Here is a 70774-nt window from a genome sequence, read left to right as displayed (position 1 = left end):
GAGGCAAAGAAGGCTGATCTGAAAGAGAGAGCCTTGAGTGCAATTTTCATGAACATAACTAATAATGTCTTACGTGAGATTGTTGGTGAAAGCTCAGCGTCTGCGGCATGAAAGAAATTAGAGGAGTTGTACTTTGCTAAATCGTTGACCAACCTCCTGTATTTGAAGAAAAGGCTTTACAATTTGAGAATGAGTGAAGGTACACCCATTAAAGAACATTTGGATGAATTTAATTCAATCATTATGGACCTGAAGAACATTGATATTGATACTGATATTGATAGTGAGGATTAGGCCCTTATTGTGTTATGTTCTTTGCCACCCTCGTATGAGACATTTGTTGATATTTTGTTGTATGGGAAAGATAGTATTTCACTAGGCGATGTTAGTAATTCTCTAAAATTGCAGGAGTTGAAAAAGAATTTTCCAAATAATAGAGAAAGATTTGAGGGGGAAGGTTTGGTGAGCAGGGGAAGAACACATTCAAAGAAGGGTTCTTCTAGTAGAAAGAAATCTAAAGCCAGATCTAACTCAAGAATGAAAAAGGCTAAATGTTTTGAGTGCAGGGACCAAGGTCACTACAGGAGAAACTACCTCAAGTTGAAAAATAAAAAGGAAAAGCAACAAGAAAGTTCTGCAAATGTGGTTGACAGGTTTGTCAATTCTGATGGCGATGACAGTGCTAAGGAAATTATATCTGTGAGTTTAGATCATGGATAAAATTTCTGGATCCTTAATACTGGTGCTACTTATAACATGTGTCCACATAAAAACTAGTTTGTCACTTACAAATAGATGAGTGGTAAGGTGTTTCTAGGCAATGATCGTGCATTACTTGTGGAAGGAATTGGTAACATTAGATTGCAAATGTGTGACGGGGTTGTTAGAACTATAGTGTTGGCATGTTCCAGAACTGAAGAGGAACCTGATTTCTCTTAGGACATTTGACTCTCATGGATTCAAATACCATGCAAAGAAGAATTTTCAAAGTGTGCAAGGGCTCTATGGTACTCATGAAGAGCAGTTTGATTTCAGGATTGTATTTTCTTCAGGCAGTACAGTTCAAAGGAAGCTGCAGTAGCATTCAAAAGCAATAATCAGAATTAGACTTAATTGTGGCATCTGCATCTTGGTCATATGCGTGAAAGAGGGTTATCTATGTTGAGCAAGTGGGATTTATTGGATGGGTAGAAAACAGAATCTATGAACTTTTGTGGACACTTTGTGTTTAGTAAACAGACCAGGGTGAAGTTTGACAAAAAGGTAGTGCACAAAACTAGAGGAACGGTGGATTATATTCACTCAGATCTATGTGGTCCTAACAGAATCTCTTCCAAGAGCGGTGCTAGGTACTTCATGACTTTGATTGATGATTACTCTCGGATGGTGTGGGTGTATTTTCTGAAAATAAAAAATGAGGCATTTTTAACCTTTATAAAGTGGAAAACGATGATTGAGTAACAGACGAAAAAAAAGGTTAAGCGTCTTAGAACTAATAACGGGTTAGAACTTTGCACTCCTGAGTTCGATGCATTCTGCAAATAGTGAGACACTACACTTGTACAAGGACACCACAACAGAATGGTATTGTAGAATACATGAACAGAAAGCTTTGTGACAAAGCACAAAGCATGCTTTCACATTCAGGATTGGGAAAGGATTTTTGGGCTGAAGCAATTAATACAGCTTATTTCTTAGTTAATAGTTCTCCATCTATAGCTATTGAGTGCAAAACTCCTTTTGAGATCTGGTTTAGTTCACCTGATTGCTCTTAGCTGAGAGTGTTTGATTGCCCTGCATATGCTCATGTGAGAGATGGTAAGCTTGAGCTGAGGGCAAGAAAATGCATATTTCTAGGGTATGCATCTAGAGTGAAAGGCTACAGGTTATGGTGTAATGATCCAAAGTCTCCAAGATTAATTATCTCAAGGATGTGACATTTAATGAGTCTGCTTCATTGGATCGTTAGAGAGAGAAGTCAATAGCAGAATCAAATCATTGTGTCAGAAAATAGGTGGAGCTTAACATTGATGCTTCAGTAGTTGAGTCCAGTGATTTAGAGGATGAGGTGCAAGATCCTGATTAACAAGAGAATCTATTCGAGCAATAGCAGAAGGAACCATATAACATTACAAATGATAGAAAGAGTAAACAGATTAGACCCCTGCAAAGATATGCATATGCAGATCTAGTTGTGTTTTCCTTGTCAGTTGCTGAGACAGTTGATGTTCATGAACCCAGTAATTATAATTCAGATAGAAATCAATGGGTCGATGTTGTGGGTGAAGAAATTGAATCTCTTCATAAGAATCAGATTTGTGAGCTTGCAACATTGCCTAAGGGATAAAAAATAGTAGGCTGCAAATGGGTGTTCAAGAAAAAGGAAGGGACTCCAGGGATTAAAATACCTGAATATAAGGCACGGTTGGTAGCAAAAGGCTTTACTCAGATGGAGAGAATTGCCTTTAATGAAGTATTTTCTCCAGTTATGAAGCATAGTTCTATCAGGGTCTTACTTACTATGGTTACTCTTCATAATCTTGAGCTTGAGCAACTAGATGTGAAGACAGTATTTTTGCATGATGAGCTAGAGGAGAAAATTTATATGAGTCAACCTGAGGGATTTGTCATTCTAGGTATGGAAAACTATGTTTGCTTGTTCAAGACGTCTTTAAATGGTCTGAAATAGTCCCCTAGGCAATGGTATAAAAGATTTAATACATTCATGGTTCGTAATGGCTTTATTCGTTGTTCATATGATAGTTGTATATATCATAGAAAGCTTTCAAATGATTCCTTTGTTTATTTGCTATTGTATGTGGATGACATGCTTATTGCTGCTAAATATATGTCATAAATTAACATTTTGAAAAAGCAGTTGAGTGATGAGTTTGAGATAAAGGATCTGGGTGCTACAAAGAAGATATTAGGAATGGAAATTACTAGGGATAGAAGTGTTGGAAAGCTTTTCTTGTCTTAAAAGGCATATATTGAGAAAGTGCTTAAGCATTTTAACATAAATAATATTAAGCCTGTGACTGTTTCACTTGCTACCCATTTTAAGTTATCTGTAGATGTGTCACCAAAAATAGATGAGGAGATGGAGCATATGTCCAATGTTCCGTATTCGAGTGCTATTGGTAGCATCATGTATGTTATGGTTTGCACCCGACTTGACATTTCACATGCAGTTAGTGTTGTGAGTAGATACATGGCGTGTCCTGGGAAAGAGCATTGGCAGGCAGTGAAATGGATTCTAAGATATTTGAAAAGTACTACAGATGTTGGTCTGACATCTGACCAGGCCAAGATGAGTAATCCAGTTGTTAGCTATGTGGATTCAGATTTTGCAGGGGACTTAGACAAAAGAAGATCTCTGACAAGTTATTTGTTTACTCTCTCTAGAAATGCTATCAGTTAGAAGGCAACATTGCAAGCTATAGTTACTTTGTCTACCATAGAGGCTAAATATATGAATTTAGCAAAGATAGTAAAGGAAGATTTATTATTACAGGATTTAGTGGGTGATCTTGGGTTGATACAGAACAAGCCAACAGTATTTTGTGATAGCCAGAGTGCAATATATCTTATAAAGAATCAAATGTACCATGAGCGAACTAAGTACATTAATATCATATATTACTTCATTTGGGACATTGTATCTCAGGGGACTACAATCATGTAGAAAGTCTCTACACATGATAATCCAGCAGATATAATGACTAAGGGAGTTCCAGTCAATAAGTTTAGGCATTGCCTAGACTTAGTTGGTATTTGTAGTACTCAGTAGTACCCTTGCGAGGGCATATGGCAAGACAGAGTGTTTGTGGTTATTTTGTTTATGAGGGAGGGAATTCAAGCCAAGGGAAAGAATCGTTATTTTTATGTGACTTAAAATTTAGATATATTATTTTATAGACTCGAATTATGACTCGACCTAAAAGCTTCACGCTGTGACTCAATTGAGATAAAAAGTGAAATTTGTGGTCGTAGCAGAGGACACAGGCATATAGTCTTGGGGTCGAAGCCCACCATTGATCTCTTTAGAGGTGTAGGGGCAACACTCCCGCAGTATGAACCAGTATAAATATTGTAATATTCTGTCCTTTGTAATAGAGTTTTGAGATATTCGAAAAACACACTGAGGTTAGGATTTGAGAGTTCTGAGTGATTGTATCTTACTCTTTTTCATCATAGTGGAACTTTTTCTCTTATTTTACCTGTTGACGTACACTTTACGGTTAAACCACTTTAAATTCTGTGTTATTCTTTTTCTCTTTTTTATATTATATAATTATACGATTTGTGTGTATACATTAAATTTTCATGCTTGTTATAACACATTTATTCATATATTATTCATAAAAGTTGAAAATAAGAAAATAGTAATAATATTTAAAATTTGAATAATTTTATATAAAAATTAAATTATATATATTATTAAGATATATGTAAATATAATTTAATAAATATTAATAATTTGAAAAATGGAAATTAGTTTATTAAATTTATTTATTTATTTATATTAATAAAAAAATACATTTATTTCATCGATGGAGAAAATTACCATATGAAATAATATACAGAAGGCACAAATGATGTTGGGATATTACCCAGCGCCTGTACTATTATAATACCTAGTCTGATTAGCTTCTTCAAGCTAATTAGACTCATTCCCATCTGCCTAATGATTATGACTCCAATTTTGACCTCTCTGTAATTGTAAATTTTTAAATTTTAATTAAAATTAAATAAAAAAAATTAAATATTGAGATCATTAAATCACGCGAATGATAAGTGTGTGTGTATATATATATATATCCCCTATTTTAATCCTATTAATTAATTAAAGACAAATTGAGAGAAGTACTTATATTTAATCATGAGGTTAACATCCACTAATCAAGTCTAAGCTTGTAGGATCAATGACTATATATACTAACTAGCCCATGTGATACACTCCTAGGATTTCCAGTTTAAATATATATGGTTCATAATTCTCATTAATTAATTATATTCTTGCCTGCTTGTTGTTCGATAGTTTTTTTTTTTTATTATTTTTTAAGCGATGTTTGATAGAGCTCATTACTTTAATTAAATTATACGAGAAATTAAAATCTCTTTCCCTTCCTTAAGGAGTTAAGGCATATTAGATAGTGATAATGACGTAAAAAAAAATTATACCGTAGGAATTATAGAAAATAAATGAATAAAATATAATTTTAAATTTGAATAAATTAATTATAAAATAAATAAATAAATGAAAATTTTATAATGAAAAGTAATTCATTATGATATTGTTCATTATAATAAGTGTTTAGGCCTAAAAGAGTTTATAATGTAAATAGTAATGGACATCCTATAAAATCAATAGAATTTAAATTAAAAATCACAAAATTAAAAATTTCAAATTCAAGTCAACAATGCATAGGAAATTAGGAATGGATTTTGAGAGCTTGTCTGGTTGGAGCCCCCAAACCTGAGTTAAGCATAATAATACTCATGTGGTATCGAGATACAACAAGCTACCCTGACTAAACAAATCTCAAGGCTTTACCTTTTTGTATTATTATAAAGAATTAGATTTGAAGGACCGTAACAATGGATCAATGAACTAACATTTTTTTTATACACAGGATCCACTTAGGAGTGGCAAGTGTAGAGCATACTCATGCCTTAGTAGAGAATGATATAAATAAGATAGAATTTTTTATTTTCAGGAGATGGAGAGAAATTTAGAAAGTCATAAGATAAAGAAGCTGGAATGTTATTTCTTGGTAAGTCTTGATCCAAATGGAACCAAAGCTCCCTTTATATAGGAGGAGAGTTGGGACTATTACAACTACTTTTTATACAAACACATATCATCTAATAATTAGTTGAGGACACCTAAAAAGATAAGGACTAGTTTGGTAGGCACATGATTCATACCTAACTAGGTCATATCTAAAGACAAATAACTTATCTGACTAATATTAATTATACATATGATATATTTCTCCAGCTTCAGGGGACAATCTACTGTTAATTCACATGGAGTTCTAACTTGGACTCAGATTATAATTATAATAGTCTAAGTCATAAGAATTATATTCTTTGTCATATAGGCACTTGTACCAGGGACATAGACTATTTTTCTATTCAAGAACAGATATACTCTTGTTGGTTTCTTCTTTTTCTGCCACGGTGGGATCCTAAGAATCTTGTCAGATTGGATTAGTATAATCAGGAAGAAAATCTGAAACTTTTTCTAGTTGGGCCTTTGGTCCGATAGAAGTGGAAGTCATCATCTAGACCTTGGGCTTGTAGTTGTTAATTTCACAGAGATGGGCAGTAATTTCTTTTTGCAGTGTAAGGCTTTGTCTTATCTTGAAAGTTTTGAAATAAGTCTTTCATTCATAGAATTGGTTTTGAGTCCATAATAATCCTTTTGAATTCCTGAAAAAAGGCCTATGTAAGATGAACAGAGAGCAGGCTGCTATAGCTTGTGATAGAGGCTTACGGTGGAGATTATGGTTCTCACTAGCTGTCCTTAATCTTCTACGCCATGATGAAGCAGGGGAAAACCATTCAAGGAAGCCCCATATCAAGCTCTGTTGATTTTTTATATCTTCAAGGAAATTGTAGAGCCCTCGGGTAAAAACTTTAAAAGCGATGGCGTATAGGGTGACCATGCACCATAAAAACTAAATTTCTTCATGGAGCAAATCTTCTTGGAGGTTTAAACAAACGGTGGTGAGGAATGGAGCATCTAGACAGAACATAGAGTGTGTCTCTTACTTTTGTCTGAGAACATTGGCAAGGTTTTAGAAATGGAAGAGGTGATTTTTTGCAAATTTAGTGATTTGGCTGAATGTTATTGATGCATTGTATCTTAGTGGAAAGCTTTTCAGTATAGGAATTGAAAATAAAGGAGTTTTAGAGTTGGAGGGCTTGGAGGAGCTAGCCATAAAGATGATAGGAATTGAGTAAAAAGAAGCAAGAAGTTGGATAAAAGGTGGTTTGGTGAGGAGATCTGAAACCAAGTTGAGGTCTCCTTTTATATGCTAGACAGTAAACTCATATTTGGAAAACTAATTTTTTAATCTCAAAAGATGTGGTTCAGGAAGACTCTTGTTTTTAAAGTCTAGTGCCCTAGAAAAAGATGAGTTATCCATGATGATCAAAAAGTAGTGCCCTATGAGATAGAATTCAAATTTTTTTATTTCATTTTTTATTGTCAGGATTTCCTATAAACTTTGTGGTAATGTTTTCAAAGTCTTTGAACTATCCACTTGCATGACCATAGATATATCATTTTCCTTCCATTTCTTTGAGAAAAACCACTCCCCAACATTTATCACTAGCATCAGTCTGTAAGATCCTTTTTCTTATGCTAGGAATCTTTAAAGGAAGTGGATCCTGTATGTTTTTTTTTCAGTGCTTGGATAGCTTTTGTTTGTGTAGTGCTCCAAGGAGGGGCTTGTTTTTTTTTAGCATTTTTTGACAGGAGAGAAGTATATCTAGACACATGTAGAATAAAGTCTCTCAAATAGTTGATAATTCTAAGAAACTGTTGGATTTGTTTGATTGTCAAATCCTTATCTGAAAACTTTAATAACTCCTGAGTAATGTGGGGTCCAGGATGATACTTTCCATCTTCAAATTGTATTCTCAGAAATTCAATATTAGTTTGGGCCAAATGACTCTTTTTTCTAGATAACATGATCGCATACTCCTAGACTAGAGCTTGGAATTGAGCTAGAAGTTTCTTATAAGCCGAGATGCTTCTTGATAATAGCAGAATGTTATCAATATAGATCAAGGCACTATGTAGGATGGGTTCAAAAATTTGAATCATGGCCTTTTGAAACAGGGAAGAGCCACCTTAAGCCCAAATGGCATAATAGTCCATTGGCACTGGGTATTTTGGAATGTAAAAAGTCATTTTATACCAATATTCTGGAGTAATACCCAATTGCCAAAATCTTACTTTAAGATCAAACTTAGAAATGATGTGAGCCTTTTGGAGATGAGTGAAAAGGGAGTTGATTTTGGGCAGAGAAAATGTATTGCCTCTTAAAAAACAATTCAAAGGCTCATAATCAATCACAAGCCTTTTCTTTCCTCTGATTTTTTCTAATCTCTTTTCTACATAGAAGGCCTAACAAGCCCATGCTGAGTCTGTAGGTTCAAAAAGGCCTTGTTAGAGGAGCCGTTAGCATTCCTGTTGAGCCAAAGAGAGATTTGAAGTAGTCATTCCAAGATGTGTTGCCTTTGTGGGATTAATGTCTTCATTAAGCTTAAAAGGAAGCTTAATAAAAAAAATTTCATTTTTCATAATGGTGTAGGATCTAAAAAATCTGCATAAGAGTCCATACAAGAAGGCATTAAAAGTTCTCTATATTTCTAAAAGTCTGGAGGAGCTTTAAAGAGTGAGAACATTTTTTGAATTATGGTCAAGGGCTTAAAAAACCTTTATATTTTATCCTTGTGGGTAGAATCTGAAACTTTTGAGTTTGCTGATGTACATCAAAACCAATTAGCAAGTCTTTGTAAGGGATATCTATGTCGATAACCTTTGTCCAGAAAATAAAGTTAGAGAAAAACTGTATTCCAATGGGTTTTTTTGTAATAAGATCAGTTATGAATATCTTTTCATCTGGTGCACGAAAGTATTTAGAATGAGAGATCTAGGCTTCCTTAGGGAGTACTGCAGGATTCATCATGCTCTTATGAGCGCCGGTATCAATGAATTTAATAACAGAAACAGATCGCTCATACTTTGATGGAAGAACATGAATCTGGACTGAAGGAGTTGGAATAACTAGTTGGGCTAAAGAGAATAAAGAAGCAGTATGAATACTTAGAAATTCTATATCAGAGACATCCGTATCAGTATCATCGGCTAATGTAGATTTTGGTTTAGCAATCTCAAGAGCAAAAATAATTTCTTTGTCAGCTTCACCTTGCTCTGAGAATAGGGATTCACTATTTGCATCTTCTAGATCCAAATGAGTGCTCTGATGGATTTGTTGAATCATTTTTTGCTGCCTTCTTCAGATTTTGAGGACATTCTTTAGAAAAATGGCCTTTCTTTCCACAGATAAAGCAACTATTTGATTTTATTTTGCCTCTAACGGATTTCTTTTTAAAGAACTGAAAAGCTTTCTTTTTGGGTCCTTTCTCTGGCTTGTGCATATACTTCTTTTGATGAAATTTCTTTTTGTTCTTACAGGCACATGCTTTTTCTTTGCATTTAATCTGAAGATGGGACTTGTTGTAGGCTTTTTGCAAAGACTTGGTCTTGTTTATGATTTCTTTGAATAACTTTCTCTGCTCACATAGTTTGTGAAGAGTGGACAAGGTAATTTGGCAAATTTCTCCAACAGAGATCTGTGTTAATTCCCTGATAGTTGCTTGAATTGTTCAACATAAATCAGACTGTATTTGCTTAAGGAGAGAGGCAATATAAGTGCTTTTGAGATTAACATCATCTAGTCTACTGAGCCTATAAAAGAGCTAGGAAATGCACTGATAGTGGAACTCAAAATCTTTTCTTTTCAAAAAAACAACACTTCATTTCAAAAAAATCTTGCATCTTTTATTGTTCTGCCAAGTCTATATTATCAAAGAACTATGAATGGATAATTCCTAAGAAAGTTCCAGTGTCTAGCATCTAGTAAAATTGAAGTTGTCTGTATTTTCCCAAGAAAAAAAACCAATCTTAGAGTGATCCAGTCATTCGAGTAGCAAATTCTTAAAGGATTGTCGATAATTGAGCATTAGGCTTGGTTAGCTGTAGATCAATCCAGGCTTCAAATTCAAGCATCCTTCCTCTCCATTTTTATGAAGGAACATCATCAAGTGTAAACCGGGGTCTATCAGTTGGACGAGTATAAAATCCTGCTTGTGAAGTTTGGCCAAGATATATTTCTTTTTCTATAGTTTCTTGAGCGATCTCATTTGCATTAGATCTAGTGAAAGTAGCCATGAGAAGATTGGTAATGTCTGTTAGGTTTGCTTCAAGGTCAGAATCAGAATATTTTTCCTTTGAAGATTCAGAAGATTCTTCAGATTGTGGTATTTGGATGGTCATTTGAGGATGTGGGTCTTAAGGATACATAGGCTTTCTATTTTTATGGTCTTTTGGTAAAAACTTTTCTTCTTCCATTGATTTAGAAGAAGAAATGCTTTTTGATGATTGGAATTGTGATTGAAAGTGATGAAAAGGTGGTTATTTAGGTGTGGAAGTCTCTTTGAATAATTTAGGAGATGTATCAAAAATAGAAGGTCCAAAAGACATAGATGGTTTAGGCTGATAAGGAGGTAGTTTGTAGGATGAAAATAGGTTGTCAACAGGTGTATGAGTTTGTTTATGGTAGGCTAGGTCTGCTTCTATTTGAGCAATCTGAGAATTTAATCTTTTAATTTCTGACTTCTTTTACACGAAATCTTATCCGAATCTTTTTTGATGGATCATAGCTATGAGATCTTTGTCAAGCTGACTAATCAGGGATTGGAGGTTCACATACAATTGATGAACCTGGGTTCACAGAGTATTAATCTTGATTTCTATTAGCTGGGTTTGACTAACCACCAAGTTAATATTTGAATGAATCTTCTCAAGGAAATTATTTTGGTCCTTGGCATTCAAAGTTTGCCAATTCAATACCTCTTCTGCTTGGGATAAGGGCATTGACTTGCCTTCTGGGTTAATAGTGGATAATTAAACAAAAGAACAAAAAGCCAACCTCTGGATGGGATCAATGCTATGGTGTAAAGAAGGAAAATTTTCTTCAAAGTCTTCTTGAAAGAATATCATGCAAGGAGAGACTAAAGGAAGTGCAGGAGGCAGAGCAATTTCTTGCTTATTTCCTTTTTTCTTTCTTTCCTCAAAATTTCCAATGCCATTTCATAAATTGGTAAAGGATTTCGCCATCGTATTTCTTTGCTGATGCCGATTCATGGACCAGAATTTAGAGAAAAATCTCTTCGTGGTTTGTAAGTTTTACATGAAGAGAATTTTTTTAGCACTATTCTTCTTTTGTGATGGCACTCATCATATTCTCCAATTTCATAGATACAGTTGCAACCTTTATCGTACATTCCCGATCCAGGGACATCCTAGATATTTCATTGGTCATGAATTATCGTCCATTGATTTTATCAGTGTAAATAGATGTTTCATTGGTCATGAATACATATATAGGAATCTTGTCTCTCTTTTCTGTGATAGGAGAGATCATCGTAGTGTGAAAAACTGCTGATGAAAATTCAAAAGTGCTTCCTGGAGCTTTGAACACTGTTTTAATGGTTTCATCAGATTGTTTATAGAATGAAAGTTCTGTGGCTTGTACAGGGTGGGAATTATTGTGAAGTTTCTCATAGTTGGTCAGCCATTCTGTGGGGATCAGCTTTACCAACTCATCTCTGAATAACTGCCATGGTATTTGAACAATTAGGGGAGTTGACTCTGTATCTGAAAGGATATAAAAAGCATCTGAAAGGATATAAAAAGCATCTGAAGAGACTCCTGGTTGGGGCAAATCAACAACATGATCTTGAAGGCGATAAATGATTCGGTGGTGAAGAGTTGTTGCCATAGAGAATACCGTTTGTTTAGCTCTAACTAACTAAACTTGAACTTTTAGGGCCATGGAAAGATTTAGATCTTACAGAGACATGTTGTACTTGGGAAAAAAGGTAAGTACCACACTCCCAGCATAGAAAATAGAGATGCAAGTATCAATCATAGCATATTCATATTTGAGAAATCTAGTATCCAATAAAGAGAGTCTAGCAGTAACTGGTAGTCCTCTTCGTCCATGTAGAGTGAGGACTATTCTCACTGCTTCAAAGTGTAGGTAAGTGTACCCATGTCTTTTCCACTAAGGGATAAAGGGAGAAGGAATTTCCAGAGTGACATACTGTTCGACGGTAGTGGATCTGAGGGCACAATGGTCAAGACGAGAAGTTTGTACATATTCTTTAGTGATAGATCTTCTTAAAAAGATAAAAGATTGGATTTTTTTTATAAGAGAACCAGATCTTCTGTATATATTATAAGGGCTTAAAAGGGAAAGAAGAGATTCTTTCATTTGAGCACCTTCAGGGATGTGAGAGAACTTAACAAGATTATCGATTTTGGAGGACATTGTTCTTCTACAAGAAGGGGATAATAAAGATAGAGAAGATGATAGACTAACTAAACTAGTAGAAGGAGAGGGCTCAGATACTAAAGTTGAAGTAGGTTGAGGTGTCACACAAGAAATGATTGGAAGGTTCTCCCTACTCATATCAAATTAAACATTATTCATATCCTCCTCTTAAAAATTACAAGGCTCTGATATATATATATATATATATATATATATATATATATATAGTCTATTTTGACATTTGAAATATGAACCAATAATTATATAAGTTTTTATAATGTTTTAGGTCCAAACAAGTTCTTCTAATTTTAAAAAAGATTAAATAAGTTTTTTAAATTATAAAAATATATCAAATAAACCCTTTTATTATTTTAGGGGAAAAATAAATCCTTCAACTTTTAAAAATAAAATAGAAAATATTGAACTATAATTTGCTTTTAATATAAGTCCAGCAAAAACTGTGCACGAAAATGTTTTAGTGCACAGGGTTCTCATCAGCAATCTTGTGCATCTGATAAACAATATTCTGATAAGTATCTACTGTATCTTTGAGTAAATTAATAAATTGTTATTTGCCAAATGATTCAATAAGTTTCTCTATAGGTCATATTTTTGTCATAATTTATGTAGAAAGTTTCTTGGACCATTTAGTAAAGAAAACTTATCAATTTGCTCTAGAATGCAACATATATCCATTGGAATGTTGTAAACTAGATATCTAAAATCGATGATGAGGATCTCGTGCATGATTTTAGCTGGATTTATATTAAAAGTAAATTATAGTTTAATATTTTCTATTATATATTTAAAAGTAAAAGGGCTTATTTGTTTACTAGGGCTCGATCTACTTATTTAATTTTTTTCAAAAGTTAAAAAACTTAATTGGATATGAAACACTTTAAGAACTTTTATTTTTATATATATATATATACTTTTTTTAATTAAAAATAACGAATAGAAAGAGTAAGAATTCAAACTTGACTTTATTAAAACTTTACTTTACTAAATAATAAGTATAATAAATTATATGCTTTCAGCCACCGAAACAAGTTAGATTAAACCACAACCATATATTTATTAATTAAACTAAAATATGTATATCAATTATAGAAATGAAATTATTTATATAGTGTCTTTTGAGTAATTAATGATCTATGAGAAAATATAAAAGTAGAAATAGCTTAACCAAAACGCTAAGGAAGCATGTTTTAACGCCTTCTTCTCCAAAGACATCACCTCTACTTCACCGAGAAATGATAAAAAAATACACCTAGAAAACCTTCCCTTTTGAAAAAATAAAGTGATAATATTGATCACCACCCAATAATAATCATTAATTTATATATTAATTAGAAGCATACATGGATGGTGTTGAGCTTGCAAAATCCACTTTCCCCACTTTTTTTAATTTAGAAAAGTTTCATAGTTACAAGCTTACCACATATAGTTAGCTTTAAGTCACCACCATTATCTAAAACGTAGCCACAATCATGGTTCGATTTGAAATTAAGATCATAATCGATTCGATTTGAATTAAATTAAAATTAATTATTTAATTTTATTTAATTAGACTTATATAAAAAAATAAAAAAAATTTAGATTAACTCTATTTGGAATCAATTAAAAATAATATTAAAATAAAAAATGAAAACCATTCTCCAATTAAAAATAAACTAAATCATCAAAATTATAATAAAAAACTATTTATATTCAGAATAAATAATTATAAAATAATCTATATTAAAATTCAACTCTAATTAATAAAAAAAATTCCTAAATATTTAAAATCCCCTATATTAAAATATATTATAAAAAATTTATCAATATTGTATAAAAATATATATATTTTATATATAATAAATTATTTATAAAAAAAATATAAATAATAAATACTTAACACATAAAATTTTAATTCATATGTTATTTATTAAACTTGTACCTGTCCTAAACTTTATTAGCTTCTAAATCTGTGGGCATGCCCAGTGAGTTAATCTTTAGTATCCCACACGTGTATGAATTAAGCAAGGATGCTGTTAAAATTGCTATGATTGTGGGTGTTCTATTTATCTGAAAAAAAAGAAATCTAATTGAACACAAAAAACCAGTTGCTATACTTACACTGTTTAGTGTTTTTGTTTTGTTTTTTTTTGGCAATTATCTAATCTTATATAGTATGTCATTCAACCTTCCTGGGAAAAAATGCATGTAGTACAAAACGTTGCATGAATGCTAAAGCTTATTGGTGGCTGGCCTGTAGTTCCATCACACTTGTATGCATTTATCGCATCTCTCTCTCTCTCTCTCTCTCTCTCTCTCTCTCTCTGTTCTCTGCTTGAAATTGTACCGACATGGCTCCTAACAAATGGGGTTTCTCTCCTCTTCTATTTCTCTAGCACTTGAAGCTGCTCTCACCTGCTACTCAGCTACTGTTACTGTTACGTGAGCCCTCCATCTTCAATCTTCTACTCTTTCTTTCAGCTTTATATTATCAGAATCTTTTAGCTCTTCGGGGGAAAAACAGAATCTTTTAGCTCTTCACTATATTCTTTTTAGTCATTTTTTTTTCTTTAAATTGTGGTCTCTGGTTCAGTTGTCACCATCTTTGTACCTCAATACCTGGGTTTCTTTCCTTTTATTACCCCTCTTGTTCTTTTAGTTCATTTGTTACTATTTCTTTTTTTGGGTTGTGTTAAATGGTTATTCTCGTTTGGTAATGATCTGCTTCTTCTTGTAGATTCTAATACTTGGTTATATAAGTTTCTTTCTTTTTCTTTTCCTTTTACTTTTGCTCAAGATTCTATTTTTCTACTTGTTTTGATTTTGCAATTTACTATGGTTATCCAAGCCCAGATCAATTAAATTGTTTGGGTTTCCATATTGACCTAATCTGGTTTTGAAGATCTTTGGTTATATGATTTGTTATGTATATTTCATATCTTCTTGAAGCAGAATATTGCAAAGTATTGGTGGGAATTTTGATTTTCTACAAATTGCAGGATTTAATTTGAACTATATAGCCTATCAAATCCATCGTTCAGATCATTTTGGAGTGTTTTAATGGCTGTGAAAACTCTGTATTTCAAAGAACATGAAGGAATTGTCCATAATCCAATTGGGCAGCTGTCGTCGGTGCCATCAATGCCTTGGTGGAATACTTTTGGATCTCAATCTTCTTATGGTGAATCCTGTGCTCTATTCAAGCCTTCTTTAATGGAACAACCACCAATCTGTGAAGACTCACTCACTGCCATGAAGCAAGCCAGGCTGGGTATCGAGCAAGGGCTAGTTAAAGGGAATATGACTCAATTCACTATCTTTCCTGGTAAATCTCATCTATTTTTGCACATATATTTCCAATGGATTGAGTACATTTCAATAGATTGCGGAAATAAAACTTGAAAAACTTTGAAATACGTCTACTGTGGATCATCTTTGGAGTTACTGTTAGTCGTCAAAAATATTAGGGAGTGTCTTGAATATGTAGTTTCCATTTTGGCCATGAATTGATTGGAAATAGGATGCAAGTAAGGCTAGTGAGAGTTGTTTTTGGCTTGACATTGCCTCTGGTTCATGAAAAAATAATTAAGGTTCATGGAGGATATAAAGTTATACTTTTTGTTCACCAAATTACACATGCAAAGAAGATTGAAAGGAAGGAGTGTCAATTTTGGATTAGGATGTGTCATCTAAAATGGGGATTAAAGCTCTTTCTTTTTTCCTTCTTCTTCTCTCTCTTTCTTCTTCTTCTTCTTCTTCTTCTTTTTTTTTTTTGTTACATATCGTTTCCCTTGTTTTGTTCCAGTTCTGTTGTGCATGATGTAAAAGTAAATCCCCTTCTGTTATGTATAATTTTTCAAATCTTTGTAGAAGCAAGTTCTCCTGTTATCTGAATTAGCATATCAGTTTATTAAGGAAGGTCTTGAGTTAAAGTCCAAAAAGTAGCTTGTTATGTGGTTTGGTAGATTGATTCATTGATTGGATGAAGAACTATCCAACTCAAGGAGGCATAGCTGTTCTGTAAAAGAGAAATGAAGTTTCTGAAATGAGAGGAAAGGCTGGTTAGCTCTTATTGCACCTTCTTTTGGAGTATGCACAGTAAGGACTTGCAATTATATGATTAACCAAGGTCAAATTGCTTAATATGTCTCAATTAATGAAAATTTTAATATACAGCCTAGGTGGTATTAAATAAATGTTATAAAGGATACTTGACAAACGGAGGGATTGGTGAACTTTTAGGTAGCTAATGTAACATTCTGTAAATTGGTTTGAAGCGCATGTAATATAATCCTTGTGTAAATAAGTTTGAAGTACGTAGCTAGAAGATAAGATAGTTGTATATTTGCCATAGACTATGATGGTAGTAAATTAGATCTATTTGCATTGACAAATGCGTAGTTCATCAGATGAAAGGTATAATGATCATTGAAAATTGCATCTCAAAGTCATTTCATCGCATGGAAATGCATAAAGAAGCACACAAAATAAGTTTATCTTTCATTCCTCCAAAGTCATGGTGCTTTTGAAAGTTATGGTAGATTTTCTGTCTAGCATGGTCATTGGAATAAACGGTGGCTCTAATTTTTCTTTGGTAGCCCTTATTTAGTAGAGAAATGGATGAAGTGTTTCCTAAAGAGAAACAAATTTTCCCTTGCATTTCTTTCTTTCCAAATGTGTTCTTGATCTCAATTGAGCCCCCATCTTGAATGCATAGCAAGCCAGTTCTTGTTGACAGATAGAGGTTTCAACTTTTGAACAGGTTGTTTATATCATACATTCTAGTATGATTTTATTTACCAACCAGGTAACTTTTTCTTTCAGGTAACTGCAAAACTTCAGGTGATGGACAAAAGTCTCCTCAGACAGCCATCTCTCTACAAACATCTTTGCCAGAATATCGTGCTCATATTGACCAGGGATATGGTCAGCCTATGGTATGGTCATTATTCTTACAATTAAAATTTTTGCCTGTACATCATTCCAAATTGGTTTATAGCACTGATGTTTGATTACTACTTTTTGCTTCTGAAATGATTTCAGATCTATGCAAAATATCCTCATGTCGATCAATGTTATGGATTATTCTCAAGTTATGGACCTCAAATATTGGTATATGTCCCTTCCTTTCTAGATTAATTTCTAGCTCCATGAAAAATATACTTTTGCAATTATATTTACCCATCTAAAACAAAGTTATTTCCATTCAATTAACGTTGTATTGTTGTTAGTGTTGTGTTCTATCCTTCTACCATTTGTCCTAAGAACTCCTTTCAAAATTATTATTATTATTATTATTATTATTATTATTATTATTATTATTATTATTATTATTATTATCATTATTATTGTTACTACTACTACTACTGATAAATATCCTGCTTGTATTAATATTTTCTTCTATTTTTGAGCACTGCTTTTTTTAATTCTCAAGAAAAGGTAAAACATTATTATTGTGCTATATACTGCACACCTTCAAGCAATATTTCTATATTGCTTCTTCTTTTGTACCAGGCTTATGGTAACATGTAATCAATAACCTATTCTGACTTGAAACATAACAACATGAACGCATTCATATATTTTTTTCATCGCACTATAGGGGCGAATTATGCTGCCAATGAACATGACAACAGATGATGGACCAATATTTGTGAATCCTAAGCAGTACCATGGAATCATCAGACGTCGAAAAACCCGTGCAAAGGCTGTACTGCTGGAGAATAAGTCAACCAAAAAACGTAAGGTATGTTCTATTAGGTTCACAACTTGATCTAGTAATTGCTATAGAATGGAAAGATTTTATATCATATGAGGTTTAAATGGTGGTCAGACAAATTGCAACTTTTGTTTAACTCTATTTCTCAATCTCCTTCACTTCACCTAAGATGCAAATCAGTTAAAGTTTTTATTGGATATCAACTTTAACAAGCATCAATTTGTAAAAAAAAAAATGACAAGTTTTAGTCCTCTGATACATTCATTTCTCCATTAAATCATTCTCAGAATTTCATTTGGCCATTTAAAGAAGTGTCTGGGTTTGATGATCATTGTCCTGATTGGTCAGCATATGCTATTTTGGGTTTAGAAATTTTGACTCTGGGCACTTGTGATGGTCTTCATAGTTAACATTATATAATGCTCTTAAGGTTGTCTAATTTTTCAGCTGAATTCAACTTCTCAGATATTGAAATCATAGACATAATTCCAAGTTATTTGATTTATTAAGATGAATGTGTTATAATTCTGGAATTGGAACTGGAACTCCCTTTCTCCTGAAGTTTTGTTTTTGTCCACAGCCTTACATGCACCTTTCACGCCATCTTCATGCAATGAGACGACCAAGGGGAACTGGTGGCCGTTTCTTGAACACAAAGACTTCCGACAATGGAATAGGTGAGATTGAGGCAAAGAAAGATGGTGGTGTTAAAATATCTCAGCCAACTGGTTCTCAGAGTTCTGAAGTCCTGCAGTCTGACAGTGGAACTTTGAACTCGTCAAAGGAAGCAAATGGTGGTGGATCAAATCTTTCAGGATCTGAAGTGACAAGTACATATACTAGGAGAGATCTTGATCACTTTTCAATCAATCATCTTGCATCACCAGTGCAATCTTTCTCTGTCATGATGGATAGTGGGCATAACAATGTTATGCCCAGTAAGTGGGTTGCAGCAGCAGATAACTGTTGCAACCTGAAAGTCTAATAGCAAGGGTGTGGATTTGGGGCTTAGTTCTTGCACTGAGCATCAAATCCCATCCCTCGATGCGACCAGATGAAAAAGTTCTGTTGCATTTTATTATGTTGCAGGGCTTTTTATGGAGATTGGCTCCGCCATTTGGTTGCTGGGCAAATCATTCTTGGCTCATATGCATTATGGTTATCTCTGTCATTCCATGCAATCCTGAAATCATTGGGTGATCAGAGGTGAAAACCTTAATGCACTGTAAAAAAACCTAAGAAAGACTAGAAAATAAAATGGGTCCATTCCCATCTTGCAATGATGATGTGGAAGTTTGGTTGTGCTTGTGATCCTAAATTATGTTGAATGGTGTTTCTTCTGTCTGGTTTATCGAGTTCTTAAAATAATGTATTTCTGGAACTGGGCTTGTGTTATCACTTATATTTTCTGTAATCACCATGCGTTCTCTCATGGAACTTTATTTGTAGTATCACATACTTTTGTGGGTGTTGTCCTATTTATTGAAGGAATATTTATAAGTGCAGAGGACATTATTAATTGTTGTATTCTTTTTTACTTCATCCTTCGATTGATTCAATGAAAGTTGCAGTGTGCTATAAGAACAAGGAAAGAAACTTGGCAATTTAAGGTAGGCAATCATGGATTCTTTATTTGTTGCATGTGTAGAGAAGGTAATTGTCTACTGGGATGGAGCTGAAACCCTTATAACTTCTCAATAAAGAATCTTCTCTCAGTTTTCCCTTCGTCTCTGAAAGAGTATTCCTTTTGAAAAAAATTTTGTAGGCTTCTATATGAATTCAAAGCTCAACCGAGTCTTAATTTCAAATTAGTTTTAGTCGGTTAGAGGGAAGCGCAAGTGCACGAAATCATTTCCTTACATTCTACTCGGTTCAGGGTTCAATAGAAAGAAATAAATATTTGGCTCACAAGTTCATATAAAAGAGAGATTGCTAGTCATATGCTTTGCTTGAATCCTAAATGGAGAAGTGTAAACAACAATAGATGCAGGGAAACACCATCTCATTTGCCTAAAGAAAAAAGATAATAGTAATTTAGCATGAGAAACATCAGAAGCAGAAGCTGCTGTTTCGTTCTTATCTTGCTGTTTGCTTCTCAAAACAGTGTCTTGGGAAAGGTTCATGTTGTGATAATGAACAAGCTGGGAAATGGAAAAACCATGAACATCCACTGCCGGTGGCACAACGACGATCTTGGCTATCTTTCTGTTGCAGATGGCATGAAAATCTTCTGGAAATTCTCTGTTAATTTCTGGGGGCACAACACTGTTTTACTGTGATTTGCAATGGGATAATTCAAAATGGCATGGTTGTTTTACTTACTTTTATGAAAGGGACTCTGATCGTTGTCAAAGAGAGTGCTTTTGGATGATTTCAACTAATAGTCTTTTATACAATTATAATGAAGATACTGAAAAATGGGAATTCATGCCATTTGAAGATGGGCAATATTAATATAAAGCAGTAGCAGCAGACTTGAAATTCCTAGCGTAGATGCCAAGAACTCATATTTTAGTTGTTTTTTCTGTGGTGCATTGTAATAAGAGATGCATTGCAATTGAATATTTCTCAGATTCAGGTCTTTGAAATTTGATGATGTTGTTGGCTGTATAATCAAGGCAACCCTCCTTGATATAAATTATAAGGAGCAAACCAAATTACTAAACCAACCAACCACACCTTATCCACCACTCATCTTTCCTCTCTCAACGTGTCCTGCTCTATTTTTTTAACCCAGGCCAAAATGTCAGCTCTATCCAGGGCAACGTTCTCTGTTTCTTGTTCTCCTCTTCGCATTAAACTTTCCAACCTCTCCTTCACTCCTTCTCCACTTCCACTCCCTACCCACCATTTACCAAAGTCCTTCAAACCCTTAAAACTTCTCAAGCTCAATATCCATTTCTCCAATTCTCTCTCTCCTCTCTCCTCCTCATTTTCACCCTGCTTTCGCCGCCGTGGACAGCTTTGAAGTAGCCCACGATGATAACATAACGGCTCAAGATGACCCACAATCTGAAACTGAAGACTATGAACAAGAAGAAGATGATGATGAGGAACTGAAACCCACAGTTTCAAACGAAGAAGGGAGGCTCTACGTGGGCAACTTGCCATATTCTATGACTTCTTCACAATTAACTGACGCTTTCCAGGAGGCTGATCGTATTATCAATGTTGAGGTTTGAGATTTTCTCATGTTTGATTTTTTTTTTCCTCGTTCAATTACGGAGGCAGGTTTTGCTGATTGATTTGGACTTGGTGTATAGATTATTTATGATCGCGTCACTGATAGGAGCAGAGGCTTTGGCTTCGTTACAATGGCAAGTGGTGAAGAAGCTAAAGAAGCAAGTCGTAAGTTAAATGGATCAATAAGTGCCACTCTTTTATTCACTTGCAAGTTCTGTTTATTGCTGATGGTTATCGCATTTGTCTAATTGTAGAACATATCATACGTTCTTTGCTTTCTGGTTGAATCTTAATGTACTTGTCTCATTCTAAATATTAGCATATTAAGCTAGTAGAGCAATCAGCTTATATACATATACACCAGCTAGTAATATTACTGCTACATTTGATGAGAAATATCCAGACTGTGATTTGTCATGTTTGTATACATGCCATTGCCGTAAAGTTATTTTGTGGAAGTGGTATCCTGATGCGGGCAGTTGAGCATAACTGAGCTCCATAGATCCTTACTCGCACTTGGAGTTTTGAATCTTTCTTTGCACCTGCTTATGTATGTGCGAGTGCATGGGCTTCAACATTTAGCAGAAGCTGGAACCATGTTTATATTTGGATCACTGTTAATTGAGCACCAAATGTGAAGATGAATATGGTAATCTTTTACTGTTGTTGATGATCAACAGGAAATTGGAGGCAGACTGTGAGGGTGAACTTCCCAGAAGCGCCAAAGGGAGATGAGAAGGAAGTAATGGCTTCAAGGATTCGGAGCTCCTAGAAAGGCTTTGTAGACAGTCCACACAAGATCTATGCAGGAAACCTTGGTTGGGGCCTCACATCTCAAGGTCTAAGAGATGCTTTTGCAAACCAACCAGGTTTATTAATTGCCAAAGTCATCTATGAGAGAGACGCAGGAAGATCTCGAGGTTTTGGGTTCGTCTCTTTTGAGTCTGTTGAAAATGCAGAAGCTGCTCTAAATGCCATGAATGGAGTGGTAAGACTGAGTTGGCTATTGATTTTGCACATTTGAAATTTAAATTCTTGTGATCATCTCTGTTATTTCACGAACAGGAGGTGGAAGGGCGTCCTGTGAGATTGAATTTGGCTGCAACTCTAGAAGCAAATACAGAAGATAATCTTGACAGCAGTGAATTGCTTTCTAGCATTGGCTCCTGAGTGAAACATAGTGTAGCTATTTGCTGTTAAATGAAGCATCAGAGGGCATTATGAGAAAATATAGCATTCCACTTGCAGATTTTGATCCTTACGGTTCTTTTTGTCTTTCACAGCTCCCCTGTCCTTTACAAAGGATTCCTGCAAATTAGATAACAAGAATGTTAATCAAAAGCAGTCCTTGTCGTGCACTTTTGAGTTATGAAGCCCTAGATTGTACAAGATTTTAAATGGCGTGCTGAGAAGTATCCTTCTAGTTTGCTGCCTGCATTGTGTTCTAATCTTTTAGTTATTGGAGAACAATCCATTGATGGGAATGATTTAGCAAATCTTGTGCTGCAAGATGCTTGTTTCTGTTTCAAGCTTTAACTCAAGTGAAACTGTAATGTGGTATAGAATTCTAGATTAGATGTACAATGTTGCCCATATCCTAAGACATTAACTATTCCTGCATTTTGCCCAACTTTCTAGACTAATCTTGCTAGAAGGATGGATGGGTCAACAATCTCTTGTAAATGTTCATTGCAATGGAGTTTTCATTGTCGATAACTTAGTTTGAAGCAATTTCTATCTTGCCATTTTTCTTTGGTACATATCACACACATCTGTCTTCCTCTAGCCTAAGCAACAACTATTGATGTCAATTGTCAAGTAACTTTAATTAGTAGCCAGTTGGGATCAACAAGAACATTTCAAATTTTTTCTTTCAAAACAAATGGTGCAATTCAATCTCCACTCTCAGTTATACAATTGGAAAAAGAATTCAACCAAGTAAAAGACCCGAACCAAAAAAAAAAAAAAGTCACCAAACGGGGGAAAAAACATGTAAACCTCCTAGTCTGAATCCGTAGATGATAAAGCCTCACTATGGCTCCCACTTCAACAAATTTTTCTTTAAAAAAAAAATCAGGAATCATGACAACCAGCAAGAAGAGCATCATCAGCGGAATCCAAGTCATGGGGAAAGAAAACCCTGCAACATGCAGCAAAACGTTTAAACTGAAATGAAACTAACTCTTGAAGTTAGCAATATGCTTGGCTTAGAAGCTTTACTTTGCACAGCAACCGCCAAGATCACAATCATATTCATCTTATTCAACATTCCAAGACAGGAAACTCACTAAACAACCAATATAGGCATTATAGAAAAAAATCCCACTCTGAGTACATCTGTTGGGATAAAGGCTTAGTTGAGTGAGTTGAGTACATCTGTTGCCTAAGAATTCTTTGCTTTGTACATAAATCAGCAATAAATGAATCCACGGAACTCCACCAAAATGCTTACCTACAGGTGTTGCGATAAATGGTCTTGCTTATTTGATCTATGTCATTGACACCTTTACAGCCAGCCACAACCTCAAGAAGTTGCCTGGAAACAACAGTCATTTTGTTTCAAGAAACAGAGAAGGAGAGTTTAACAACTAAGATAGCCATTTGGTTCACTACTAAAAAGCAAATTCTTTCTGCTTTTTTGAAAGCAAAAATAAAAAAAGCAAAGTTTCTTTGGACATTGAAAATTGATCTTTTGAAAAAAAAAGAGAAAAAAAAAAAGCAAGATAATTTCTTTTTATAGGGGAGAGAGAGAGAGAGAGAGAGAGAGAGAGAGAGAGCTAATCTAGAATTTTGCTGGAAGGCATGGCTGTCCCAGCATAAACTAACATACATGAATGAGGAAACAAATACTAATCTAAGGCTAATATTTTTAAAAGGGCAAGCTTTATATTGAACAAGCAAGCAAGGCAACACACAAATATCATTCTCAAAATATTTGTAGTAAATCTGATGTTAGGGTCATTATAATTGTGGTAGAAACTTCCAATGCAAAATTGCAAGTCTCCATCCAAAGCCATTCTCCAATATGCATAGTTCCCTTTGCAAAAATTAATATAACAAGAAATATTCTCACCGAACTAAACAAGGCTCATTCTGGCCTTTGACAATGCAGTCCTGATCATACTTCTCTTTCTTCTTTGAGGGCCACAATGATTTTACAAAATTAATTCCTGCGTGAGTGTTTTTGATTTCACAATATGGAGAATCTGTCTCGATCATCATTCTCTCAACAGGAATACCCTTAACGACATTAAGGTTCTCAATCATCTTCAGAGAGCAACCATTTACACCTGTGTAGTAAAACCTCAGTAGAGAACTATAAGCATATCCAGAGACAACTTGAAAGATAAAATGGTTGGTTTTTAACCTATGTACATATTATTGAATGAGAGAAGTTTATCACAATCTTCCACACTGCCAGTAAATGAATGAGTGACCCCAGCAATGAATCTGTAAAATTAGAAAAATCCACATAGCTTAACCTGGATATATGCTATCAGAGGCAAACTATTATAAATTCGTGAAACTATTTTTAAAGTTTGACCAACAATTTCTTCAGAATAAGAAAAGAAATGAGAGAGAGAGAGAGAGAGACTACAGTTTGACTATTATTTTTCACTTACCTTTCGGGCATTTTCTTGGGCCATGAAATGGTTTTCCCTATACTAGATGCACATTCAAGTGAAGAATTAATGTACAAGTGGGTGGACAGTGGACCAATTTTCTTTCCTTCCCATGGACAATTATTATAATGGTCTAGCATTACCTATATCGTTCATACAAGAATATAGACCCGCACAAACAAAGATAATAAGGAAAAATTAGCATGATGCAAGATTTAGCTGAGATTAGCAAGCTTACTTATCCCTGTTGCACTCCACAATTTCTAAGAAATCTTCAGCAGCTGCACGCATATGGAGGAACATAGGCAGCTTTATGGCATATGCTAATTCAAACTGCTTCTCAAAATACCTACATTTTCCACATGGATAACAGTTGCAAGCAGGAAAACACTTGAATACTTGATCAGATGAAAACAGGCAACAAGGTGACAAGAAACAGATGTAGTCCCCTAGAAGCATTTCCACCAGCAATGACTTACTTTTTCTGAATCTCTGCTGGACAAAAGTGAAGCCTGTCATAATCTAATCCACACTCTCCAATTGGCACCACCTTATGTTCAACATCCAAGTGCAAAGCACATCATAAATAATAATATAAAAGTTAAATGGACTCATAAAGGCTTTTCTATGCATAAGAAAATGCATAAATCAATTAACGAAGAATATCAGCATGAATGTCATAATTAAACACGTATTGAAACATGGAAGATGTTAATTAGAAAAGAAACAGATCTAAGATCCAAGGAGACAAGGACTTGAACACTTTACAAATACATACATAACTATTTACTAGAATTTCTCCCCACAAACAAAGGTATGGCACATGGATTTTTTATTTTTTTTTTTTTGGGGGGGGGGGGGGGAAGACGAGTGGGGTGTGGGGGAATGTGCCATCATATTTTTCTCTAACATGTTTATAGTAATCAATGCCAATAAAACTGATATTTCAGAAACCTACAAACACAAATGATGAAAAGCAGAATCAAATGATAAAAGCACAAACCTTTTTAGATGTAAGATAGATTTTTATGATGGTTTATTTACCCCTTCTAAAGAGACCAATAAATTATACCTTCCCTTTCTGAATTCCCTCTTGGGCCACTGAGAGAAGAGCCTGAAAATGCTGCTCTGGATCTGCATTTTCTTCAAACTCCTGAATAAATATAGAAAATACATTCAAAAACCTCCCAACCAAACTGTTGCAATTTGTAAAAATATCTATAATGCACCAAAACCCACACAATCGACAAACTTTCAAAGAACAACAATCAACCTTGCACCTCGTAGGGTGGACCCCGACCGTACAAAAGAGCCTTCCTGTAACAAACAAGAAAAAAAAAATCAAATTAATAAAAAGCCATGTCTGTGGAAACATATGTATATACCCCTTCAAAAAGAAACAAAACACAACACATAGATAACAAAATAACAATGGCCAAACCATCAGTCTCTGCAATGGCCAGAGCTTCTTTCGACTCCTCAAGTGACCCACCAGTCACCTGTGACCACAAATCCAACTGCAGTTGTAAGGACAGTAGTCATTCCATGTGAAATAAGTGTTACAATAATAAACTCCAGTGTTCTTTATCAACTATTTTATTTTTGTGAGTTAAAAATTTTCTAACCTTTTAACATTTCATGTTCTGAAACTAAAAAATCAGGATAAAAATATATAGCATTAATTGCACCATGACTAGTCAAACCTATTTGTTATTTTTGTAGCTTAGATTTTGGATATGTTTTTCATAGACCCGAATTGTGACCCGACCCGAAAGTTTCGCGCTGCAACCCAATTGGGATGAAAAGTGAGATTTGTGGTGGTATGGACCAATATAAATATTATAATATTATACCCTTTGCGGTAGACAGTGTTATCAAGGCGAAAGGCGACAGAGCACCATATGGTGAGAAGCGAGAGGCGAGGCGAGGCGAGGGCCTTTTTGAAGCAAGGCGCTATAACCTTAATTGCCAAAATTATATATACATATATGTGTGTGTACTTATAACAATTCCTATATAAAATAAACAACTAATAAACAAAAAAAAAAAGTAAAACTAATTAAATTAATAAGAATAACAATTAAAAAGTAAATTAATTACAAATAAATTGACAATACTCATATTAATTAAACAATAAATTAACAAGAACAAAAAGTGAAATAATCACATTAACAATAGAATAATAATTACTATATAAAATAAACAACTAATGAGAACTAATGTCTAATTAACAAGATAAAAAGCAAAATTAATCAAATTAACAAGAATAATAAGTAAAAAGTAAATTAATTACCATTAAATTAACAATACCCATATTAAAGAATCAACCAATCAATAAGTAAAATAATTAATTTAACAATATCTATAAAATTTAAATAATTAATTAATAAAAATAAAAAGTAAAATAATTAAATTAATAGCAAATAATTAACTAATTAATAAAACCAAGCATAGATAAGGAGAAGGAAAGGAAAAAAAAAAAAAAAAGAGAGAGGGCAGATTGCTGTACACCGATAGCATAACAGGGTAGGAAGAACTGAAGAACCCAACCAGGAAGAAGGAGAAGAAGAAAAAGGAAAAGGAAAGGAAAAAAAAATTTTGCAATGTTGTTGCGTTTTCCAAAGAAAAGAGCAGGAGAGGGAGGAAGATAGGATAACAGAGGAGGAAGAAGATAATAGAAACAGAGGAGGAAGAAGATAGTAGAAATAGAGGAGGAAGAAGAAGAAGATGAGAGAGAGAGAGAGAGAGACATACCTTGACTCGCAGCTCTGGAGGTGGAGGCGATACTGTCTTTCTTTTCTCTGTCGGCAATAGGTAAGTGTATAGGGTTTTATATTTTTGTCTTAAAAAATTTTTTAAAAAAAAAAGGATTCTGCTCTGTTTTAAAGAGGCGACGCCTCTAGCCCGCCTGGTTTCTGGCCTCGCCGGCCAGAGGAGTCAACTCTGGAGGTGCTAAGAGGGGCGCTTCGCCTCGTCTCTCGCTTCTCCTGGGCGCCTCCCACGCCTTTAATAACACTGGTGGTAGAGTTATAAGATATTCGGGAAACACACTGGGGTTAGGGTTTGAGAGTTCTAAGTAATTGTATCTTGCTCTTTTCATCATAGTGGAATTTTTTTCTCTTGTCTTGCTCATGAATGCAGACCTTACGGTTGAACAACGTTAAATCTTGTATTATTCTTCTTCCCTTTTCTATACTGTGTAATTGTGCGATTTGTGTGTGCGCCTTAGATTTGCGTGCTTGTTATAACAAACTGATATCAGATCTTTGTGCGCAAAACTTAGGGCTTACAGATGGCGTCATCTTCAACGAAGTATGAGATGAAGAAGTTTGATGGTGGATCGAGTTTCATCTATGGAAGATTAAAATCAAATCTTCTTTGATCTTGCAAAATCTATGCAAGACAATCGAGAATAACTTTCCAGAAGGTATGAAAGAGGCGGAGAAGGCTGATCTGAAGGAGAGAGCCTTAAGTCCGATTTTCATGAGCGTAACTGATAATGCCCCATGCGAGATTGTTGGTGAAAGCTCAGCGTCTGCGGCGTGGAATAAATTGGAGGAGTTATACTCTGCTAAATCGCTAACCAACCGCCTATATCTGAAGAAAAGACTTTACAATCTAAGAATGAAAGAAGATAAGCCCATTAAAGAACATCTGGATGAGTTTAATTCATCATTATAAACCTGAAGAATATTGATATTAATATAGATAGTGAGGATCATGCCCTTATTGTGTTATGTTCTTTGCCACCCTCCTATAAGACTTTTGTTGATAATCTGTTGTATAGGAAAGACAGTATTTCACTAGACGATGTTAGTGATTCTCTAAAATCGAAGGAGTTGAAAAAGAATTTTTCAGATAATAGAGAAAGATTTGAGGGAGAAGGTTTGATGAGCAAGAGAAAAACACATTCAAGGGAGGGTTCTTCCAGCTGGAAGAAATCTAAGTCCAGATCTAAGTCAAGAATGAAAAAGGCCAACTGTTTTGAGTGCAGGGAGCAAGGTCACTACAAGAAAGACTATCCCAAGTTGAAATAAAAAGGAAAAGCAACCAGAAAGTTCTTCGAATGTGATTGACAGTTTTATCGATTCTGATCGTAATGTCAGTGCTAGAGAAATTTTATCCGTGAGTTCAAACCATAGACAAAATTCCTGAATTCTTGATACTGGTGCTACTTATAACATGTGTCCGCACAGAAACTGGTTTGTCACTTACAAACAGATGAGTTGCAAGATGTTTCTGAGCAATGATCATGCATTATCTGTGGAAGGAATTGGTAACATCAGATTGAGGTTGTTTGATGGCATTGTCAGAACTATAGAGTGTTAGCATGTTCCAGGACTAAAGAGGAAGCTGATTTCTCTTGAAATACTTGACTCTCATGGATTCAAATACCATGCAGAGAATGGAGTTTTCAAAGTGTACAAGGGCTCTATGGCACTCATGAAGAGCAGTTTGGTTTCAGGACTGTATTTTCTTCAGGGTAGTACAGTTTCAGGGGAAGCTGTAGTAGCATTCAGAAGCAATAATCAGAATCAGACTCAATTGTGGCATCTACGTCTTGGTCATACGAGTGAAAGAGGATTATCTGTGTTAAGCAAGCGGAATTTGTTGGACGGGCATAAAACAGAATCTGTGGACTTTTGTGAACATTGTGCGTTAGGCAAACAGACCAGGGTGAAGTTTGATAAAAAAGGCAGTGCGCAAGACCAGAAGAACGATGGATTATATCCACTCAGATTTATGGGGTCCTAACAGAATTCCTTCCAAGAGCGGTGCTAGGTACTTCATAACTTTAATTGATGATTACTCTCGGATGGTGTGGGTGTATTTTCTGAAAACAAAAGATGTGACATTTTCAACCTTTGTAAAGTGGAAGACGATGATTCAGAAGCAGACAGAAAAGAAGGTCAAGCGTCTTAGAACTGATAATGAGTTGAAATTTTTAATCGTGAGTTCGATGCATTCTGTAGCAATGAAGGTATAATGAGACACCGCACTTGTACAAGGACACCACAACAGAATGGTATTGCATAACGCATGAACAAAACGCTTTGTGACAAAGCACAAAGCATGCTCTCACATTCATGATTGGGAAAGGATTTCTAGGCTGAAGCAATTAATACAACATGTTTCTTGGTTAATAGATCTCCATCTACAGCTATTGAGTGCAAAACTCCTTTTGAGATCTGGTTCGGTTCACCTGCTGATTACTCTCAACTAAGAGTGTTTGGTTGCCCTGCTTATGCTCATGTAAGAGATGGTAAGCTTGAGTCGAGGGCAAGAAAATGCATATTTCTAGGGTATGCATCTGGAGTGAAAGACTACAGGTTGTGGTGCAATGATCCAAAATCTCCAGGATTAATTATCAGTAGGGATGTGACATTTAATGAGTCTACTTCATTGGATAGTCAGAGGGAGAAGTCAATAGCAGAATCAGATCACGGTGTCAGAGAACAGGTGGAGCTTGATATTAATATTTCAGTAGTTCAGTCCAGTGATTCAGAGGATGAGGTGCAAGATCCTGATCAATAAGAGGATGCACCTGAGCGACAGGAACCATATAGCATTGCAACTGGTAGAGAGAGAAGACATATTAGACCACCGCAGAGATATGCATATACAGGTCTAGTTGCGTTTGCCTTGTCAGTTGCTGAGACATTTGATGTGCAAAAACCCAGCAATTATAGAGAAGCTATTTTTTGTTCAGATGCAAATCAGTGGGTCGGTGCTATGAGTGAAGAAATTGAACCTCTTCACAAGAATCAGATTTGGAAGCTTGTAACATTGCCTAAGGGACAAAAAGTGATAGGTTGCAAATGGGTGTTCAAGAAAAAGGAAGGCACTCCAGGGGTTGAATCACCTCGATATAAGATACAGTTGGTAGCAAAAGGCTTTACTCAGAGGGAAGGGATTGACTTTAATGAAGTGTTCTCTTCAGTTGTGAAGTACAGTTCTATCAGAGTCTTACTTGCTATGATTGCTCTTCATGATCTAGAGCTTAAGCAACTAGATGTGAAGACATTATTTTTGCATGGTGAGTTGGAGGAGCAAATTTATATGAGTCAGCCTGAGGGATTTGTCATTCCAAGTATGGAAAACCATGTTTGCTTGCTTAAGAAATATTTATATGGTCTGAATCAGTCTCCTAGGCAGTGGTACAAAAGATTTGATACATTCATGGTTCGTAATGGCTTTAATCGTAGTTCATATGACAGTTGTGCGTATCATAAGAAGATTTCATATGATTCCTTTGTTTTTTTGCTGTTGTATGTGAATGACATGCTTATTGCTGCTAAAAACATGTCACAAATTAACATTCTGAAAAAGCAGCTGAGTGATGAGTTTGAGATAAAAGATTTGAGTGCTGCAAAAAGATATTGAGAATGAAAATTACCAGCAATAGAAGTGTTAAGAAGCTTTTCTTATCACAACAGGCCTATGTTGAGAAAGTGGTTAAGCGTTTCAACATGAATAATGCTAAGCCTGTGACTGTTCCGTTTGCTGCCCATTTCAAGTTATCTATAGACATGTCACCAAAAATAGATGAGGAGATGGAGCACATATACAGTGTTCCCTATTTGAGTCACCATGTATGCTATGGTATGCATCCGACCTGACATTTCACATGTAGTTAGTGTTGTGAGTAAATACATGGCGTGTCCTGGAAAAGAGCATTGGCAGGCAGTAAAATGGATTTTAAGGTATTTGAAAGGTACTACAGATGTTGGTCTGACATTTGATAGGGGACTTAGACAAGAGAAGATCTTTGACGGGTTATTTGTTTACTCTTTCTGGAAGTGCTATCAATTGGAAGGCAACATTGCAAGCTACAGTTGTTTTAACTACCATAGAGACTGAATATATGGCCTTAGCAAAGGCAATAAATGAAGCTTTATGATTACAAGATTTGATGGGTGATCTTGGGTTAATACAGAATAAGGTAACAGTGTTTTATAACAGCCATCGTGCAATACATCTCACAAAGAATCAGATGTACCATGAGCGAACTAAGCACATTAATATCAGATATGATAACCAAGGGAGTCCCAGTCAGCAAGTTTAGGCATTACCTAGACTTGGTTGGTGTTTGTAGTGCTCAGTAATGCCCTTGTGAGGGCATATGGCAAGACAGAATGTTTGTGGTTATTTTGTTGATAATAAAGGAAATTCAAACCAAGAGAAAGAATTGTTATTTTTGTGGCTTAAATTTTGGATATATTTTTCATGGACCAAAATTGTGACCCGACCCCAAAATTTCGCGTTGCGATCCGATTGGGATAAGAAGTGAGATCTGTGGTGGTATGGACCAATATAAATATTATAATATTATACTCTTTGAGGTAGAATTGTGAGATATTCGGAAAATATACTGGAGTTAGGGTTTGAGAGTTCCGAGTGATTGTATCCTACTTTTTTCATCGCAATGAAACTTTATTCTTTTATCTTGCCCGTGAACGTAAGCCTTATGGTTGAACCCCCTTAAATTCTGTATTATTCTTCTTCTCTTTTTTTATACTTTATGATTGTGTGTGCCTTAGATTTGCGTACTTGTTATAATACTATCACATGCTTCATTTTTGATATCTATGAAGTCAACCTCCATACGCCAATCAGTAGAGAATATCCTCTTTATGAAAGGGCATATCTCTCAATAAGCGCACAGTGAACAAAGAATGAAATGTGATTCACAAGTTCAAAATGAGCAGAGGGTATCAAAATAGATGTACAATTATCCGATCAACACCAGCGCTCCAAGCCCTGTTCAGCACAGTAGCTACATCGGCTACATGGTGCTGCTTCCCATTGTAGATTCCTTTGAACATTCCATCTGCACAAAATTTGGATATAAATTTCTCAATTTGAGAATAGAAAGTAAACAGGGTAGAATAAGAACAGATATTACAATGTAAATAATGCGTTCGATGAAATGTCTGACAGACCTGTTAAGTTAACTGCTATATCTGCTTTGAGCACGGAGAAAACACAAAGAAACGAAGTAATTGCTAGCTACATAAATTTTTGGAGATCAACCACAGATAAATAAAAAAAATAAAAAAAAAATAAAAAAAAAAAGAGTAAAGATGAAATTTTGCAGTTGAAGTTAGACTTGCCAATCATTCGTGTTGACCCCAGAGCAGAGAATCAGAGTCTTTTGGGCAGTGATCCTTTTTTCTCCGTAATTTGAAAACACCATAAAGTCAACCACCAGTAACATTTAAATCTAGGCCTTTAAACCCAGTTGTATAACCCAAGTGAACTTCTGGGCTTTGGGTTATTTGCTTGTTACCCCAGCCACTGCTCACTAGCCCAAAGGTTACCCGTCGCAATTCAAATGGAGTATTGGTTAAGAATTCCACAATTTCAACGCAAAGAGATGTATGCTTCTTTCCGATAAACAAAATTGATAAACCCTTTATGTATAATTGAATTCTTCTCTTCTCTTGGGTTGGATAATGATTTTAATTTTTAGAGAAAACAAAGCTAGAAATAATCTTGATCATATTTTTGATATCATGTGTGTATTTAGCGGGACATGGAGATGGGAAGTTCCTATTATGGCAATCCTCTAGCCTTGATGGTGAAGACTGTTGTGTTCTCTGAAAAGACTCTATTTTGGATCTTTGAACAATTGTGTTACTGTGAATCCAGAGGCGCACAAGGCAAATATGCCTGGCTATAACAGAGTGGAAGAGGCTGTAATCAGCACTGGTGCCTCAAAGTAGTAGACACTCAAAACTGACTGTTCTGATGATTGTGGCGGTAATCTTTTTAACCATTGCCTCTTGATTAGGCATTTTTTTCTTGTCCTTGGGTTATTTAGGATGGTGGTTTGAATCACATTTAGTTTGGATTGATTATGATCTCAACTACATTATGCATCCATTTGTTTTCTAAAATTTTTTGTTGGAAAACTTCTCTTGCATTTTCACTGATTTGCTTGCTTGGGCCAGATTACAAACATGATTTTGTCTCCTCATATGTGAATGGTTGGTGAGAGGGATCATTTTAAAAACCAACATATTGACAAAACAATCGAGTCTGATTTGAAGATTGGTTATCTAACAGTTTGGATGGCTTAGATAATGCAAGGAATGTAGCATAAGCCATGGGATTATGTTTTATTTTATTGATATATTGTCACTTCGAGTCAAAAATATTTTTGTATGGTGCACAGGTATGAAGCAGAACATAGCCATATTTTTGTACACTTATTTTCTAGCCATATAAGAATCCTGAATAATTTCAACCACAACTGCTGCATTTCATTAATGTTATTACTATGGCTAATAAACATGATGATGCACAAGGATACCGATGATGCACCATTGTTGAGGCATGCAAAGGAAGTTCTTGCTCCAAATTATTTTACTATACTTCTAAATGAATATGAAAAGTCCAGATCTCGGGTTGTTCTAGTTGTTAATTAGACTTCAAACAGGGAATGGCTGATATATCTGCTGGAAGTTTGAGTTCACTAGAATTTTATGCATTGACAGTGGTTTGTTGCTTGCAAAAAGAGAAAATCCCTGAAAAGTACCATCTATGAGAACTCTGAAAATTGTTGGCTTAGTAACATGGAAGGGATTCATCATTCCAAAGCATGGAACTTAAGGGAGATTGTGAGTGCACCTTCTAAAACATTGAACGCTATCTAAGTTTCCTAGATTGGTAGATTAGGCTTTTATGTCTAAACCAACATTCAACCTAGCTACTAGCCATGTCGACGGAACAATATAGGTGAAGACATTCGAGGACAGGCTTAAGAAAACTCAAGGGATTTGCTCAATTACATCTGAGAGGGAAGCCGTGAATGGTAATATATCTGTGATCACAAGTGTCGAGGCAAAAGACAAGAGAACAGAAAAGCCATCCATCTTATAGCCAAATTGAAAATTTCAGTGACAGGGATCATAGAGGGATGGTAGTTCACACACTTAAATCCACCTTCTTCATAACTTCTTCAAACTCATTTGGATCATCCCAAGGGTGACTTTCAACATGTTGCTTGATATAGAAATCTCTATTTTTCTCCCAGTGGCTGTAAGACTTAAAAGTAGGGCCGTACATGAGTAAATTAAGACAGCTTGAAGGGTATATGCTTAATCAAACTGATGTCATCGATTTTCGTTTTCTCCAAGCCAACACCAATCTTTGGAAGATATACACCAAAAAGCTCGATTTTATCGATTTAATCGAGTCAAAATATGAAATAAAAGGACATGAGAAAGATTTGAAGAATTTTAATGAAGTTCATGATTATTTAGGGGCATAAATGAAATGAGCTAAATTTTGAAGAGCTCAGCTTTGATTGTTAAAATTTTTTAGAATTCAAGCTAAGTTCAAGTTCAACTCATGTCAAATTTAAGAATATCAACAAATTCAAACATGATTTTTTAGAAAATAAACTCTAAACGAGCTGAGTCAAATCAAACTTTTACTTAGCTGAGTAATGAGCAATTCACGAGCAACTTGACTCATTTACAGAGAAAGTTTTAAATTTAGAATTATGAAGTTCAAATTACATTATTTTCATTAGCTCTAATATTTAAAAAAATAATTATTAAAAAAATTAAATTTAAATTACAAATAATTATATTTAATAAAATATATTTTATATATCGATTATATCATAATTTTAAATAAATAAAATAATCATGTGTCTATTTAATAAATCTATTGCTTCACTAATTTATTAAGATTCACAAGTCTTGACAAGTCGAATATTAGAGAGTTTGATTTTAGCTCATTTTTGAAATAAGTTGAATTTATATGAACCTCAAGCAGCTCACAATCAGTTTGGTTTGGTTGATTATCAATTCTATGACTAACAGTAAACAAATTCTGAAAAACTTCTTCAAACTTCTCATTAAAATCAAATAAGCACTCAAAAGAAAGCCAAAAGAAGAGGAACTTTATGGGAGTCGACATTGAGAGAGAAAAGAGAGTTCTGTTTTTATTCTTCTTGAAAAAAAAAAAAATCTTTTAAGATAAGGGCAAACCGAATTATCGGTTAATAACAAAATTGAAACTATAGGTAAATTTTCAAATGATAAGACCGAAAATATTCGAGGGCAGATTGATCAGTTTGATGAAGACCTTTACCTAGACGGACATGAATCCAAGAAAACAGGTTATTGTTATTTTTATATAAATTAAAGCTCATGTTAGAATTTTTTTTTTTTAATTATTATTAAATCTCTATATTTTAACTAAATTAATTATTTAATTTTTATATTTTCAAAAATATATTATTTAATTTTTATATTTTACTTACTTTAAATTATTTAATTTTTTCATTAAATTTTTTATTATTTATGCTAGTTAAATTACTTATTAATTATATTTTAAAAAAATTAATTAGTTAATATATGTATTACAATTTAGCCTCTTAATTTTAATAAAATTAATTGATTGATACATATATTTTAAAAATATAATATTTTTAAAAAAATATATTTTTAGACATTATATAAAAACTAAATTTTAATTTATATTTTTTTTAATTTTTTAGACATTATTTTTATGTATTTATATTATTTTTATTTAACAAATAAAAATAAAGAAAAAATGAGAAGAAGAAAAATGGTATGAGTTTAAAGAATAAGAAATATGAAAAGAAAATATGAAAAGAGAGAAATAAACGAGGATATGAGAAAAACAAGGAAAAAAGAATAAGGATAATTAAAATATAAAAATAAATATGTGACAAAATAGTTAATAAAATTAAATTATAAAAATTAATTAATATATTTTTTTAAAATACAAATATTAAAGAGTAAAAGTAATTTTCAGTACTAACTAAAAAAAATTAATAAAAAGATTAAGTAATTTAATAGAACCATAATATAAAAATTAAATAGTATATTTTTAAAATATAAATATTAAATAATTAATTTTAATGAATTAAATAATATATATATATATTTTTTTTTTTTTAAAGATGTTCATGTCAGATGCAACCTTGAATAAATTACTTCTTTATGTCATTTTGTTTTGATCTTAAATTCCCAATTGCCATTTGCAATCGTTGGAAGCCACTTTCTTTGAATGTAGATTAAAAATTCATGTGAATCAGAAGGAGGTCAATGGAGTATTCTCAAAGAACTCACATGCATGTACGATCATTTCTCCCTCTCTCTCTCTCTCTATATATATATATTAAAAATAGCCGTATAAACCTCCCAACAAGATAGAACCATTCTAGAATAACAATAATTAAATAAAACAGAATGTAAAATCGAAATCAAGAGAAGTCTGAAAACAGCAGAATCAATGGAATTTCCTCTCTAAACATGCATAAACATTGTAACACTATGGATTTGGGAGAAGCTAAGCTTCCAATCCCATCGCAAGCAATCAATTCAATTGGTATAAATCATATGTGCTACACTATGCATCAATGCCCCTTCTCATCATCTATCAATATCTCAATTTTCAATCAAAATTCAGCTCTAGAAAACAAAAAGGGAAGGAAAATAAAAATAAATCAATCAATCAACAAAACCAATAATCAAGTTTCAAACTAACAAATATCCCACAAAATATAACATATATGCATATGATCAGTATGTATAAAGCTACAAACCCATCAAATCCTACGCCGGTGAGGGCGGTGGAGGTGGATTCTGCGCAGGGGCTGGTTGGCTGCTACCACCACCGCCATTGTTTTCCCATGGTCTCACAGTGAACAACACCACGAACAAGATGATGACCAGCAAAAGAATGATAGCATAGCAAGTCCATTTCCGGGTATTCTTCTGGTAAACTCTCGCCGTATGCAACTGCTGGGTTCCCCCGCGGACGAAGGAGCTTGCTCTCTGCATATTGCTCTCAATATCATCCAACTGCTCTCCTTGAGCTTGCACCAATACCGCCATGTCCAAGAACACTTGGTGCAGCTCCTTTAGATTCTTCTCCATGTCCTTCACAGCGTCGTGCCTCTCCTGTATCTCATTTATAGTATCCAAAATCCTTCCCCTGCCCTGTTCTTGGATTGCCTTTTGAAGAAAAGTCTCGCTCTCACCTGCAATTGCAGAAAAGTTTATTTCAATCAATTGACAGCCCATCAAAATTCATGATCTGGGTAGATCAAAAATGAAGCAAAAGAAATAAAAATCTGCATCAATTATTGACCTGTAGAGATCAAGCGATCCAGTGTCCTCTCATCGGGATTCTCGCCGGTCACAGTAAAATATCTCCTCTGCACAGTCTCTCTGTACTCTGAAGATATCTTCTCTCTCAGGCTATTAAAACTCTCCATCGAATCCTTCAGCTTCTTCCTCAACCCGTTGACCACAGAAGTCCTGGTCCGATCCGACGAAGACCCAGGTCCACACCCTGGCAGACTCCGATTGGCAGCGTTGGAACGGTCCAGAGCCTCCAGTCGAACCTTGATGAGTTTAGCTTTCTTCAACGCTTGAGCGACATCGGCGTCCATCTTCGACCGCAAATCCCTGACGGCCTTAGCGTTGTGTAGAGTCTTACTCTGCTCATGAGCGGATTGGAGGCTCTCATTGAGCCTTTCCAATTCCTTCAACTCGTCTTTAACAGACTCAACATCCTCAAAGAACTTATCAAGATTGACACCGCCTGTTGACGGCGTCTCCGACATCTGAATTACATGGTGATCCGGGGAGGCTTCCTCACTGCGGAAGCGAGAGAAAGACCCAGCAAACAAATCATTCATCTTTTCTTTTAACAGATTCTTAGTTTCCTTCCTCAGTTCTGTTTTTTTCCTAATATAGCTTTCAAGAAACAGAAGGAAATTATAAGGGGCAGAGATTGGATGAAAATTTCTTAAAGGAGGAGGATGAAGAGGAAGGTGAGACTGGTCAAATGGGTTGCCAGCTTCAACTACCGTCTGCTTTTCAAGAGAGGGAAGAGATTGGATAAGTCAATTTAGTGCAAAGTAAGGAATGAGATCTTCTTTTATAAATTTCTCGGAAAATCAAGGAGGAAACATCTGGGAAAGTGGAGGATCTTTCAAGTCTTTGAACCGAGTAAAAGGGTTTAAATGGAATGTTCTGTTTTCATTTAAGAATTTTATCAGAAAACGCGTGGGGTTTTTGGACTTTTGCCTTTAAACGATCAATACTGATTTATTATAATATATATTGATCAGGTTTTGCATTTTAATAAATTAAATATTTAAAAACTAACAAATTAATTATATGTTCAATTTTTAAATTAAACGGGTTGAGTTTAATTTTAATAAAATTTACTTTTTTAAATATTAAAATATAATTTAATTTTTATCAAATATTTATATATATATATATATAATTTATTCAACCAATGATTAATATTAATTTAAAATATATTATTTAATAAAAACAAATAAGAGTAAAAAATAAAATAAATATTTCACGTATTATATATATATATATATATATTTATATATATAAAACTTTACTTTATTTACTCTAAATTTAAATTTAAATTTTAATTTATAATTATTTTTAAATTATAATTAATATTTAAATGTATAAAACTATTAATTTCGGTCTGAATTTATTGGAGTCATCGGTTTAACGATTTTTTTACATATATATGAATTATTATTATATATTACATTTTAAATTTATAAAAATTAGATGTAATTTATAATTTTACATGAAATTAACAGGTTAATTTAAAGACTTGATCTTATCATTTGGATTTCATCCCTATGCTATTTTTCACTTTTTAAGTTATCTTTAACATAAAAAATAAAAAAAAAATTATACAACATAAAAATATATAAAGAAATATTAGATTTATTGTAATTAACACATATTTAAAAATTAGAGAAATTTCATCACTTTTGTAAAATAATATCAAATATTAAATTATAGAAATTATAATATGAATCCTAACTTACATTTTGATAGTGAGATTTGTGTCTAAAAATTTGAGCAATTCTTGACCAACGTAAAATCCAAATCGATATATATCACTTTCAAATTTCATTTTAAAAAATTTAATATCAATTAAAATATATATATATATATATAAATAAAAGAAAACAATCTGAACTTAACTAACTTAAGTTAATTCGTAATATATTTTTGGGTATATAAATAAAAATGTCATAAATTTAAATATTTTTTTAAAGTTAAAGATAAATTGATGATTTGTGATCGATTTGAAATTGATATAATCAAATTAAATTTTTATAAAAAAATTAAATTTTAAAAATTTAACAACATGATTCTAAAACAATCCACAACATATAAAGCAGTCTGAATTTAATTCAATTTTTTTATAGCAATTTAATGAATAATTTAAATTAATTTATTATTTAAAATAACAGTAAAATTTCAAAATTTACTAAAAAAAATATAAATATAACCACTTAATATTAATGTATGAGATACATATTTATCATTTATAAAACCTAATATCACTTATCAAATATCTGGGAAGGTCAAAGTACTTAGAAAAAATCTTTTTTGATCGACTATAAAAAATACACTCATAAATTTAACACTATATAATCCGAAGACAGTGAGTTTACAAGTTATTCTTTAATTGCAAATTGCATTACACGCCCACTCAAGCTTCAGTCAAAATACACTTCAAAATAGAGATGAGCATGGTGTTCAGCCAATTACGAGGTAGCAGATTAGATGCATACAACCTAACAACACAATCAGCAACTGAATTGAGTTTCCTATTCACCCGGAAAAAGTTGATATTGCTAAATCTAAGAATGAGAGCTTGAATGGCTTGTAAAGTTGTTTGAATCTCCCATGGGATTCTACCTCTATGATTTCGAATGGCATTGATGAGCACTGCAAAATCCGATTCAAAGACACAGGATACATAACCCATCCTCATGGCTAAACGAATTGCCTTTAACATGGTTCTAGCTTCTCCTATCAAAGGAGAAGCACAGTGAATTCTCTTCGCAACTCCATCAACCTTTGCAGTTTATTAAGTTATTCTCATTTATATGACTCTTGTTCATTTTATTTTTTTTTTTAATATGAAAATTTTATATTTGCTTGTTGTATTTATATATTTGATAAATTAGTAGGACTTTTTCGTAGATGGAAGCTCCATACGAGAGAGGCTCGACAAAATACAGACTACGCGGCAAAGTCAAGAATTCCTCTATATATTTAATATTTATAGTGCAATTTTCTGAAAATTTTAATTTCTTTTAATATTATTTACTTTAATAAATAACTTTAATATCATTAAATTAAAATTCACCGTAAGTTTATTTAGGGATGATGATGAATCAAATTTTTGTGAGTATTTATTCAGATTAAATTTTAATAGAACGAGTTTAAATAGTATATAATTAAATTTGAAACATATTCATATTTAAATAATATAGGATTTAGTTCGAATTTTACATATTGAGTATCCGCTATTCGTATTCGTTTATATAAATATTTAATTAAATATAAAAAAATATATACTTTTTATAATAATATTTATAAATTTTTATATTTTTTATTTTAAATAAAATAAATTTAAATATTTTATGACATTATTAAATTTTTAAAACATAAATTATTAATAAAAATAATTTTTATATAGGTTATTTATTAAAATATATAAAATTAAATGAATTTCATATTTTTCAAATACTAACTAAATAATTAAAAATAAATTTTAATTAAATTTAAAATGAATTAAATTTTAAAAATATTAATCTGCTTCAGTTTCTAAGTAAATGATTTCACAGCCATGCCTAATTTTATTTTGACTTGTGAAAGACTACCACCTCATTCTTTATTAGTTTTTATTTAAAAAAAAAAAAAAAACTCTTGTCAATAGATCCATATAATAAATCAATTGAATAAAATTATAGATAAACACTTTTATGAGCACTTTTCAATCAATCCATGGTGTTCTTAATCATTCATCATTAAATTTAATTAACTACTGACATATAAATCATGGGATACTATTACAGAAAAGGATTTGATTTACAAAATAAAATAAAGTATAAGTGACATATCTATTTCATGGTGAGATTTCTTGTCAAGTTGACATATACAGCCATTTCCCAGTTTTTTAAGGCTGTCCATTGTAATTTTCAGTTTAATTAAAGAAAAAAAAAATTCTTATGATCAGAATATGCTATTAAATGATTTCAAAACTCTTATTTTAATTCATTTTATAGGAAAATTATCATTAAATTCTAGATTAGAGTCCTAAACAGAGATAATATCAAACTGGGGTTGAGGCCATTCCACCATAGGTATAATGTAATATTAAGATTGTGAAAAAATGGGCATAAAATTGACTCAATGGCAATAATACAATAAATGCAAATGTCAATATCAATGAGTTGTTTACCTACTACTGAATTGCATGGGCCAAGGCTTGTCTAAAATTCTTGTTCTTGATGTTGAGGCAAAGGCTTGGCTGGCCTCTTTAATTGCATTGCTCTCCCTGAATCGACCTTGCAAATTTACTATTTTTTGACATTTAGAACTTGTATTTTTTTCATTGTAATCCAAGATTTACTTTTTGTTTTATATTGAGGAAAGTCAAGGGAGGAGAAGATTAAAAAAGAAAAAAATTTCAATTTCTTCCATTTCTCTTATTTAAACATTAAATAGATAGAAAGAAATAAAATAAATATATATATATATATATTTAAAATTTTTTTAATTAATCTAAAATATTTTTCTTTTAAATTAAAGTGAAATAGAGAAAAATGTGAGAATAAAAATGCTATTTAGCCACTCTTGATAAATGCATATGTTTATACTTTAAAACTTTTAGGAGTTCATCAATTTCTTTTGAACTATATTGATATATGTGATCAAAATAAATATGTACATTTTATTAAAAAAATTAAATACGAATGAGAGGGTAACTTTGTGAATGAATTAAAATATTCTTATAAATTTAATTTTATAAATTAAAATTCTTTTGCAAATCCTTTTCACCAAATTTTTTCTATAGCAAAAAACTAATTAATTTTTAATTAAATCAATTATATTTTGGTTAAAATTTAACTATTAATAATGTAGTGTGTAGTACAAAAAAGTTTCAATGCATGATTAAATTCTTGAAAATAAATAAGATATAATTTAAGATTTTAAAATAAATAAGATTTAATCCAAAATCTAAGATAAATAAAGCAAATCAACTTTATGAACCAAAAAACTTCATTGAATAAATCTAAAAATTTGTAAGGGTAAAGTTTTAAATCATAATTTATGTAGTAAATAATTTAAAATACCTAAACTAATTACTAATAAAGTTTACCCACCATTTAAAAAATTATTATTTTACTAATAAAAATGCTATGCAAGACATCACATAAATATGACCCAATTGCAGTTTAATATAGAAGAGGAATATATATTTTTAATTAAAAATTAATATATATATATATATATATATATATATATATATATATATATATATATATGTTTAATTCAATTGAAGTAACTTGTATTAACGTATATTTGACAAGTTGTACTTAAAAAATATATTTTTAGGCAAAAACATATCTTTTCAATATGATAATATAAAAGTATTGCACATTATTAAAATTATATGATTACATAAAATTTATATATCGTCTCTGTTAGTCAAATAACAGTTTTTTTAAAGATAAGAGTAGAATTGTAATAATAAAAAAGTTGACGGTTCAATTAGAAATTTTCACAATAGAAATAAAATTACAAAAATTAAAAAAAATGTAATTTTTTTTAACAATTATCCCTGTAATTAATCATATTTGTTTTGTTTTGCCCTACATAAGGTTTTAATCCAAAAGAGGTTTTAAATATCATATGCATATATATACACACATCTAAATAAGGGGGCAGATTTGTGAATTAACTACAAAGATATGGTTTTAATTTATATTTATAAAAATATATATCTTTTAATTAGTAAAAAATCTATGATATAAATTTAATAGAAAGGCTAAGGAGTTTGATTTTTCAAAATATAAACATTTTAATTAAATTTTGAAAGAATAGAGATCAAGTAATTAATTTTGACAAACTACAAGGACTTGATAGTAATTTACACTTTATTTTTAAAAATTTTTCACTTGTATATTCACATTCTAACTAGAATCACAAGGCTCATTTAATTCAACTTTTTACAAATTAAGCTGTGAAATAAAATTGTTTGAAAAATAAGAGTGCAACAACTTTTCTTGTAAAATTTAAGGGTAAATTTATGTATTGGAGAAATTTAGATTATTCTGTATATCAATCTTAACAATAGTAGTAAAGTAATTGGCTTCAAATCAAGTGCTTACACTCATTTATATTTGTTTCTACAAAATATTAGCAACTAGCATAGACAAACTTTTCTTTTTTGCTTTGGAAGCACACACATCCTAAACATAGCTTTCAACTAACATCTATTTCTTCAACTTTCCACTGCACAAAACCCCAAAAGATTATTTAACCTTCTAATCTTCTATTCTTCTCCTAGGTCTCATTCTATTATTATTTTCCTTGACCACTTTCTACACTAAAATTGGAAAAGAGAAGCTCAATAAGTCCAGTCTTGAGGCAACCCCATCTGTGGAGGAAGGTGATAATAACAATCCTCTTGCTTGTTAACCCCTACACTGCTCATGGAATTGCTCTGTTGGGTGACTTGAATCTCTGGTCTGCTTCTCACAACTACCATAATATTAAAGAAGCCATAAAGGTGAAGCATTAGATTAAAAATCTAGCATATATAGGAGCTAATGCCCAAATTACAAGTTCAGTTTAGGATGGGAACTATAACCACCATTTTGGCTTTAAAATTCTATAAGTTAATCTTGTTTTGGTTGCTTGAGAAACAAATCTTGAAAAAAAAGTTTCATTTGCTTTTATCATTACAAACAAGTTAATTGCAAGAAAATGCACAAGTTGAACAAATAATAATCAATAATCACATAAAGGCTAACATAGATTATCAATTTTCCATCTCATTGACTCCATTTCAATTTCTTTCCCATGATTGAAGATTCCCTTCACATTTAATTATCTTGTCCTAATACTCATATTAGCACCACTTGCGCCAAGATTAAGAAAATCAACCCATGATCAAGATATCCACATGAAGAAAACTAAACAAACCAAGAAAGCAACCAAAGCAAGTCAACTCACCTTGCTTCCTTTTCACATCAGTGGTAGCGGGAGAGACGGTTTTGGGGTTCACAATGCGCCAGATTCTCTCACAATATCACCACCACCTCTAAATCCAAGCCCACTTCCCTGAAATGGGTCAAGCTGATTCTGAAGAAGGTTTCGCTGCCTTTGCAAAACCCTAGGCCAGTCAATCTATACATGACAACCCAATACCCATCGATGTTTTAGACCCTGTAAAATCATCAATATTATTAAAGCTGAAAAAAAACAAGGCCTTTGACAGGACAAGCCATAAAAATAAAAAAGAACCGGATTTATGTTTCCTGTATTTGCACCTGTGACGGGACTTGAAACTTGGAAAACGGTTCAGACCGGACCAAAAGGGATGCACTTCGGTACCCATAAAGCCTTGGACCGAGTTCAGCGTCGCCACTGACACCAGGGTACAAAGATGGCAAATGGCTTGCTGATATATCCCGAACCGCCATTTTAACCGTCTGTAAAACCCATCAAATATAGCCAAAATACCAGTTAGACAACCATGCATGACCCAATGACACCACCATCTAAGGGGAAGAAAAAGTTTAAAGAAAAGATTTGTGCAGAAAATAAATAAAGCTTAAGAAAAATATTATAATGCTCAAAGAACCTGGGAGTTAAGTGGCAATTTTGGAGGGGGTCTTGAAGGAGTTAAAGATGAGTGATTTTGGAGTAAACAAAGAGCAGCGAAATGGCCAGCAAGATCCTCCATGCAAGAGATGCGATAAGGGTTGTATTTGGAGGGAACTTCATTGATGAATATATCAGACGGAAGCCAAAGTTCTCCATCATACAAATTTGGAGGAAACTCCGCCATTAGAGGGGAACAAAAAAAAATAATGTATATATAGGTTTTCTGCGTAAAATATACCAGTAGCTAAAGAGAAAAGGAGAAAGAATATGGATAGGCGGGGTTTCAAGCCTCAAGAGCTAGAAGCGGGATTTTTTTGATTTTGGGAAAAGGGCACAGTAAAGAGCAGAGACCGAAGGAGGGACACTCTCTGCTTTCAAAATGACGTTAGGTAAATGAGAGATTTATGAAATGGAAATTTTATTAAGGAAGGTGAATTTAAAATCAAGAAGTTGTTAGAATACTTATAAAAAAGTTTGTTAGGATACATTCTTGAGAATGGTAATATATATTTATTTACTTTTTTATGATTAATTAAGATATATTTAATGCTAGTTTATTTCTTTTAAAAAGATGTATTTTTTTTATATTATACTCTCTATTTACTTTTATTTGATATTTAAAATTTTTTTTACAGTAACTAAAAAATAATTAAATTGCTTGAATTATAATAAAATATTTAATAATTTAACGAAATTATCATTTATTTCATATAATTAATATAAATAGTAAAGATAAGATAAACTTTAAAAAATTATATAAATAGTTATTGTATTTAATAGATATAATGATAAAATTAAAAAAAATCATTAATACTCCTCAATTTTTTTAAAATAATAAATAATTTTAAACATAATAACTTTAAAAAAATAACAAATACAAGTAAACAAAGAAAATAATCAGCTCAGATTTTATATAAGGAAAGAAAATAATTTGAATTGAATTCATTTAATAAGTTAAGTGAATTGAAATAAATTGATGTCTTAGAAAATACTATTTCTATCCACTTTTGTACATCATTTAAGGTTTTTTATGGTAATTAAAAAAGTAATTAAATCATATAAATTATAATAAAATTTTAAATAATTTAATCAAATTGTGAAGTATAAAAAAATTATAAAAATAATTATTGTGTTTAAAAGAAATAAGAATAAAATTAAAAAAAAATAATATACCTTAACATTTTCAAAGTCACAGATAATTTTGGATAAAATAATTTTTGAAAAGTAATAAATAAAAGTAGATGGAGGTAATAATAATTTGTGGTCCTTAAATGCCGCCATCTAGTCAATTTCGGTTTGAACTGGTCAAAAGCTGTCGATTCATAGTTCACCTAAAGGGTGAACCTAAAATGACCCTAAGATTCTAATTTTTGTTCAATCCAATTTGATTCGGTCCGGTTTAATTCTTGTCGCAAGGGTTTTGCGATCGCCGGACAAATACTCACCGAAGTGGAAAAAGTGAAGAGTCGCCACTTTAATTTTGAGGAAAATTAAATAAAACTATTTGTAAAAATTAAAATCCACTTTGAAAACATAGATTCTAAGTTCGGGGTCCATATATGGGTAGGGAAGGTGTTAGGCACCCCACCTCGTCCGTCAACGAGGGTAAGCAGATTTAATGTTGTGCTCTTTATAAATTGATAATTTAGGGGGTAGAATGATGATGTTAATCCTTTGTATGGATAAGTGAATATTTGATGTTTCACTGTTTTGGGTTGCCTAAGAACACGAGTACATGAGATGACCATTCAGTGAATGGGTGTTGTATAAGGGATTTTTGTTGGGTTAATATGAATGCTGAAGTTGTGATATTCTCAGGGAAATTTTGCTCATAAATATCAGTGCCTTGAGGAGAACTCTCCATCAGGCCTCAACCTAGTATTCGGGATACTTTGGGAAGACCTCTCCTATCGATCCCTTGGTGTATTAAGTACTTAATTCGAGAGCTCATGTAAGAACTCTCCCCTAATCTCTTGGCATATTGTAGTTTGAATTTAAGCTAAGAGAATTCGGGTAAGAACTCTCTCCCGATCTCTTAATGTATTTTGTTAAAATTTCGACGGAGCATTTTGGGTAAGAACTCTCTCCCGATCTCCACATATTTTATTAAGATTTTAGCTGAGAATTCAGGTAAGAACTCTCCCCCGATCTCTACACATTTTATTAAGATTTTGGCCGAGAATTCAGGTACGAACTCTCTCCCGATCTCTTAATGTATTCTGTTAAAATTTCGGCGGAGGATTTTGGGTAAGAACTCTCCCCCGATCTCCACATATTTCATTAATATTTTAGTCGAAAATTCGAGTAAGAACTCTCCTCCGATCTCTATACATTTTATTAAAATTTTGGCTAAGAATTTGGGTAAGAACTCTCCCCCGATCTCTATACATTTTATTAAGATTTTGGCCGAGAATTCGAGTAAAAACTCTCCCCCGATCCCTTAATATGTTGCTGTCGCGACCCAACCTATGGGCCGGACCGGCACTAGGACCTGGGCCAGCCTAAAGCCCCCGAGGCCCGTAGTAAGCCTAACTGTTCATTAACCCAGCTCTAAGGCCCATTTGGGCCCAATATCAAGAAAACAAACGGACAGAGTCCGGCCATAAAATGGACTTACCAACGGGGAGTTTTCGACTCACCCGACCTGTAAACACAATATATAGTCAATTGGGGAGCTCAGCTCACCCTCCACATACTCATCAACATAATAATAAATGGGAGCTCAGCTCCCTCATCCAATCCATCAAACATGCATAGCATATTAAGTTTACAGGTCCCAAAATAATAATTTAGTTTACAGACCCAAATCAAATAATATTTCTAACACATGCAGAAATTCTAAGATTTAACAAGTTTATACAAACAGTAATAATTGACCTGCGAGGGAGAAAAGCAGGTTAACCAAAATAAAATCCTCCTGTAGCCTGAAAAAATATTGAACAGGAGTGAGCGTTCGACTCAGAGAGTAAAATATCAATTTTAACCATAATCTCTATAACTATCTAGAACTAATGCACCCTGTATAGTGAAATGCAACATCAACAACATTTTCACATCATAACATCAAAAAGGTAATTTGGAGCACTCACACACCCTGTAGTATCAATCATAACATATGGGAGCTGATCCCCTATACAGCTCTCTTAAATCCAACCCGGTGCCGTGAATTACTCAAGCTCGGACTTCCACTTAATAACCAAATCGAGGGTCCCAAATAATTACTCAAGCCGTGACTACCCTCGAAGGATCGGTCCCAATGACTACTCAAGCCGTGGATCGCCTGGCCCTATCCATAGTCCACACCACATCACACGCACGCACACTGCTCCAAATTACCACAACAACATCCATGGCACATCAACAGTCATGAATGCAACATAAATCGTGCCTAGAGTTTAACTACATAAATATATGCATATAAGTGATGCATGGGCATGCTTGAACATATAATAATATCGAAATTACAATTAAAATTAATATTCTACTCACAGACTTGACGATGGTCACTGAGGCGAAGGAGGAAGAAGGTCATCGGCTCACCTGACAATTATATTACAATTATTTAATACAATCTGACTCAATTCAAACAAAGAAAAAGACCAATACGTCCTAAGTCGTGCCGAAAATCCGGCAGAGTCTCCCCTATATCTATGACCTACCCAACCTGCAAAAGGGTTCAAAACACACTTCTATATTCACAATCCATATGCCCACAACTCAATCACATCACACAGCCCCTCCTGGGCCCATCAAATCAGTCATCCATCACAATACGCAAAATTTCAATTTAGTCCTTATTATTGATTATTTTTGCAAAAACTACCCAAACAAGCTCTAAAAATTATAAAACTTTGCCCCGCTGTCCTTAGCAATATTACTAAGCTATTGCAAAAAGAATCGTAATTTTCTAAGCTACCACGAATATTTTATGGATTTTTAATCCTATTTAAGCACTAGAAAATTACGAAAAAGCAAGGTTCGGGTTTACCTTTGCCGATTCCGACTTCGGGAACGCGCTCGGGACGTCTGACAATGGGGGGCTAGCCAAAACCTCGGTCAAATTCGAAGACTTTTTTGAAGCAGTCCGTTCGGCGAAATTTGCAGACCCGGTCAACTGTCGAATTTCCTCGAATCGAGGATACCTACACGAAGCTCATAACACGGGGGTTAGCACATAAATTTTTCAGAATTTTCTAAGCTCATTAAATGCTCGGAAAAACACTGCGAAGTTCCGTGGGACCCACCGAAAAACGGTGTCGGAAAAATTCGAAATTTATGTCGTTGCGAAGCTCTCGACAAATGGAGCGTGCTGGTGGCCTCAGTTTTCTCTTGGGATTCACGGTTTTCGAGAAATCAAGCCCAAAAGTCGAAATGGGCTAAAATCTTCCCGAGCAAAAATCGGACAAACCGCTCGATGGATTTCGGCGTTCTTGGTGTCTATGGAAAGCTCTCGCCGAGTAGATGATTTTAGACACAAGACCCAGTCCAATTGGTGGCCGGATCGGCCGGATTTGACCGGGGAAGTCGAAACGGCGCGCGCAGTGCGTTGCGCGTTTTCGGCCGTTTGGGCGGCCGGCCGGATGGGAGGGTCGGCGGCGCCGGGTGAGTCTTTGGCGGTGGTGGCCGGCCGGGAGGAGGAGAGAAAGCGAGAGAAAAGGGAGAGGGACGACGCGCGCGGGGAAGAAAAAGGGAAGAAGGAAAAAGGCCGGTCCGATTCGACCGGTCCGATTCGACCGGTCCGATCCGGTCCGGTTCGATTCGGCCGGTTCGATTCAGAATACAAAATTTTGAATTTTTACTCTGCCTCGGGATCGAAAACGAGGTCCAAAAATTCCGAAAAAAATTTCAGAAAACTCAGAAAAATACATAGACTCCAAATATATTTTTAGTTTTGCCACGTGGTCTTTAAATTAATTTTTAAAAATCATTAAAGTTTATTTTTTCAGAAAATCGAACCCGATTTTTAAAATCCGAAAAATCTCAAAAAAATTCCTAAAATTTAAATAAAATTAAAATACCAAAAATGCTCATAAAATTTAAAATTTTGGGGTGTTACAGTTGCGTTGAAAATTATACTGAGTTCGGGTAAGAACTCTCCCCCGATTTCTTAATGTGTTATGTTTAAAAAAAAATTAGACTGGGTTCGGGTAAGAACTCTCCCCCGATCTCTTAATATGTTGCGTTAAAAATTAGACTAAGTTCGGATAAGAACTCTCCCCCGATCTCTTAATATATTTATTAGAATGGCATTTTATAAGAACTTTGAACTAAGGATTCTGGTAAAAGGTCCTTCATGACCCTTTTTACGAAGTACCAAAGACACGGGAAACCCGTGTAAAGCTTTTCTTAGCCTACGGGACCTTATAACTAGATGGTGGATAAAAGACCAAACTCCTTACCGATTTTCCACATGATCGCTTTATCAGAACTCTTTGATTCGCAACATCCGATCTCTTTTTAGTTGCTCGCCCAGGATCTGAACTTATCTTAATTTCCGATCTATTGCATTATCGCCTGGATTCGTTCCGAGGCCCGATCTCATAACTTATTTATTTGACCTAATCTTGTTTCCAAGCTATTCGACCTTTGCTACACCTATCTTTCTTTATCATTTTTCATTTATTAAGACCTAAAACTTTCATGTTAAAATACTCTTGCCTATATTCTTTAGAGTATTTACAAGTCTCTGATGACTCAAACATCTACTCTTGAAAGGAACGAAAACTAAGAGACGATAAATGGAGTTTACGAATGAATAAAAAAAAGAGGCACAGGAAATAACTACGAGTCTAGATAACCTATTATGAGATTTAGTGTGATTGGATATAAGAGAAACTTTAAAAGAAAACTGGAGAAAACAAACTAAGGATATTCAACAAAATAACAGTTCAGGCGCTTACCTGTGGGAATTTAAGGAGACAGGCGAGCTGACTCTGGTATCCACAAATCTTTGAGAGGTGAAAGCTGAAGGCCGAAGGACTTGAGCTTACCCGAGGTAATAGGAATAGATCGGAACGAAGTTGAGCTCGGAGGGTAATGCGCAGTTACTAGGGCGGTGGGAATGAGGTGGAGTGAAGATGGTTTCACAGGGTAGTGCACAGGAACTAAAAAGGAAAATCTCAAGATTTAGAGCTCCTTTGGATGAAATACTTCGGATCGACTCATTTGAACTGATCAAATGCCATGGCGATCTTCGGGCCGATTACTTCTTTGAAAAAGGCGATCTTATCATAGTGTACAAGGAGCAGCTGAAGGCCGGGCTCCATTTTCCCTTAGATGGATTTTACAAGGCCGTCCTAAAATTTCACTATGTCTCGGTAGCTCAAGTGCATCCGAACTCCTGGCGGACTTTAGTAGCCTTCAGAGGCCTCTGTCCAGCCAAGAGACTGGAGCCCACAGTTAAGGTCTTTGCCGAGCTGCATAGGCTTTTCCGAAGAAAGAATGACGAATTTTGGTTCTTTCAGGCAAAGCCAAACTGCTGGCTTTTCACCAATCTCCCTTCTTCGTTGAAGAATTGGAAGGATCGGTTTTTCATCCTTAGGAGAAAGGATCGAAACGGCTTTGAGGGGATCCCACGTAATTAGAATTATTTAGTCCCCCAACTCCTTAAGAAGCTTTCTTTAAATAAAGACGAAGATGCCATAGTGAAGGAATTAAAAACTCAGGCGGCCACCCATAAATATTCGTGCTTAGATGCAGTGATAGCCGAACTAAAATGGTGGATGATGCGGCTGATCTCTGTCAAAGATTACAAGCTTCAGCTTTCTGACCTCGGTCATGCTACCGGGACAATCTAGATCTCTAGTCTCTCAACCTTAGCGAACTCACTGACTTCTTCTTTTGTGCAGGTATGGCGGGTGGTGATGCTTTCAAAGAGAGCCACAAGCGAAAGAGGGAGGTCTCCCGAAAGGTTCGAGCAATGAAAGAGGCCACTGCCACCGCTACTCAGACACCTCACTAAGACTTGGTAGAAGTATCGAGCTCCCTTCCTTGACCTCAAGAGCAGCCGATCTCAGAAGTAGAGATCGTCGTCTCTCCTCCTCAGCAGATTGAATGTCTGCCTCCTCCGATCTCTTCCAATGTAAAAGGGGAGTCTTCTAGCCCTACTGTTAGAACGCTCTCCTGGGGAGCTCAACTCCTTATCCAATCACTGGAAAGGAATCGTTCCACCAGAGGGAATCTTGGTCTAGCCAAAGTCATGGGCACTTCCATCTGCTTCCAAGAAGATCGGAATCGATTGGCTGAGGAGAGTATTAATGATATTTTAACTCACAATGAGTTTGGGCTTGGAGGCTATTGCAAACCAACACGTGATCAGAGAAAAAGCCCACGTTTTAAGGAAAGAGATTCTTAAGGCGGTCCAGGATGCATCAGCTGCAAAAGGCTCAGCTCTCCTCTGCCAATGATTACATCGTCAAACTGGAAGATCGGGTGAAGTATTGCGAAGAGAGGATAGCTAAAGTAGAGCGGGAACTTGAAGTCTCCCGGGCTGGTCGATCTGCCGATCTCACTTATTTTTCTGAGGAACTTTGGGCGAAGGAGGAGGAGCTCCAAGCAAAGGAGGAGGAGAGTACTATAAAAGAGGCTGGGGCATATATGAACGCCCATAACGATCTCCTGGCCGAACTGAAGAAGCGTTATCCTGAGGAGGACTTCTCCTGCATGGATAAGCTCATCCCAGAGGTTAAAAAGGACAGCGATGAGGAGCCCGAGGGTGAGGAGAGAGAGAGGGATGTAGCTGGGGCGCAGGGCAGAGAAGACCCCCCTCGCTAATTGACTTGTATATATTTTTTTAGAATGAAATGAAATCTTTTATGTTAAATTTCTTGATGAGATCGGAAAACCTTTAAACCAAACTGTCTGAGTACTTAATTGATTGAATGTTGTTGAACATTAAACCTGAGAGCGACTATTAATCAAAATATAAGAGATTGAACGGAACCATGACCAAATACCGGATGGAACTTTAGAATATTAGAATTGCAAAGATTTGACACTGACTTGAACTTTTATGGTCGGAACCATTATTAGACCGGATAAAAACCTTAGCTTCATTTTGAGGAATATCTAGAGAATTCACACAGGAGGCCCGATCACAACATTAGTCAAATGAAATTCTGCAATATTTGTACATAGAGATATTGGAGAATAACAGTAGGCAAGATTGGATGGTCCGGAGACCCAATATTGACTCGAACTCATCTGATAAATACCAGGAGATTGGAAAACAATCTAACTTGAACGTGAGATTGATTTGTTACAAGGACGAGCAATCAGTACATTCGGAAAAGCTACCTGTGATTGGGGATATCGATTGAGAGCGGATAATAAAGTTTCAATTTTAAAAGTTCCTTGCCTTCGAAGGTCGGCCAAAATATAGTGTCTACAATTCTAACAACTTTTTTTCAATTTTTTATTTTCTAAATAAAAAACCCAATATGATGGTTTCAATTTATTCATGGTTCAAGTCAAAACACATATTGGACCCATTCTAGTCTAAACTAGTTCGATTTCGATTATGAACCAACTTATGACTGGGTCTAATGGTCCTCATAGCCTTTTTAATTTTGCAAATCTAAGCCTTACCTAGCTTAGTTCAGTTAACGATGACAATAAGTAGATTACCCACTAAAATTACCTTACTCCAAACTCAAACTCAATTATTATTCTTAATAAAAACTTAGTTAAAATTTATCATAAATTACCTGAACACATCCTACACTTGATTAATCAAGTAACTGAATGCATATCACTTACTTGTTAGATAAGCCCTTCTCTCTCCATATATATACATATATATATATATATTAAAATTAAACTAAGTCAATAATGAGTCCACTCCCATAAAAAAGATGCTAGCTGATTTTGTGCAATTAAATTGATTAACAAGGGATTAGCTTAAATTTTATTTTCAACCGCCATTGTAAAAGAAATGGCATCTCAACAATTGTACGTTCATATTGTGCATATATAATCATTATTACTATTACACATGTAACTGAAGAATAATAAATAACTTAGAGTTGGTCAATTTAGCTTTAACCCACTGATTAAAAATATATTACTAATTTACTCCTTTAGTTTTTTTAAAAAATAAATTAGAGGTTTTTTTTTTTAAATATATTGTATTATCATATACGTTATGATTTGAAATTAATCCAATAAAATTAGTTAATTTTTAAAAATAAATATTTACTGATTTTGTTGTAAAATATTTTTAAATTATTTAAAAATTTTAAATATATCAAATGAATATGAAAAATACAGTTAAAATTATTTTAAAAACTTAATGTTGATATTGAAAGACAAATTTATGAATACCTTTGATTGTAAATAAAATAATATTTAATTTGATTAAATTATATTATTGATATAATTATTACATTTTATATTTTAATTATATTTTATTTCATGTTAATTTAATGATATTGTATTTTTATAGAATCTAAATTAAATTATTCACAAAAATTACAAGGTTTAGGGAAATTAAAAAAAAAAAAAAGCTTAATCAAAACCATCGTTTTGGATATTTTGGGGAATTGAATTTTCCTCGTGAAAGTGAGGTAAATACAAAAAAGGCATAAAAGGAAAGGAGTCCCCAAACAAAGCCTTAGGATAATGATTAATGAACCTATAAGTGGGTCAGGGCCGTATCGCTTGCCTCGTCATTTCAATATCCGCTTTCCCAAGCCGTTTCGCCTTGTCCTTTTAAAGTGAATTCCATAGCTTAGATGCAAGCCATGTTCAGATATGGCCCCTTTTTTTCTTTATTTATAAACCTTAATTTGTAATTTCTAATAGCTTGATAAATTTTAATAATTATTTTTAAATTTAAATAATTATAATATTATAATTTTTTATTTTAAAATATAATATAAAATTTTTTAAAATTTTAAATTTTATATAATAAAATTTATTTGACTTTTAATTATTAATTTTTAATTATAAACTGATATGAATAGTTTCCTTATGATATTTAGTTAATATTTCTCTTTTCTCTTTTATGTAAAATATAAAATTATTCTCTTTATACATAAAAAAATATTTTATCTATAAAGAGAATAATGATTTAATTTATATATGACTTGAAAGAGAAAATAAAAATACTTGACTAAGTTCCATGTTGAAATTGAGCAGGTCAGCATCTAATTAAAAAATTAGTAATCAGATATTAAAGAGATTTTACTGTGTAAAATTTGAAATTTAATGAAATTTTATATTACATTTTTAAGTTGAGGGACTATAATATTATAACTAAATAAATTCAGTGACAATTATTAAAATTTATCTTGCTAGAGCTTAATCTCTTTTTATTTTGTATTGAGTTTCATACAGTATTATTAAATTTCACACGGAGATTAACTAAAAAAAATTGAGTAAATGAATTAATAATTCAATTAATGAATTAATAGTTTAATTAGTAGATCATTAAAAATTAATTAAATATAGTAATTAATAATGTAAATAAATAAATATAATTAATTAAATTTTTATTTTTTAAATGAAATTTTAATATTTATTAAATTATATTTAATAAATTTTAATATTATTTTTCAATTTTATATAAAAGTATTTAAGTAATATAATGTATAAAAATTTATATAGTTGTATAATTGTCTTTTTAATATTTATAAAATATTAAGTAGATGCTAAAAAATAAATATATTGAAATAATAACTCTTAAGTTTATTTAATTGATTTTGATTTTAAAATTTTATTTTATGAGATTTTGAGTGCAATTCTCTATATCAATATTAAAAAAATTTTATTAAATAATTGAATCGATCAAATCAATTAGGTCATACCGGTTCAATTGTCAGGTTGATCGGGTCACAGTGGATCGCTTCTTATCTAATTCAATTATAAACTCAGATTAATTTAAGGATTAGTTTACTAATTCATCGATTCAATCGCCTTGTTTGGTTCATATTTAATAACTATGATTTCAGATAAATAGCCTAAGGCTTTTGAAAAATGTACCAAAAAAAAAATCTTATTTAATATGTATCATCAAGCAAAATTTTCAATAAATTAAGTATTCTATTTCTCTTGTGCAAAGAAAAAAACTTACTTATATGAGATTCGGTAAGTTATACTTCTTTAATTAAGTATAACTTAATTTATTAATTTATCTTTTAATTTTTTATACTTAAAATTATTTTATATTATATTTTTTTATAATTTATAAATAAGTTACTTTTAAAAAAATTAATTTATATATTAAATACATTTATATTATATTTCTCTGAAAATGTATTCTCCCTAGAAAGTACAGTCTTTTAAACTAAATAAGGTTTTAGATATAGCCATGTTTAATTGCAATAAATTTCCTTAGAAAGTGCAAAAACACTCATTTGGAGACTTAATTCGAGTTGAAAACTTAGTGAATACAGTGGAAGGAGAGCTGAAGGATAATATTGCACTTAGAATCTAAGCAAATTCGAAGAGAAATTTCAAGCTCCAGAATTTAACTATGTTATTGCAAGGTGGTTTCACCCATTAAAACTACAACCACAGATGAAAATGAAGAGAGAAAATTCCGCGGCTGTGGAAGGTTTGATATGGATTGAAAGAGATATATTTTTTTTTTTATGGGTAGATGAGTTGCCCTGTAAAAGGTCCAAAAGAATTATTGTTCAACTGAATGAGAAGATTGCAGATTGTGAGGATGAAATTGGTGACTGTCGAACTTTGGAGATTGAATTGTTGGCAGAGATTAAGGACAATCAAAGGAAAATTATTTGTTTGGAGAATGATTGTAAAATTGTATTCGATCAATCGATGCTTTTGCTTGCCCAACAGAAGCAATTTAATTCCTATAGATTTTCATGGACAGTGAGAACCTTTTTTATTGGTTTAAGTTTAGTGCATATCTTATTTTGAGTGAAGAATTATTGCAATGTGAAGTACACCAGAATTCTTATAAACTTACAATTTGGGAGTAATCATTTTTTCATTCTAAAGGATGGTAAGAATATATTATTTTTATTCTCATTATTTTACTTTTTAATTTTAATTGATAATTATGTTTAAGTTTAAAATTAACTTAATTTTTTTATTGATTACATATAGTTTAGTGGCCATGTTAGCACAAATTTAATAAAATCATTAGTGCTACGCTACCCGGTACTAATTTAACAAAAATAAAATTATAATTTTTTATGTGTTAAAATGTGAAATCACATATATTTTTTTTATTTTTCCTTTTATTATATATTACTAACTATTTTATTATTAAAATATATAAATAAAAATTAAATATTTCAAAGTAATACAATACTTAAATATGCTTAAAATATATTTAAAATTATAATAAATAACATTTATTTAAAAAATTAATAATCATTATTTATCAACATTCAATTACGGATAAAGAGGCATTAATAATAATTTTAATTATAAATTTTTTAAATAATAATTAATTTATTAATATTTTTTTATTTAATATGTATTTAAAAATAAAACTTATTAACTGTAAATAATTTAATAATAATTTTAATTATATGTTTTTAAATTATATAAAAATAAAAGTAAACATAAATTTAGTCATCCAATGATAGGTGATGGGAGCGAGTAACGAGTTGAGCGGGCAAATGTTACATAACAACCGCTTATTTTGGAAAGCTCAATAAGCAGGCAGGGCCGATGGCCCGCACCAAGAAAAAGAATTATGCATAAACAGCAGCACTTCACTGCCAACTTTTCCAGTTGAAAAGAAAACAAAAACAGAACAAAGATACAAGAAATAGTTCTTCTCATTTCTTATCTTCAATCAAGCATCAACTATGCCTTTGCTTTGATGCCAATTAGCAAAAACTTGAAAGCTTAACTAAAAAGCACCTACCCATTATTTTATTATTCCTTTCACCCAAAACCCACTCTTATTTTCTTCAAATAGAAGCCAGATACCCAAAAATCTCAAACCATATCTCCATCCAACAAGTCACAATCACAATCACAATCACAATTCAAAAACTTCTATACCCTTTTCTACCCAATTGTGTTTCTTGTATCACCCAAAACACAATCCAAAAGCCCTACACTTCTTTAGTGTACTAAATGTCCCTCTTCTTATATACCCCATATACCCATATACTGTATTGGTATATATAACCCTAAATTATAAGGACAGTCATATACGTATAGTAAGGTATACCATACGGCCCTCCTCTTGTATTCTTCCTGCTGTGCACAGATGAGAAATGGGAAAACTCCTCGATTAAAATGCCGACGCTGCACTATCATCCTCAATTAGATCCTTTAACGGGACGGGCAATCGGACCCGCCGGTGACCTGAACCCGAAAGTAACAGTATCATAAACACACCAGTGGAACCCAACATCTCTGCCCATCTCCTTAGCCCTTAAGCATTCCTCGCAAACTACTGTTCTATTCGATCTCTCTGCTCCCAAGTTCGGCCCTCCTTCGAACCCCAAATCCATATTCATCAAGTACCAGTACCGCTCTTTCTGCATCTGTAGTTCCTTTACCCGACTTTCGTACCCAGACCGACCCAAGTCCAGGGCAGAAAACCCAGTACTGTTTATTGCAATAGTGTTACCGTCTCGTCTCAAAAGCATCAGATTAGCAGGTGGATCGAAACGGTTCTGCATAATTTCGGCCACCTCGCGGCTTTTCCGCCTCCTCTCTCGCCTCGATCGCTTGAGAACCACGAGAAAGAAGCAATCCTTCTCATAAGAAACCGCCGTGAAATCGATCTTTCCGGTGACGGGGATTCTTGAGCCACGCCTCTTGCGGTCCGCGAGATAAATAGAGAACTGGTGAGGAGAGAGACCGAGTTTCTCAACGATAATCGATTGGAAAACTTTGAAATTCAAAGAAGGGGAAACGACGACGTCACCAAGGCTGGTCTCCTGTTCGCCGTCGAAGAACACAACCGGAAACGACGCTCCCTTGGCCTCCATCATCATTGGCTAAATAACGTCAAGAGATTGGGTGAGTTTAAGGGTTTGAGGGCATGAAAGCGAAGAGGATTAGCTGGCAAAGTATCAGAGAAGAGGGTTTATATATATAAATGGCGGGTTTAGGCGAAAGGGGATGAAACGGTAAATGTAGAGAGGCGGTTAGGGTATTTTCGGAATAAAAAAATTAGTAACCAGAGAGCGTGAGAGGAAACCAGGCGGTTTCGGTACATTTACTGACTTGGTGACCAAGTAAGTTACGGGAAACTGCAAAAACGACGCGTAGCGATGGGTTTGTGTGAGTTCCTACCAAATCCCCAAGCATATCGCTTCTCTGGTCGAAATTGCCCTCCAAAGTTTGGCAAATTTGCGAGCGTGCCACTTTTGACGTGGAAGAATAAACGCCGGAAAGTGGCTGCTTCGTTGTCTCTAACAGCCTTATCAATGGAAACGCCTCCTCAAGGGTACAGAAGGAATGTTGGGATTTGTCTCGTTAATCCCTCCAAAAAGGTTAGAACTTCAGCGAAATTTTTGTGTTTATATAAAGATAATTGTTATTAAGGTTGCTAAATAGACGAATTTTGAACTTGATTTGTAGATCTTTGCTGCTTCGAGGATTAACATACCGGACACATGGCAAATGCCTCAGGTAGATTCAGTTCTTTCCTGGGCTTTTGTTCTTTAGTTGTTTTTTAATCTCAATTTTAGCTTAATTTGATTTGATGGGAAATTCAATGGAGTTTTGAAGAATTCAATTGGAGTTCTGTCTGATTAAAGGATTTGCTTGTTAATTTGAATTTTTTCTTTTTTTGGTTGAGTTGTTTGTTGGTGAAAAGATTGAGTGAGCTTTATGGTGCTGCTTGGCTTGCTTAATGCAGTAATGCGTAGTGAATTGGTGCTCTTAACATTTTGGCACTGGCCATTATAATTTTGAGACTAAATACCTGCAAGACGCTGTTTTTTAGTTAATTTTAGAATAAACCAAAAGGATTTGTATTACAATTGCTTGGGAGCTTGTGTTTTACAGGGTGGCGCTGATGAAGGTGAGGACCTTAGGAATGCAGCGATGAGAGAATTAAGGGAAGAAACAGGTGTTACTTCAACTGAGTTTCTTGCAGAGGTGGGTTGTTTTTGTTAAATGTTAATTATCTTGCTGCTACTCTTTAGGGCCATTTATCAATTGGAATGATATGTTATATTGCATATATCTCTGGCTATTTAGGCTCCATACTGGCTGACTTATGACTTCCCACTCCAAGTTAGAGAGAGACTTAATCGTCGGTGGGGTACAAACTATAAAGGTCAAGCACAGAAGTGGTAAGCACATTCTCTCTCAAAAGCAATTAGATGGACTGTATATTGCAGTGTGTTGGAGCTAATTGCGTCGATTACGATATTGTTACTTATAATACCTGACATTAACTCAAGCTGCTGTTATTGGCTTACTTATGGTCACTGTCTTTTGCCTCTGTTAATTACTAAATGGTTGTAATGGTTTCTGTAGGAATCCTTTGTTATTATTCAGGATGGTATATTTTGTTGCCTGATTTGGTGTTTATCTTCTGTTTTAGCTCGTCTACTTGTTATTAGCAGGATTATTTTGTTTTCTGCTTTACAAATTGACTCTCTTTATTATTAAAATTTGTGTACTTTCTTTGTGATTCACCCTGCTCAACAATTACTCGTCAGGAGGCTTTACTATAGGCACCTTTGCCTTCGTGTTCTGAACATTGCCCTCATGTTCATGAAATCAAAATTTGTGAAAAACAGGTTTCTTTTTAAGTTTACTGGGAAGGAGGAAGAGATCAACCTATTGGGAGATGGTTCCGAAAAGCCAGAATTCAAGGACTGGTCATGGATGTTACCAGAACGAGTGGTGGAGCTTGTGAGTAAACCTTAATGCGTGAACATGAATTGGAATTCTGTTTTTGAAGGTTGTAATTATTTTGTTTCCTGAAGCAGGCAGTGGATTTCAAGAAGCCTGTATATGAACAAGTTATGAAGGTGTTTAGTCCATATCTTCAGGAAGATGTAGATGAACAACTGCACAAAAAGGAAACTGATACCGAAGTTCTTATGGAGTTCCCTCCAGCTTGAAATGTTAATTCGGAAGTCTCATTGATATGAAGAAGCTATTTCTGGTGCTATGCCAGGTTTTGTCTTGAAATTAACCACATCTATAAGAATAATAATCTTCAGTTAGTGGTCTTCATTTGCAAGTGAATGAAGTCCATCGCATTCAAAGGCTTTCCTGCAAAAACACTGTCAAAACGTGTTTTTCCTTTATTGGTTAGCTGCTCCAACCTAAAGACATTATTTATTCACTGAGAAGTGACATTTGTTTTTGTGGATTATTAAAGATTAAAAAGAACTCAAACATTTACTTAAAAATTTTCATATGTATATGCTTATATTTTACATTGGTGTCTATTGTAGTCAAATGGTGAAGAGAAAGGGTTTTGTGTGAATTCCTAAAATAATAAATTTTTACACTCCCATGTCATAAATTTATATGTGAAATTTATGTAATAAAGTATATTATTTTAGCAATTTGAAAATTTTAGTGTATGTCTTTTCAAGGCTTGATTATAAATGACATCAATGTATATAAAATGTTGTTAATATAACAATTGATGAAATTAAAGACTTGCCAAAAATGTTAATTTGAGCAAATGAATAATTTTCAAATTTGGATATATTTATCTAATTTTTTTTAATTGGCTAAATCAACTCATTATAATATTTTAAATATTTATTAATTATTTTAATAGTTATTATCTGTTTTTCCATTTGCCAGGATAACTTCCCCAAAAGCCTAAGCTTTCAAAATTGGAAAAAAAAATTATTTTATTTTTTCTAGCAAATAAAACATCACAATTTCACCCCATTTTCATTAGGAAACAAAAGAGAGCTAAGAAAAATGCTCTCTTCACCTTCTTTCTAAGCCAATTATTTCATACATAATTTTAACAGTGTAGAAATATCTTTGTAGCAAATGCATATGTAGATGAAATTGATCCAAAAGTCTTTCAATAATGAAAACAAAACACCATCATTCTTCATCATTATAAAAAAATTCATGACAATCAAATCAAAAATCCCCAATAAATAAATAAAAATAATCGGGTAAAGAGTTGAGATGAATCGTTGATATTAGAGTTCCTGACTGCTTGCTTGTGAAATATTTTAAAATCTAACTGCTAGCGATTCAAAAGTATAATTAGAAACTGCAACCCGCCATAATTACAGTGCCATAGCATTTAACCGTGCATAGCATTAGGCTTGTAAACCATGAATGATGTGGTGCCAGTGTAACTGGATGCCAATGCCTTTCCAACTGTAGTTGGTGGGGAAAATGCTATCTGAGATCGTTGGAGAGTAAATCCTACGCAAAAGCTTCTCCTGCATTGAAAGAAGAAACAAGTGAACCAACCACCCCATGTGCAAAACCAAATTGCAAGACTAGAACAGTTTTCTAATCCAACCGAAGGATTGCTCAAATTCACAAGATAATGGATATGGATTCAATTCCCTCAACCATTTCAAGAATTTAGTTTTTTTTATTATAAAGTAGAAAGTGCTAAACAATCAAAAAGCTCATATGAACTACAATTAGCTGCTGCTGGATTTAACAAAACTTTAACCACTAGTGGGCTCATAAATCAATTTCACAAGTTGAGAGCTGAAATTTGTGGCCTACCCTCTTAAGAATTTGCGATGATATCAAATTACCTGATCTAGTTTCTTCTTAGCTCATATCAGCAGGAATAATATATGGGGCAAAAAGAACTACAAATGGATGACAGTTTTACTAATATATGGGGCAAAAAGAACTACAAATGGATGACAGTTTTACTAATTAGGCATGTATTGTATGTGGGAGAGTAATCATAACACCTAAGTCATTTAACCAATGAACAGAATCATAGTTGGCCAGAACTATAATATTAGTTGAAGGTTCCTAACCTCACAGCATCCAGTAACTGGCTGGCAATGCCTTTTCTTCTGTTAGAGGGAGTGACCCAGATTGCTCTGATACCACAAATAGCAGGTGCAGCTTTCTCTTCACAGATAATAGCTCCATTGTTGTTCCCATCCAACACCTCAAGAAAATTAACAGAGGGGACTTTCTTTGTGGTTTCTTTCTGCAAGATGATTTCCCCAAATCGAAGAGTGGTTGAATTCAATTTTGAATCCTTTGTAGTAGCACCATCAGATCTTCTATCCACTAAACATGGAATGATTTTGAATGCTTCTTCTATTGGTTCAGCAACCAGACAACCAGCAACCCTCTGGGAAGAGATGAATAGATATACCTGCATAAATACGGGTGAGAGATTCCAGGATGTATGGAATCAAGATTTGTTCTACTTTCAATACACAGTAAAAAGATGGGGAGAAAAGTTGTCAAAACCTAAATGAGCAAAGCTAGAAAGAAAATTTATCTAACACATGCAGAGAAAGTATTTGTATTACAAACCAAAACCATATAATAACACTTGAGATTGCAATTAGAATATATTCCAAACACTTGGAGATATTCAAATGAAAATTCTAATTCAAAGCATTATGAAATTTTAATGAATTAAAAGCTTACAAATTGACTAAAATTTGACAATTCTCAAGAAACTTCTTGCCTTACAGAGCTTATGAAAAATCCATCCACCTCCAAGCTCAATTTCCATCAGCTTTACAATCTCCTGTACCTGCCAAAATGAATAATATAAGAATTAAGACATAGACCGTACAGGTTTCTGAACTGAAAAATCCAGGTATCAGGTACGTAGAAATTAATTCGCTTCAGCTTCACTGCAAACCCAATTCATAAACCTGAAAGACCAAGCGCAAACCTTTTTTCTCTGAGCAGGCGGGTCACCATTTAACACCAAAACAATGCTTCCCCCATGAGAACAAGGCATATGAACTACCCTTTCCTTCCGGCAACACTATGAAATCCACATGAAAATAAAAAAAATCATCAAAATAGATCAGATAAAACCCATTGACCATGAAAGTGCCTAGAAATATACCTTGTATTGAACTCCAAAAGTGTAATTCCTGTGAAAGGTTTTATGGTTCTTCTCATCCCCTTCTTCCCCAGGAGCATATTTAACCCCACATGTGGAACATGTACGGAGATTGAAATCAGATTGACCCAAGTCCAAATGCAACTGTGCGTAACTCTTCTTGTTGAGCACTTTCCCAGAACTCGTCGATTCTGGTTTCATACATGGATCCTTCAAAATGGGTATTGTCAATACATCACTTACTGGTCTTCTATTGGCTTCAACGCTCTTATCCCTAGCCAAAAACCCAATTTAACAATTAAACAGGAAGCCATTTAGTATATAAAATAATCCATGCTATGAAAAACCGTATAATTCCATTGCTTGTCCATGTTTCTTGGCAGAATCTGAAGAAGGAATATTAAAATATTGATTATTTCTTGATGGAATAAAAATTCTTTCCTTTTCATAAGTTTTCTTATCAACCAAACATAAATCAGAAAGAACCTAATCGGAATATACATCAAATCACAAAAATAATAATAATAAAGGACAACAACCTCCCAATTAAAACCCATCAAAAGAAAGATAAGAACAATATTAACACGAAGAAAATTCATACCCATCATGTGATTTTGGAGCTCTACGCTTGTAAGTATTGACAAACTGGTGCTCAGCATTCTCCCAAAGTGCCAATTCATGGTCATCGTCCTCTAAACCCAAAGGCAGGCACTGGTCAGATTTTATAGAAGAAGACGATGACGATGGCTTGAAGAAGGAACTTATTTTGGACTGCATTTAATCATTGATTCCTATCTGAAAGAGAGATGAGATACCAATTTAAGAATTTGATTTCCCGCCAATTTACTTGCTTTCAACAGATTGAAAAGTAGGAGCTGCAAAGTTTTCTTTTCAAACCTGCACCCACTACCCATTACCTAACCCACCATCATGTATTACCTTTTGTTTTTGTTTGGAATAGAAGACGGAGGAGGGAAAGGAAAAGAAATTTATTCTCTCACTCATCAAATGGAGGCATTGTTTTGAAAATCGGATCGGACCGACGGATCAATTTAATTGGAAATCGGAAATTGGAAATCAGAAACCAGTTTAACTTTAACTCATGGTTTAGAGTTTAGTCTCAATTAATTGTAGGGATGACGACGGATAAATTACTCATAAAAATTATTTTATTTAAATTTAAATTTAATTAATATTATTAAAATTCAAATATATTTTAATATTAAAATTTATTTTTAGTTATTTAAATTTATTTATTACTATTTGAAAAATAATTAAATTTATTTAATTTTATATATTTTAATTAAAAATTTACATAAAAATTATTTTTATTAATAATTTATATTTTAAAATTTAATAATTTCATAAAATATTTTAATTTTATTTTATATAAAATAAAATATATAAAAATTTAGAAATATTATTATAAAAAAATATATTTTATATTTAATTAAATATTTATATAAATGAGTTCAAGTAACAGATACACAATATATAAAATTTAAATCCGATCTAAACCTACTACAGCTATTAAATTTCAAATCCGAATCCATCCCGACTCTAATTATATACTACTTAAACCCTTACTATTAGGGTTTAGTCGGAAAAATACTCGTAAAAATATAATTTATTGTCATCCCTAATCAAGTATAAGATATTATTTGGTAGAACTCGAATCCGATTGAATTTTATATTTTATGCATTTGGTTTGAATACAAATTAAAATTTAATTCTATACATTCAATTTTATAAAATTGATTACAACTAAAATTAATTTATATTAAAGTTGATAAAATTTGAAACAAATTTGCAAAGGGTACTCTGCCATGCGTCAACACCTCCGAGACCTTCACGCCATTGGTATGTTTGCCAAATTTCAAGGGATTAGGTTTGTATGGTCAAATGGCAAATAAGGATGATAATGCAAATATTTCACACTGTTATGTGAAATTTGAAATTGATAGAATATATATATATATATTTTTTTTGCAATTCAGTGAAGCAACTGGAGAAAAAGCATACTGTTTTCCGGGCTGTGCTTGATCTTAGTTAAGTGCATGCCTGTGTGTGTTTTTTCAACTTCCGATTGATATTAAGGTACTATTATTCTTGAATTTTGAATCTTGTTAATTTTGTTACGGGGGCAGCTAGAAGAATCTGGGGTTCTCAACGATTCTCTAAGGTCGTGAAGCAATTCTTGGGGTTTGCACATGCCGTTGGTGTGTCCAGATGGTGCAGTCGTTGCATATGCTTGGACAAGGTAACTTGCAGGCCTGGCTGGCGCATCAGCAGTTGATAGAATTAGGTTGGTTTGGAGATCTTTGATATTGTTATGGCAAATGCCTGTACCACTTTGATTCTAGTGCAGTGTTGCATAATTTGACCCATGGGCATATAATAGCTCTTAATTTACAAGTTAGCTCTTAGGCATTCACAGATCAGAAATGGCGATTCTTTCCTCATCTCGATGATGGAATAGAGGGTCAAAGTACTGAAGCAGCATCAAAGAAGCACTGTAGTTCCCAAGTGCTATCAGCAACTCTTCAAGAAGACCTTAGTGATTGCAAAAACATTATCAGATGTTTTAATGCATTTGGTAAAAGAAGTGCCAAATTTGGAAGTTTTCTCTTTGGTTGAAAAGAGCTTCTTCACTGCCAAATTCAATAAATGAAAGTCCTGTTGAAAGATCAAACGAGCATACTTTTCATATTTCAAATAAACCAAGAACAGGATCAAAAGGTGCTGTTGCCTCTGATAAGGCTGCTGTAATTGAACTGTTGTTTCCTTCTATCTTCAGACCTATTCTGTCATTGCATTTGCATTCAGCTGGTTATATTGACCCAGATGCACTAGCTTTCTTTTCACCAGCTAAGGTAATTTTGTTGCAATGGCACTGCAACATTTTCTTGGGATTGGTAGTGAAACAGCTCTGTATTTTCTTTTGGTATGGCCCTGAATTTATGGATTTTGGTGTTCTTTAATTGTTCATATTTTCATAAGGTAAATATGATCTTCAGGACATTCATATTTTTCTCTTGATGCTTTTCTTCTCTCTTTCTTTTTTGAAGCCCTGGATCTGCAGCTACCAAACATCATTTACCAAAGTTTGCAGCTACAAGTTAGTTCTTTCAACTTTATGTGTTTATTTAATTTCTTTGGTTCATGAAATCTTTAGTTGTTGATGCAGTATGTGGGGGCGGCTACTGGCAATGGACTGAGAATCATCATTATTTCTACCTCAAGTTCATCGGCCTTATCTGCATTTTTCTCCGCTAAAAGTTTCATCCACTCCCCCCATTTCCTCAACCAAGGAACATTTTCCAGGAGCTTATCATATTGGTTGCTTTTCAGAAGATTTGCAGGGTCAAGTAAATGTCAAATTTTTATGTCAATCATGATGTAAGATTTCTTGTTCTATAAATTAAATTAAAATAATATTACTAATTAATTAAATTAGATAGATGTATTATTAAAAATTATTAAAAAAACAAATCAAGTCTATGGGCTAATTTAATTAATTGTGGTAGCTTTCTTCAATTAGTTAAGCTTTTGGCATCTTATAATGAACAGGTCGGTGTAGTTATTTTGGAAAATTCTTCCACTTTTATATTGTGTCTCTCTCCTACTCTCTCATTTTTTTTTTTGGCGGCCTAATTTTATCAATAGAAAACAAATTATTGAAAATATGAGTGTTATACACTATTATTGTCATTCAGTATATGCAGCGCAAGAAGGGTTTTTCAACACTACCCTATACAGGAGGTAGAAGAGGAGCTTAAGTTGCTACATGACCCCAATAGCACTGAGCATGTAGACTCACGTTTAACGGAGCACCCACATAAAGCGTCAAGTGGAGACTTGTAAAAGTAAGTTTTCAATTCATAGAGACTTAAATATATCAATTAAATTGGTAAGACTAATTTAACTCTAAAAGTAATTGTCAATGGCTTAAAAGAATAAATTAAATTAATAAGAACTTATTTAACTCAAAGAGTAATCATTGCAAGTGTTAGCAAAAGAGTCTTATTGTGATCAATAAGTAAACTTACTTGCCAATTAGCCCAACCCTGAGTTATATGTGAAGCTGATGACTTAGAAAATACTATCGTTGTTTCATAAACCTGTCAACTTTGTTCAGAATTATTCCCTAATTCTGTTAAGAATTAATCTGTTAAGATGTAGGGAGAAGTGAACAATTTTTGAGGCTCTAAACAAACAATCTCAATTACCACACAACACAACCCGCCATTTATTGGCCATGTTATTGCTTTTGATTGGTCAGAAGAAGCATAATTTGTCACCCTAATGAGACCAAAACCCTGAAACTAACATGCTAGTTGTCCTAAATGGGAAAGAAGAGGCCACCCACATGGGCAAGCATGGATCAGACATACATTAGTCTTTGTAGCAGAAATTCGCATCAATCCTATCAACATCTGTTTTATATACATATAGGTGCAGTGACAATAATAGCATAAAGCATTCCATTTCAGCAGCTGGAAAGTGAAAAAGGACAGTGGAAAACAGACCCACCATTTGGTCCTATGATGTTTGGCAAGTTCTATGGTATCCTTTTGGGTCAGGCATTGGCAATGGCCACTGGGAGTGGATTGATATTGGAATCAATATCTCATTGAGAAGAGTCAAATGCGCACACTGAACTCATCTAAAGCTCAAATGAGAACTCAATTCAGCAACAATGGCAGACTGCAATAACCTCTATGGAAGGACAAGGAAATAATCAAACAAGAAGTTTGCATTTATCATTGTTCTCTATCTACGTCACCAATAGCAATCTCACAACTAAAAATTCAAAGCCTACATGAATGCTCTGAAATGTTTGGAATGCACAATCCACCATATTATGCATTGACAGTACAGCATATTGACATTAAATTCAGAAACAAAAACAACAGAACATACTACCTACCAAAAGAACACCCGATAAAGAAAGGCAGTGAAAAAAAAACCTCTTTTACCGACCATCTGCGGAAGTGAAAGACTCTGCAAAGCCTGTTGGCCTTGCTGGGATACTACTCTTGCTGTCTTCTAGGTCCACATAACTGAAATCTTTCCCTTCTGCTTCCTGCCAGCCCTTCACCATCTGGTTAAGTGGTAGGCTATAATCAATACCGCAATATTCTTCTATATCATCGTCCAATGGTTTCCATTTTTCAACAAGAGGGGCTAGTACATTCACTGCATGGCTCATATCCGGCCTTTGGCTGGGCTCTCTTGCTGTGCAGTGCCCAGCAAGTTCAGCAATGATGGAAATACTCTCAAATGTTTCATCTTTGACATCAAGGGCAGGGTCAATGGCAGCCCTAAGTTTCTGCTTATCTGATTTGATGTGCCAGAACCATGCAGCCAGGTATTGACTTTCCTCTGGTCTGTCCTCATCGAGTGCCATCAACCCAGTCAGCAGCTCCATTAACACAACCCCAAAGCTGAAGACATCAACCTTGGTTGTGACTTTTCCCGTCACTACAAAAATTAGCATGAGAAAATCAGTGTCACCAGGATAATGGCATATTTCAAGTAGAATAAAGAAGTTAGAGGTTTATACTAAACTAGCATTGCAGGAAAGAATCTCATTCTGAACAAACAAACTTTTTTGAGAGAGTTGGTTAATGGGTTGGGTGAATTCTTCTAGGATTGTCATTTTCTATAGAATAAATACCAAAATTGCAATTTGTTAATCAAGATTACATGTCTTATCTTGAGCATGAAATTTTCACAGCAATCAAATTTTAAAATTACATCTTCAATTTTTTTAGTTCTTCTGAACTGCCAAAAGTTTTAAGATATGACAAAAACTAAATAAAACTTTTGAATGATTTTGAATAAATAAAAAAAAAAGAAAAAAAAATAAAAAAAAAGAAAAGAAGAAGCAAATTTCCAATTACTTCAATCCCAAAATCATGACCTCAACTAGAATAATTCTCATGAAGCAGTTTGCTTATCACATTATATATTTGATCCCCATAAACCTGCATGGATTCAACTATACTGATAATTACCATTCAGCTACAAATTAAAAGTCATTAGAGATTTCAGGAGGAAAGAGTTAAGAGTTTTTCATAAAATGTATATCACTATCAGATTGTAACTGCGGCAGATCCAGAGAATGCAGAATAATATTCTTACCAGCATATTCTGGTGCCAAGTATCCAAAAGTCCCAGCAAGCCTGGTCACCATAGATTTCTCCCCTTCAGGAGCAAGTTTCACCAATCCAAAATCTGAAACTTTTGCCCTGAAATCATCACCAAGTAAGATATTTGATGATTTAAGATCTCTATGTATGAAGCTTCTGTGAGCTAGATTATGAAGATATTCCATTCCTCTAGCAACATCCAAGGCAATATTTAGTCTCCTCTTCCAAGAAAGAGGCTCCAATTTCAGGCTCTTCCAGTGGAAAAGATGCTTACTG

At 33.5% G+C, this 70774-nt stretch overlaps 6 protein-coding genes and 2 pseudogenes across 15 annotated transcripts in view; 4 read left to right on the top strand and 4 right to left on the bottom strand.

Moving 5' to 3' along the window:
- Nucleotides 1–14348: 14348 nt before the first annotated feature.
- Nucleotides 14349–19383, top strand: LOC110639495 (nuclear transcription factor Y subunit A-10). Of its 2 annotated transcripts, none has more exons than XM_021790479.2 (6): nt 14349–14574; nt 15137–15462; nt 16962–17074; nt 17181–17249; nt 17740–17883; nt 18437–19383. In XM_021790479.2, the coding sequence occupies exons 2-6, from the start codon at nt 15198–15200 to the stop codon at nt 18839–18841; spliced, it is 996 nt and encodes a 331-aa protein (XP_021646171.1). In that variant the 5' UTR covers nt 14349–14574; nt 15137–15197; the 3' UTR covers nt 18842–19383. The 2 variants fall into 2 exon arrangements, with proteins under 2 accessions (XP_021646171.1, XP_021646170.1); XM_021790478.2 differs by having other exon boundaries at nt 14350–14579.
- Nucleotides 19384–20266: 883 nt separating this feature from the next.
- LOC110639511 (RNA-binding protein CP33, chloroplastic-like) lies at nt 20267–22770 on the top strand (annotated as a pseudogene).
- On the bottom strand, nt 21372–33397 carry LOC110639510 (uncharacterized). Of its 7 annotated transcripts, XR_009147541.1 has the most exons (13): nt 32777–33397; nt 32606–32668; nt 32393–32493; nt 26104–26179; nt 25936–25979; nt 25735–25815; nt 24901–25157; nt 24407–24489; nt 24113–24329; nt 23492–23575; nt 23038–23179; nt 22302–22347; nt 21372–22205 (listed from the first exon to the last, which is right to left on the bottom strand). XR_009147541.1 is itself a non-coding variant. In XM_058143690.1 (12 exons), the coding sequence occupies exons 1-12, from the start codon at nt 32781–32783 to the stop codon at nt 23113–23115; spliced, it is 1005 nt and encodes a 334-aa protein (XP_057999673.1). In that variant the 5' UTR covers nt 32784–33397; the 3' UTR covers nt 22879–23112. The 7 variants fall into 7 exon arrangements, 5 of the variants coding, with proteins under 5 accessions (XP_057999670.1, XP_057999671.1, XP_057999672.1 ...); XR_009147540.1 differs by having other exon boundaries at nt 21372–22347; XM_058143690.1 differs by lacking the exons at nt 21372–22205; nt 22302–22347 and having other exon boundaries at nt 22879–23179; nt 24901–25011; nt 25142–25212.
- A 3524-nt stretch (nt 33398–36921) lies between these two features.
- LOC110639499 (syntaxin-121) lies at nt 36922–38666 on the bottom strand. The gene is made up of 2 exons (XM_021790493.2): nt 37800–38666; nt 36922–37689 (listed from the first exon to the last, which is right to left on the bottom strand). The coding sequence occupies exons 1-2, from the start codon at nt 38350–38352 to the stop codon at nt 37262–37264; spliced, it is 981 nt and encodes a 326-aa protein (XP_021646185.2). The 5' UTR covers nt 38353–38666; the 3' UTR covers nt 36922–37261.
- Nucleotides 38667–59593: 20927 nt separating this feature from the next.
- Nucleotides 59594–61866, top strand: LOC110639502 (nudix hydrolase 27, chloroplastic). Of its 2 annotated transcripts, none has more exons than XM_021790496.2 (6): nt 59594–59826; nt 59915–59965; nt 60344–60436; nt 60539–60633; nt 61087–61201; nt 61279–61866. In XM_021790496.2, the coding sequence occupies exons 1-6, from the start codon at nt 59605–59607 to the stop codon at nt 61411–61413; spliced, it is 711 nt and encodes a 236-aa protein (XP_021646188.1). In that variant the 5' UTR covers nt 59594–59604; the 3' UTR covers nt 61414–61866. The 2 variants fall into 2 exon arrangements, with proteins under 2 accessions (XP_021646188.1, XP_021646187.1); XM_021790495.2 differs by having other exon boundaries at nt 61276–61866.
- Nucleotides 61867–62349: 483 nt separating this feature from the next.
- On the bottom strand, nt 62350–65323 carry LOC110639496 (protein CHROMOSOME TRANSMISSION FIDELITY 7). Of its 2 annotated transcripts, none has more exons than XM_058143686.1 (6): nt 64945–65323; nt 64347–64617; nt 64167–64262; nt 63954–64022; nt 63283–63608; nt 62350–62718 (listed from the first exon to the last, which is right to left on the bottom strand). In XM_058143686.1, the coding sequence occupies exons 1-6, from the start codon at nt 65118–65120 to the stop codon at nt 62577–62579; spliced, it is 1080 nt and encodes a 359-aa protein (XP_057999669.1). In that variant the 5' UTR covers nt 65121–65323; the 3' UTR covers nt 62350–62576. The 2 variants fall into 2 exon arrangements, with proteins under 2 accessions (XP_057999669.1, XP_021646174.2); XM_021790482.2 differs by having other exon boundaries at nt 63283–63632; nt 64945–65322.
- An 846-nt stretch (nt 65324–66169) lies between these two features.
- LOC110639508 (mediator of RNA polymerase II transcription subunit 27-like) lies at nt 66170–67981 on the top strand (annotated as a pseudogene).
- A 1100-nt stretch (nt 67982–69081) lies between these two features.
- The window catches only part of LOC110639492 (receptor-like kinase TMK3), a 4304-nt gene continuing 2611 nt past the window's right edge, over nt 69082–70774 (bottom strand). The window contains exons 1-2 of the mRNA XM_021790474.2: nt 70491–70774; nt 69082–69827 (exon numbers count right to left, since the gene is read on the bottom strand). The exon at nt 70491–70774 is cut by the window's right edge and continues 2611 nt beyond it. Coding sequence (XP_021646166.1) covers nt 69319–69827; nt 70491–70774 — 793 coding nt within the window. The 3' untranslated portion in view covers nt 69082–69318. The remainder of the gene's footprint in view (nt 69828–70490) is intronic.

Source organism: Hevea brasiliensis, chromosome 3, assembly GCF_030052815.1.
Source record: "Hevea brasiliensis isolate MT/VB/25A 57/8 chromosome 3, ASM3005281v1, whole genome shotgun sequence".
NCBI lineage: Eukaryota > Viridiplantae > Streptophyta > Magnoliopsida > Malpighiales > Euphorbiaceae > Hevea > Hevea brasiliensis.
The sequence above is the reverse complement of the archived record's forward strand: the minus strand, read 5'-3'. Positions and strand labels throughout refer to the sequence as shown.

What these genes read in the sequence shown, in the direction of transcription:
- LOC110639510 (XM_058143687.1), bottom strand. An exon ending in AATGAGCCTTGTTTAGTTCG is followed by an intron (nt 23,576 to 24,112) that starts GTGAGAATATTT and finishes TGTTGTTTCCAG; the next exon opens with GCAACTTCTTGAGGTTGTGG. An exon ending in ATTTATCGCAACACCTGTAG is followed by an intron (nt 23,180 to 23,491) that starts GTAAGCATTTTG and finishes TGCATGTTGCAG; the next exon opens with GGTTTTCTTTCCCCATGACT.
- LOC110639496 (XM_021790482.2), bottom strand. Translation starts at nt 65,120, where the DNA reads ATGCAGTCCAAAATAAGTTCCTTCTTCAAGCCATCGTCATCGTCTTCT. An exon ending in GCTCCAAAATCACATGATGG is followed by an intron (nt 64,618 to 64,944) that starts GTATGAATTTTC and finishes GTTTTTGGCTAG; the next exon opens with GGATAAGAGCGTTGAAGCCA. An exon ending in TTTTTCATAAGCTCTGTAAG is followed by an intron (nt 63,633 to 63,953) that starts GCAAGAAGTTTC and finishes GTATTTATGCAG; the next exon opens with GTATATCTATTCATCTCTTC.
- LOC110639495 (XM_021790479.2), top strand. Translation starts at nt 15,198, where the DNA reads ATGGCTGTGAAAACTCTGTATTTCAAAGAACATGAAGGAATTGTCCAT. An exon ending in TCAATTCACTATCTTTCCTG is followed by an intron (nt 15,463 to 16,961) that starts GTAAATCTCATC and finishes TTTTTCTTTCAG; the next exon opens with GTAACTGCAAAACTTCAGGT. An exon ending in AGGGATATGGTCAGCCTATG is followed by an intron (nt 17,075 to 17,180) that starts GTATGGTCATTA and finishes AAATGATTTCAG; the next exon opens with ATCTATGCAAAATATCCTCA.
- LOC110639499 (XM_021790493.2), bottom strand. Translation starts at nt 38,352, where the DNA reads ATGAATGATTTGTTTGCTGGGTCTTTCTCTCGCTTCCGCAGTGAGGAA. An exon ending in GGATCGCTTGATCTCTACAG is followed by an intron (nt 37,690 to 37,799) that starts GTCAATAATTGA and finishes CTGCAATTGCAG; the next exon opens with GTGAGAGCGAGACTTTTCTT.
- LOC110639502 (XM_021790495.2), top strand. Translation starts at nt 59,605, where the DNA reads ATGGGTTTGTGTGAGTTCCTACCAAATCCCCAAGCATATCGCTTCTCT. An exon ending in TCGTTAATCCCTCCAAAAAG is followed by an intron (nt 59,827 to 59,914) that starts GTTAGAACTTCA and finishes CTTGATTTGTAG; the next exon opens with ATCTTTGCTGCTTCGAGGAT. An exon ending in CAACTGAGTTTCTTGCAGAG is followed by an intron (nt 60,437 to 60,538) that starts GTGGGTTGTTTT and finishes CTGGCTATTTAG; the next exon opens with GCTCCATACTGGCTGACTTA.